This window comes from Triticum aestivum, chromosome 7B (assembly GCF_018294505.1).
Source record: "Triticum aestivum cultivar Chinese Spring chromosome 7B, IWGSC CS RefSeq v2.1, whole genome shotgun sequence".
NCBI classification, from domain to species: Eukaryota; Viridiplantae; Streptophyta; class Magnoliopsida; order Poales; family Poaceae; genus Triticum; species Triticum aestivum.
The window spans coordinates 410,697,336-410,769,424 of NC_057813.1; positions in this window are offsets into that span (position 1 = coordinate 410,697,336).

Sequence of the window (72,089 nt, forward strand, 5' to 3'; positions counted from 1 at the left end):
TATTGCATTTATTTCGGTCTTACCAAGTTATGCAATCGGTCTCACCGAGTTGGCTTGACATTCTCTCTGTTGCCTTATTGCTTCACTTCGGTCTCACCAAGTCGATGCATCGGTGCCACCGAGATGATGTTTTCCCTAAAGCCCTAGCACATCAGTCCCACCGAGTTATTCTAGTCGTTCCCACCGACATTTCTAACGTTCACATTTTGAACTAATCGGTCCCATCGAGTTTATCTATTCGATCTCAGCGAGTTGGGTCAAATGTGTGCAACGGTTGGATTTTCTGTGGAGGCTATATATACCCCTCCACCCCTTCTCCATATGTGAGAGAGCCATCAGAACGTGCCTACACTTCCACCATACATTTTCTAACAGAATCACCTACTCATGTGTTGAGATCAAGACATTCCAATCCTACCACAAGAATCTTGATTTCTAGCCTTCCCCAAGTTGATTTCCACTCAAATCATCTTTCCACCATATCCAAATCTTGAGAGAGAGTTGAGTGTTGGGGAGACTATCACTTGAAGCACAAGAGCAAGGATTTCATCATCAACACACCATCTATTACCTTTTAGAGAGCGGTGTCTCCTAGACTGGTTAGGTGTCGCTTGGGAGCCATCGTCAAGTTGTGGAGTTGAACCAAGAAGTTTGTAAGGGCAAGGAGATCGCCTACTTCGTGAAGATCTACCCGAGTGAGGCAAGTCCTTCATGGGCGATGGCCATGGTTGGATAGACAAGGTTGCTTCTTCATGGACCCTTCGTGGGTGGATCCCTCAATGGACTCGCGCAACCATTACCCTTCATGGGTTGAAGTATCCATCAACATGGATGTACGATAGCACCACTGAAGGAGTTCTGGACTAAGGGGTTCTCGGGCGGCCGACCTACATGACATGGGCCGGACTGATGGGCCGTGAAGATACGAGATAGAAGGACCTCCCCCATGTCCGGATGGGACTCTCCTTTGCGTGGATGGCAAGCTTGGCGTTCGGATCATGTACCTTCCTTTCTCTGTGCAACCCTAGACAGATCCCTCCAGTGGCTATATAACCGGAGGACTTAGTTCATAGGCAAAACAAGAAACATACAAGCTAGACATCTAGGGTTTAGCTATTACGATCTCGAGGTAGATCAATTCTTGTAACCCCTATACTTATCAAAGCCAATCAAGCAGGAAGTAGGGTATTACCTCCATTAAGAGGGCCTGAACCTGGGTAAACATCGTGTCCCCTGCCTCCTTGTTACCTTCGATCCTTAGACGCATAGTTCGGGACCCCCTACCCGAGATCTGCCGGTTTTGACACCGATATTGGTGCTTACATTGAGAGTTCCACTGTGTCGTCACCAGAAGGCTCGATGGCTCCGTCAATCATCCACAACAATACCGCACTGAGGGAGACCTTTCTCCCCGGCCAAATCTTTGTATTCGGCGGCTTCACACTACATGCCAATCCGATTGGCCATTTGGAGCAGATCAACAGCTACGCCCCTCTCATAAGATCAACTTTGGAAACCTCAACTACGTCATTGATATCTGAGGAGACTTGATCTTCCAAGGGTTCGCGGCCTCAACCACAGCTCCGGCCTTAGATCCGGAACACCTCGGCGAGTCCTAAGACGGGAGTTTAGAGCCCGCCGGACTCTCCGCAGCCATAGAGCTCAACACCGAAGATACAGAGGTGATCGTTTCACTGGCAGGCCCAGAGTCATACCAGGCTCCCCTTATAAACACAAAACTGGACTCATCCTTGAACATCAGATTCGAACTCTCGAGGTTCGCGTTACACGAGCTTGACCGAGGAACTCCTATCCCGCCCTGCTCCACAGGCTCTCGTTTCCCTGTCTAAACCTCACCCTTAAACGAGGCCCTGAACTTAATGTGATCCCTCGCCTTAGTAGAAGGATCGCTGCCAAAGTACGCTCAGCCCACAGTAGGGGCTGAGGGCGGGGAATTTTACGTCCCACCCACCACCCACTTCATAGCCACTATCGAGGATCTAACCGACACGCTCGACTACGATTCCTAAGACGTCGACGATATGGATAATGATACTGGAGACGAGAAGAGCCAGAACCCGCCATTCACCGGATGCTGGACGGCCACTTCCTCGTAACATATACATGGTGGACACACCGAAAGAGGATGACAATGACAATGGGATGAATCTAGAGGATGAACCTGCTGAAGCACCTACGAAGCATCGACGTCAGCGGCGCCGATCCAAATCGCGTCACGAAAAAGACAACAATACCGGCACCGAAGACAATAATACCCCGGATAACACCAAAGACCACGACGCCCCTGTCGAGCCAACATCCGAACATGATGATTGGGAAGAGGGGCAAGTCAACCCCGATGATCATATCGGGAATGAGGGCTCGGAGGATAGCAACTACCTACCGACCTCCGAAGAGGACGAGAGCCTTGGTGACGAAGAGTTCATCGTACCATAGGACCCCCTCGAATAAGAGCGCTTTAAACGCTGGCTAATAGCCACAGCAAGAAGCCTGAAAAAGAAACGACAGCAACTTCAAGCCGGTCAGGACTTACTCAACGACAGATGGACTAATGTCCTGGAAGCCAGGGAATACGGCCTCGAGCGCCCAACTAAGAGTTACCCAAAGCGCAAATTACTCTCCCAATTCCATGAGGAGGTCCCAGAGCCTATACCGACAGCATGTAATGTGGCTGACAAGCCTGATCGACCACCTCATGGCCGGGACAGAGCGACAACCCAAGCCGAACACCAACCTGCGCCGCCTCGCCCTAGAGGCAGAGAAACAATGGCTGCAGGATACACACATGACCTGTGACAGGACCTGTACAATAGAGCCGGTCATACCAGATCAATTTATCGGTCAAGGGGGCGTGCACCAACGCAAGAGGACGGCCATCAGGCCTGGCACGATAAACACAACCTCATCCAGGCCAAAAACCGCATACGGACTCCATCTGAACTGCGCCGTGACATCGCCCGATACATAGGAGCCGCACACCCCCTATGCTTCACCGACGAAGTAATGGAGCACCAGTTCCTAGAAGGGTTTAAACCCGTGAACACTGAATCATACGATGGCACAACAGATCTCGCAGTATGGATTGAAGATTTTCTTCTCCATATCCACATGGCCCATGATGATGACCTACATGCCATCAAGTACCCCCCCCTAAAACTTAAGGGACCAGCACGACATTGGTTGAATAGCCTCCTAGAAAACTCTATTGGAAGCTGGGAAGAATTGGAGGACGCCTTCAGAGGCAACTTCCAAGGTACCTATGTTCAGCCCCTAGATGCCGATGACCTGAGTCACATAATCCAGCAATCCGGCGAATCAGCTCGGAAGCTCTGGACCAGGTTCTTAATTAAAAAGAACCAGATTGTGGATTGTCTAGACGCCGAAGCCCTCGCGGCCTTCAAACACAGCGTCCGAGATGAGTGGCTCGCCCGACACCTCGACCAAGAAAAACCGAAGTCCATGGCCGCCCTTACCACACTTATGACCCGCTTTTGCACGGGAGAAGGTAGCTGGCTAGCTCGTAGAAGCAATAGCACCAGCAACCCAGGCACCTCTGAAGCCAGGGACGGCAATGGCAATCCACGACGCGACAAGCACAAGCGTCGAAACAATACCGAAGACACGATGGTCAATGCTGGATTCAATGGATCCAAATCCGGCCAGCGGAAGAAGCCATTCAAAGGAAACAAAGATGGTCATTCCAGTTTGGATAGAATACTTGATCGGCCCTGCTAGATTCATGGCACCCCCGATAAACCTGCTAATACGTCTCCAACGTATCTATAATTTTTGATTGTTCCATGCTATTATATTACCCATTTTGGATGTTTATGGGCTTTACTTTGCACATTAATATCATTTTTAGGACTAACCTACTAACCGGAGGCCCAACCCGTATTGTTGTTTTTTGCCTATTTTAGTGTTTCGAAGAAAAGGAATATCAAACGGAGTCCAAACAGAATGAAACCTTCGGGAGCGATCTTTTTGGAACAAACATGATCCAGAGGACTTGGAGTGGAAGTCAAGAAACAAGGGAGGCGGCCACGAGGGTGCTCGGCACGCCCCCTAGGGCTCGGCGCGCCCCCACCCTCGTGGGCCCCTCGAGCATCCACCGACCTACTTCTTCCTCCTATATATACCCATGTACCCCGAAAACATCAGAGGAGACCACGAAAAACTATTTCCACAGCCGTAACCTTCTGTATCCACGAGATCCCATCTTGGAGCCTTCGCTGGCGCTCCGCCGGAGGGGGAATCGATCATGGAGGGCCTCTACATCATCTCCAAGGCCTCTCCGATGAGTTGTCAGTAGTTTACCACAGACCTTCGGGTCCATAGTTATTAGCTAGATGGCTTCTTCTCTCTCTTCGAATCTCAATACAATGTTCTCCTTGATCTTATTAGAGATCTATTCGATGTAACTCTTTTTGCAGTGTGTTTGTCGAGATCCGATGAATTGTGGGTTTATGATCAAGTTTATCTATGAGAAATATTTGAATCTCCTATGAATTCTTTTATGTGTGATTAAGTTATCTTTGCAAGTCTCTTCGAATTATTAGTTTGGTTTGGCCTACTAGATTGATCTTTCTTGCAATGGGAGAAGTGCTTAGGTTTGGGTTCAATCTTGCGGTGTCCTTTCCCAGTGACAGTAGGGGCAGCAAGGCACGTATTGTATTGTTGCCATCAAGGATAAAAAGATGGGGTTTATATCATATTGCATGAGTTTATCCCTCTACATCATGTCATCTTTCTTAATGCGTTACTCGGTTCTTTATGAACTTAATAATGTAGATGCATGCTGGATAGCGGTCGATGTGTGGAGTAATAGTAGTAGATGCAGGCAGGAGTCGGTCTACTTGTCACGGACGTGATGCCTATATACATGATCATGTCTAGATAATCTCATAATTATTCGCTTTTCTATCAATTGCTCGACAGTAATTTGTTCACCCATCATAATACTTATGCTATCTTGAGAGAAGCCACTAGTGAAACCTATGGCCGCCGGGTCCATCTCTTATCATATAAGCTTTCAATCTACTTTTATTTGCATCTTTACTTTTCCAATCTATATCATAAAATACCAAAAATATATTTATCTTATCATATTATCTCTATCAGATCTCACTTTCGCAAGTGGCCTTGAAGGGATTGACAACCCCTTGATTGCATTGGTTGCGAGTTCTTGTTTGTTTGTGTAGGTGCGTGGGATTTTTGAGCAGCCTCCTACTGGATTGATACCTTGGTTCTCAAAAAGTGAGGGAAATACTTACGCTACTATTGCTGCATCACCCTTTTCTCTTCAAGGAAAACCAACGCAAGCTCAAGACGTAGCAAGAAGGATTTCTGGCGCTGTTGTGGGGGAGGTCTTCGCTCAAGTCAAGACATACCAAGTACCCATCACAAACTCATGTCCCTCACACTTACATTATTTGCCATTTGCCTCTCGCTTTCCTCTCCCCCACTTCACCCTTGCCGTTTTTTTCGCCCTCTTCTTCCTCCTCGCTTTTGTTTGCCATTATGTCTGAAACTGGGGAGATTATCATCGATATGGACAATAATGATAACATGGAAAATTTAGATGCTCCTGCTGAAGAACCCTCTATCTTGCATACTAAAAAGTTTCGAATCGGTAGTGGTAATATTATTGGAAAAGGGGTTATTCAAGACTTCTTTACTTGTGCCGGTGCTTTAACTTCTATGGGTGGTTCTATTCTTCAAAGAACTAGTAGTCTTGCGGACGCTATCGCTATGCTTATAGCTGAGCTTGAAAGACAATTTATGCATATGCATCCTTGCATACAAAGAATTTTTCTGGAATTTTCTAATATTGAGCATTCTTCTGTTAAGCGCGCCACTACTATCTTTTTGGCACATGAGTTTAGATTTATAATAAAAGAGGCTAAAGAAATATTTGCACACTATAGGGTGGACGCCGGCCGTCCTCCCATAGAGGCGATCCTCTTTGATCAAGAGGAAATTAGGCGTTTTCAATCTTTGGACTATGTTGCTTTTAATGAAAACCTTAGGAAAAAGGTTCCTACCAATGTCCTAGTTGATAGAATATCCGAAGTTAATGATGATTTTGCTCTCTGAAGCAATGAGCTAGGATACTCTCCTGAGTATAGGCTCACGAAATTGTGCCAAAAGAATGCTTATAATGATGAATTAGTTGTGCAATATGAAGGGCCAAAGGAGGAACCCATACCTCCTGAGATTGATCTTGGGGACTTTTGTGCCATTAAATTTACCCCTTTTGATTACTTTTGCTTGCCTCAAAGAAAACTTGCTGCTGAACGTATAGAATATGAGATGAGTTTTCGTGATCTATCTTATTATTATGGCACTACTTAGATCTATCCTCGCTTTTATGCCTAGCTAGGGGCGTTAAACGATAACGCTAGTTGGGAGGCAGCCCAATTTTATTTTAGTTTTTTGTTTTTGCTTCTGTTTAGTAATAAAATTTTCATCTATCTTCTGTTTAGATGTGTTTTTATGTTTTAATTAGTGTTTGTGCCAAGTAGAACCAATAGGATAACCTATGGTGATAGTTAATTTGATTCTGCTGAAAAACAGAAACTTTGCACGCACGAAAATAATTTTAGTAATTCACAGAAACGTACTTTTGCGTTTATTTTTTTTTGCTGTAGATCAATAGATAAATTTCCCAGGACTTCGTATTTTTGTAGGATTTTTAGTGTTCCAGAAGTATTCGAGAGTTACAGATTACTACAGAGTGTTCTATTTTTGACAGATTCTGCTTTTCGTGTGTTGTTTGCTTATTTTGATGCATCTATGGCTAGTATGTAAGGGTATGAACCATAGAGAACTTGGAATACAGTAGGTTTAACACCAATATAAATAAAGAATGAGTTCATTACAGTAACTTATGTGGTGGTTTTTGTTTCTTTCACTAACGGAGCTTATGAGATTTCCTGTTGAAATTTGTGTTGTGAAGTTTCAAGTTTTGGGTAAAGATTTGATGGACTATGGAATAAGGAGTGGCAAAGGCCTAAGCTCGGGGATGCCCAAGGCACCCCAAGATATTCAATAATATCCAAAAGCTAAGCTTGGGGATGCCCCCGGAAGGCATCCCCCCTTTCGTCTTCGTTTATCGGTAACTTTACTTGGAGCTATATTTTTATTTGCCACATGATATGTGTTTTGCTTGGAGCGTCTTGTATGATATTAGTCTTTGCTTTTTAGTTTACCACAATAATCCATGTTGTACACACCTTTTGGGAGAAACCCACTTGATTGGAATATATTAGAATACTCTATGTGCTTCACTTATATCTTTTTGAGCTAGATAGTTTTTGCAATAGTGCTTCACTTCTATCTTTTAGAGCACATCGGTGGCTTGATTTTGAAGAAATTGTTAATCTCTCATGCTTCACTTATATCATTTTGAGAGTCTCTTAGAACAGCATGGTATTTGCTATGGTTATAAAATTGGTCCTAGAATGATGGGCATCCAAGTTGGGTATAATAAAAACTATCATAGGAAGTGAATTGGATGCTATGATCAATTTGATACTTGATAATTGTTTTGAGATATGGAGGTAGTGATATTAGAGTCATGCTAGTTGGGTGATTATGAATTTAAAGAATGCTTGTGTTGAAGTTAGCAAGTCCCGTAGCATGCACGTATGGTGAAAGTTGTGTAACAAATTTGAAACATGAGGTGTTCTTAGATTGTGCATCCTTATGAGTGGCGGTCGGGGACGAGCGATGGTCTTTTCCTACCAATCTATCCCCCTAGGAGCATGCGCATAGTGCTTGGTTTTTGATGACTTGTAGATTTTTGCAATAAGTATATGTCCATGGATTATACGCACTGTCACCCTTCCATCATTGCTAGCCTCTTCGGTACCGTGCATTGCCCTTTCTAACCTTGAGAGTTGGTGCAAACTTCGCCGGTGCATCCAAACCCCGTGATACGATACGCTCTATCACACATAAACCTCCTTATATCTTCCTCAAAACAACCACCATACCTACCTATTATAGCATTTCCATAGCCATTCCGAGATATATTGCCATGCAACCTTTCTACCGTTCCGTTCATCATCATGACACACATCATCATTGTCATACTGCCTTGCATGATCATGTAGTTGACATCGTATTTGTGACAAAACCACCATGCATAATTTTTCATACATGTCACTCTTGATTCATTGCCCATCCCGGTACACCGTCGGAGGCATTCATATAGACTCATAACTTGTTCTAGTTTTGGGTTGTAATTCATGACTTGTAAATAAATAGAAGTGTGATGATCATCATTATTAGAGCATTGTCCCCAAAAAGAAAAAAAAGAAAAAGAAAGTCCAAAGAAAAAAAAGAAAGGCCAAAGAAAAAAGTCCAAAGAAAAAAAGGCCAAAAGAAAAAAAGAAAAAAAAGAAAAAAAAGAAAAAAATAAAAAATAAATAAAAAGGGGGCAATGTTACTATCCTTTTCCACACTTGTGCTTCAAAGTAGCACCATGTTCTTCATATAGAAAATCTTTTATGTTGTCACTTTCATATACTAGTGGGAATTTTTCATTATAGAACTTGGCTTGTATATTCCTATGATGGGCTTCCTCAAAATGCCCTAGGTCTTCGTGAGCAAGGAAGTTGGATGCACACCCCACTAGTTTCTTTTGTTGAGCTTTCATACATTTATAGCTCTAGTGCATCCGTTGCATGGCAATCCCTACTCCTCATGTTGACATCAATTGATGGGCATCTCCATAGCCCGTTGATTATCATCGTCAATGTGAGACTTTCTCCCTTTTTTATCTTCTCCACACAATCCCCATCATCATATTCTATTCCACCCATAGTGTTATATCCATGGCTCATGCTCATGTATTGTGTGAAAGTTCAAAAAGTTTGAGATTATTTAAGTACGAAACAATTGCTTGGCTTGTCATCGGGGGGTGTACAAGATGGGAGCATTTTTGTGTGACGAAAATGAAGCATAGCCTAACTATATGAATTTGTAGGGATGAACTTTCTTTAGCCATGTTATTTTGAGAAGACATGATTGCTTTGATTAGTATGCTTGAAGTATTACTATTTCTTATGTCAATAAGAACTTTTATTTTGAATCATTCGGATCTGAACATTCATGCCACAATAAAGAAAATTACATTGAGAATTATGCTAGGTAGCATTCCACATCAAAAATTCTGTTTTTATCATTTACCTACTTGAGGACGAGCAGGAATTAAACTTGGGGATGCTTGATACGTCTCCAACGTATCTATAATTTTTTATTGTTCCATGTTATTATATTACCCGTTTTGGATGTTTATGGGCTTTACTTTACACATTAATATCATTTTTGGGACTAACCTACCAATGCTGAGATCCGGTGTAGAGTTGTAACCTTTGGTTTGGCGAAGAGGCATGGCGCTCCCACCTCCCACCTTGGCGCTAAGCTCTCCTCCGGCGATCTCCCTTCCTCTCCACTGATCTTCTGATCGTTTTCGATCATCTTCTCTGGCGTCTTCTCTGGATCAGGGCAATATCCGTCTCCTATGGGTTCTTCGGGTGGATCTACCCTTGGCTTGGATTTCTCCAAGGGTAGGGTTTTTTCGGATGAAGTTTTTAGATCTACTGGTCGCACAATTCATCCGCTGGGAAGAGGGAGGTCTTTCATCCTGATCGTGTCCTTCAGTAGGCATGCCTTCCGCTTATTTGAAGATTCAGTGGCGGTGGCGCTGGAAGCTGCGCTTGGTGGTTCAGCAATTGATCTTCGGGTTAGTCATGTCAAGGACAAAGTTTTTTCTTTCCAAGTTTCATGCATGCAAGTTGGCTTTATTATTATGCTTCTTCGCTCTTTTGCTTGTGATCTGTTCAAGTGCTATTTTCATCTGTGGGGGGATGGAGGACCAAATTGGGTCAGAGAACTTAAGATTTGGCGTAAGGAATGTGATGCTGAATGGATTTTGATTAGCCCCACCAAGCGTAGGTCTTCGCTTGGTTTATTGGCTATGCATAAGCCCCCAGTTAAATCTACTTTGAAATCTAGAATTTCTGCAAATAAGAAGCTGTCTTTTGCCACTTTTGAAAAGTATTCGGCTTGCAAGGGCTATAGATATCCAGCTTCTCAGGCTTGCATTGATACTATAGTTGATGGGGGATACGATCTTTCTGCTCATGAGCGCGTTGTCATTCGACAACCACCTGCTCCTGGCTTGCATTGGACGGTGGCGCGGCCACCCATAATATTTGGTACGGTTAACAGCTCACCGGAGTTACTCCGGCGGCCGGCTGCGCCTCCGGCCGAACCGGTTTCGGTGGATCCGCAAATCGTGATTTCCGGTAATCTCTCGGCGCAATTTGAGGAAGCGGGAACCTTGCTGATTCAAATAGGTGCTTTGGCCTCCGAGCCCTCTCAGTTAGTGAACCCGCCGTGTGTGGGCTCGATGGCCCAAGATTGTTCTCCCACGATTGGGCCTTCCCTGGATCCCCCTCCTACTGGGCCTCCCGATATTGGGTTGGATCCACAAGGGCACCTTAGCCCGTTGAGTGATACTATGGAAATTCCTTCCATACAAGAGGCAGCCCGTCAGTTTGAAGCTATGGTCGATGACATGGTGGACCGGGTTCTAACCTGTACCGATTGCGGTTAGAAGGGCCACATGGCAGTCTCTTGTGGAATGCGAGCGGTCTGTTCGGCTTGCTCCAGGGTGGGTCACTTTAGGCATGCCTGTAATGATTTTGCTCGCTCTCATGGATTGGCTTGGAGGCAGAGCTCTCTGCAACAAAACACGAGTTTTTCAGAAACATCAGCTGTTCAGGGGAAGGGAGCCGGAGTTATTGGGATATCTAGTCCTGTCATATCGTCACCGCCCGCATTGCTCCAATCTCCTCCTCCCTCTGCCAAGGAAACACCCTGCTCTTCCAAACAAACCATCAGTTCATCGCCGCTGCTGACCATGGCAAACTTCGAGCTTGACCCGCAACGCCTGGTGCCTCCGGGGCATCATATCATTGATGGTGGTGATCGGCGCCTAACTCGTACTTTCTTCACGCCGGCGGCTCGCCCCCCTCGTCGCCATGAAGATTACATGGTTGCTGAAGTTATGCCTGCTCCGGATGGACCTCTCGGGTCGGTCAGAGAGGAAGTGGTGCAGTTTCTCCAGAACAGAGGTATTCTTGTCCATTCTGCTCAGCCTTGGTTTCATGGAGTTGGTTTGTTCCAAGTTCGAGACCCGACTGTTAGATACACTCTGATTCAGCATCCGCCATTTGCTTTGGGGAATGATTGATTTGTTAGATTCATGAAGCATGATGAGGGTGAAAACTTCAAAGGGAATCATGGTTTTCGTAAGGGCTGGTTAATGTTTGTTGGGATTCCCCTGGATTATCGCACGACTGAATATATTTCTCAGGCAGTAGGTACTTTTGGAAAATTTCATTCTTGGGATAGTGAGGATCCATATCTGGTACATACTGTTGTTGAAGCCAGCTTTCCTGATACGCCGTTAGTCTCACGGGATGTGGTATTTGGGTATTATGCTGAGTGGGGTGGTGCTCAAGTCTCCTGGACTGCTGCGTGCTATGTACTTGGGGCAGATTTTGCTGATCAGATGCCTAATGATGAAGATCCGATGCCTCTGGATGGTAATCCTCATCCAATGCCTGGTCACCTCATTCCTGACAACATTCCGTTTGTTCTGCCGCCTTACCCGATGATTGGGTGGAATGATGCACCACTTGCGCCTGCTCCTCCCCCTGATAATCCAGTGGAGGCTGATTGGGGTAATGCTCAGTGGGGCGATGATGACAATATTAATCAACTAAATCATCCAGCACTGCCAGAACAAGATCAAGTCTCTATTGTCATTGATCAACCTGAGCAATCTGAGTCTGTTGAACAGCTTCTGCATGATGTTGTGCCTCAACACCCACAGATGGTTGACTTGGCTGCTGAAGTTTAGGAACAACCTGCTTTTGTGGAAGAAAATCCTTTGGCTATTGTCCCCTATCAACCACCGGTGATTCGGCACCATCAGATCTTCATTGGGATGGCTAGGGTCGTGGCTGGACCCCCTCTTCCACCTGAAATGCTCTGGAGGCGGTCATTTGAAAATTTGATGTTTGAATTTTCTGTGAAAGAGGTGCCAAGGTCCCTCTACTTCAAGCCGTTGGGGACAGTAACATTTTCCAAGCGCAAGTGGTCGATTGCTTTTGATGATACCAAGTGAGTGTCTTTGTTGGTCCCTAGTTTGTCAAGTTCTGCTTCTGTCACTCGGCGCCCTGTTGCTCTCTCATTGTTTGCTACTCTATCTGCCTCTAGCTTTTCAGTTTCAAGCGATGAACCTTCTGCTGCTGCTGAGCCTGTGGGATGTAGTTCTCATGATCAGATGTCTATGGAGCCCGTGGGACTTGCTGGTCAGGAAAAGGTTTCTTCGCCTGTGGTTTTTGCGTCCGAAGCTACGCCACGACAGAAAAGCCTGCGCGGTAGACGCAAGATTTCTGCTCCCTTGGTTGACACTTCAGTTAGAAGGTGTACAAGGAGCGCAACAAAGCTGGATGGTTTCAAATCGGTGGTTTTTGAGCAGCTTCCTCTACAGCCTGCTAAAAGACGCCCAAGGTCTAAGCCCATGGAGGAGAAGGCCCAGCCCATTCAGGTACCTGATGCTGGAATGGATAACTCTGACGATGTGCGCCATGACAAGCCAGAGGACGTCCCTGCGCAGACGCCGCTCGTTGTGCCGCAGGCAATTGGAGCTGAGCTGGAGATGGACCCCAAGCTGCTATCTTGGGAGAAGCTTATGGCTAATCCTAAGGATGGCACCTCCTCCAGCAATATTTAAATGTTAAAGTTTAATGAGTTTCCTAGGTGCAGCGAGCCTGTCAAATTTGCTGTCTGTTATGTTATCTCTGAAACTTGGCACTCTGGTTATGATTTGGCACTTTTGCTGTTATGTGTTATGGGTAGTGTGGCACTAGGTGTCACACTGTTTTTAATGTGTTATCTTCTTCTATACCATGAATCGAATGTCCATACGTAGCTGGAAGGTTCTCTGTTGGAATGTCCGTCGACTTAATTCTGAAGCAAGGCAACGTGTGGTTCGACAGAAAGTTATTGAAAGCCAATGTGCAGTTGTTTGTCTGCAGGAGACTAAGTTATCGGAGTGCCCCCGAACTTTAATTAAGAGCATTTGTCCTGCGGGTTTTGATCAGTTTATAGAATCTCCTTCTCGGGGAGCTTCCGGTGGCATATTAGTTGTGTGGCGCTCTGATGTTTTCTCAGGGGCTTTAATGGAAGTGAAACCTTATGGGATTGTCATTAATTTTAAGTCTATGCATAATGGTGACATTTGGTACCTGGTTAATGTTTATGGACACTGTCAAGGTACCTTGAGAGATGAATTTGTCAGTTGGCTTTATAATTTAAATGTGGAACTGAGCAAAAATGGCTTTTGCTGGGAGATTTTAATTTCATACGTTCTCTTGATAATAGAAATCTTCCTGGGGGTGATATCAATGATACTTTTATTTTTAATGAGATCATTGGTCATTTGGGACTGCTTGAGCTACCTTTAAAAGGTAGAAGATTCACCTGGTCTAATATGCAGGATTTCCCTCTTCTTGAGCAGTTGGACTGGTTTTTTACCTCTGCCAGCTGGATTGATCAGTATCCATATACTCAGGTCACTCCTCTTGCCAAAACTGCATCGGATCATGTTCCTTGTGTGGTCTCTATAAGCACCAGCATCCCCAAAGCTCACATTTTCAGATTTGAGAATTATTGGGTCCATCAACCTGGTTTTATGGAGTGTGTTCAACAGGTTTGGCAAAAGCATTCTCACAAGTCTCACATATCAGCAATTATTATGGATAAACTCAAATCTTTGAGGTTTGCTCTCAAGAAATGGCAGAAGGGTTTATCTCATATTAAATGTCTGATTGACAAATGTAACTGGGTGATATTTTGGTTAGATGATTTGGAAGACTCTAGGCCTTTATTCTTAATTGAATCCAATTTCAGAAAATTGGTGAAATCACACCATGATCATCTTCTCCATCTGCAGTTTTTATACTGGAAGAAGAGATGCACTATTAGATATATCAAGGTGGGGGAGGAAAACTCAAAATTCTTCCAGGCAATGGCAACTGAAAGATATAGAAAAAATTCAGTTGCCACTCTGCAGTTGTCAGATGGGTCAGTTTCTTCTGATCATAACAGAATTGCAAAGGAATTTCTGGAGATTTTCAAAGGCAGAATGGGAACTGTGAAACCAATTTTCATGGGTAATGACATACTTTCACTAATCCCTAGGGTACAGGGACTGGATGTTCTCACCAAGACTTTTGAGGTCAAGGAGATTGAGCAGGTTATCAAGGAGTTGCCAATTGACAAAGCCCCTGGACCTGATGGTTTTAATGGTCTTTTTATGAAAAAATGTTGGCCAATCATTTCTGGTGACTTTATTACTTTAGTTAATGAGTTTCATGCTGGAACTGTTAAACTAGAGAATCTCAGTGAGGCATACATAACTCTGATCCCCAAGAAGCTATCACCTGAAACTGCTGGTGATTTTAGGCCAATCTCCTTGACAAGTGTGGGTTTGAAGTTCCTCACTAAACTTGCTACAAATAGGTTTCAGGATGAAATAACTAAATGTGTTCTTAAGAATCAGTATGGTTTTATCAAATCTAGATCCATTCAAGATTGCATTGCATGGACTTTTGAGTACATTCATCAGTGCAATCAGTCCAAAAGGCCAATCATGTTACTCAAGTTGGATTTTGAAAAAGTGTTTGATTCAATACAACATGAGGCAATTATAAAAATAATGGTGGCAAAGGGATTTGATAATAAGTGGATTTCTTGGATACAACAATTGTTGTCCTCGGCAACCTCATCAATCCTGCTTGATGGGGTTCCAGGTAGCCATAAGTGTGGGGTAAAGCAAGGTGATCCTATCTCACCTTTGCTATTTGTGATTGCTGCTGATCTTTTGCAGACTATGATTAATGATCACCTTAGTAAAGGACTTCTTTCCTTACCCCTAGTAACTCATGATCCTGACTTTCTAGTGGTTCAGTATGCTGATGATACCTTATTGTTTGTGTCTGATGAGTCTGTTCAGTTAGAGGTGCTCAAAACTGTTCTAGACTCTTCCTCTCTTGCAACTGGTTTGCAGATTAATTACCACAAATCTTCAATGTACCCAATTAATGTGGATGCCAATTCTGCCAATGCTCTTGCAGCTCAATTTGGGTGCCAACTGGGGGTGATGCCATTTACATATCTGGGGTTGCCAGTGGGCACCACTAGGCCCAAAATTGTGGATCTACTACCTCTTGTTGACTGCATGGAAAGAAGGTTGACTGCTAGTTCTTGGTTTCTGCCTCAAGGTAGCAGATTGCAGTTGGTCAATTATGTTATCTCCTCACTGCCAATCTTCTTCCTCTGTAGTTTATCTATTCCACAAGGGATTTTGAAACAACTGGAAAGAATACAAAGACAATGCCTTTGGAGAAAGTATGGCCAGGAAAAGGGGAATTCTCTGGCTGCCTGGCCCTTTTTCTGTAGACCCAAACTAAAGGGTGGGCTTGGCATTCTGAACCTGGGTCTGCAGAATGAAGCTTTGTTAATGAAGTTCCTCAATAAGTTCTATAACAAAGTTGATGTACCATGGGTTCATTTGATCTGGGACAGTTATTATTATCAGAGAGTTCCACATGACACTGCTATGTGTGGATCCTTTAGGTGGAGGGACATATGTAAGCTAATGGACAAATTCAGGGTTGTGTCTTCAGTATGTGTTGGAAAAGGTGACTCCTTGCTTTTCTGGTCAGATTCCTGGGAAATAGATAACTCTTGCATTCCACTTTAGGATAGATTCCCCAGGCTGTTCTCTTTCTGCTTACAAAAGAATTCATCTGTTTTGGAAGTGTTGGCCACTGATGAGTTTCATAGGATGTTCTCTCTGCCATTATCTGAAATGGCCTACAGGGAGCTCAATCAACTCTCTGAAATCTTGTCTGAGATCTCCTTGGATGCTACTTCTAAGGATTGCTGGTATTGGAAACATGGGAAGAAAGCTGGATACACAGCCAAGAAATATTATGACTTGGTCCATGAGCCAATTCCAACTAACCCTTTGCTATGTTGGGTATGGAAGTCATGCTGTACTATGACAATCAAAATGTTTGCCTGGCTTGTCATTATGGATAGAGTAAACACCAAAGATATGATTCAGCGCAGGAAGTGGAAGATTAATGATGGGACTGAATGTGTTCTTTGTCCAACAGGAGCTCTTGAGGACAGGAACCATCTGTTCTTTCAGTGTAACTTCAGCATGAGAGTGTGGAACTATCTACAAATCACATGGCTCAACAATCAGGATATGGTTCAGATTGCATGCCATGCTAGGAAGGAGTTCAATAAGCCTTTCTTTTCTGAAGTGGTTTTCCTAACTTGGTGGAATATCTGGAAAGTCAGGAATGATAAAGCTTTCAGGTATATCAGACCTACCTTCAGGCAGTGGAGAAATGGTTTTGTCCAGGACATTTCCCTTCTGGCTCACAGAATCAAGACCAAACACAGGGAGGCTTTGCTTAAATGGATTGATTTCCTGCCTCCTTGAGAGGCCAACACTTATTTTAGGATTAGTTAGATCTTTCTCTCTCTTTTTTAGAATAGATTGTACAGAGCTTTTTCTTGTTTTTTTAGGTTCTGTTCCTTTTCTTAAGGAACCTTTCTCTGTACTTGCTATTTAGAGTTTTAATAAAATGCTGTGGTGTGTAAGCCCTGCAGTCTTCAGTCAAAAAAAAACCCCGAAGGCCCAGCCCGTATTGCTGTTTTTTTGCCTATTTTAGTGTTTCGAAGAAAAGGAATATCAAACGGAGTCCAAACGGAATGAAACCTTCGGGAGCGATCTTTTTGGAACAAACGTGATCTAGAGGACTTGGAGTGGAAGTCAAGAAACGTGGGAGGCGGCCACGAGGGTGCCCGGCGCGCCCCCTAGGGCTGGGCGCGCCCCCATCCTCGTGGGCCCCTTGAGCGTCCACCGACCTACTTCTTCCTCCTATATTTACCCATGTACCCCGAAAACATCAGAGGCGACCACGAAAAACTATTTCCACCGCCGTAACCTTCTGTATCCGCGAGATACCATCTTGGAGCCTTCGCCGGTGCTCCGCCGGAGGGGAAATCGATCACGGAGGGCCTCTACATCATCTCCAAGGCCTCTCCGATGAGTTGTGAGTAGTTTACCACAGACCTTCGGGTCCATAGTTATTAGCTAGATGGCTTCTTCTCTCTCTTCGAATCTCAATACAATGTTCTCCTTGATCTTCTTGGAGATCTATTCGATGTAACTCTTTTTGCGGTGTGTTTGTCGAGATCCGATGAATTGTGGGTTTATGATCAAGTTTATCTATGAGAAATATTTGAATCTCCTATGAATTCTTTTATGTGTGATTAAGTTATCTTTGCAAGTCTCTTCGAATTATCAGTTTGGTTTGGCCTACTAGATTGATCTTTCTTGCAATGGGAGAAGTGCTTAGCTTTGGGTTCAATCTTGCGGTGTCCTTTCCCAGTGACAGTAGGGGAAGCAAGGCACGTATTGTATTGTTGCCATCAAGGATAAAAAGATGGGGTTTATATCATATTGCATGAGTTTATCCCTCTACATCATGTTATCTTTCTTAATGCATTACTCGGTTCTTTATGAACTTAATAATGTAGATGCATGATGGATAGCGGTCGATGTGTGGAGTAATAGTAGTAGATGCAGGCAGGAGTCGGTCTACTTGTCACGGACGTGATGCCTATATACATGATAATGCCTAGGTAATCTCATAATTATTCGCTTTTCTATCAATTGCTTGATAGTAATTTGTTCACCCATCATAATACTTATGCTATCTTGAGAGAAGTCACTAGTGAAACCTATGGCCCCTGGGTCTATCTCTTATCATATAAGCTTTCAATCTACTTTTATTTGCATCTTTACTTTTCCAATCTATATCATAAAATACCAAACATATATTTATCTTATCATATTATCTCTATCAGATCTCACTTTCGCAAGTGGCCTTGAAGGGATTGACAACCCCTTTATTGCGTTGTTGCGAGTTTTTGTTTGTTTGTGTAGGTGCGTGAGATTTTTGAGGAGCCTCCTACTGGATTGATACCTTGGTTCTCAAAAACTGAGGGAAATACATAGGCTACTATTGCTGCATCACCCTTTCCTCTTCAAGGAAAACCAACGCAAGCTCAAGACGTAGCACCTGCCAATCACACCAACAGAAACTGCTGGGTCTTTAAATAGGCCGGCAAGCTCAACGCCGAACAAAATGGCAAAAGGCCGCTCAGCGACAATGAAGAAATTTCCCCTCGAGGTCAAAATGGTGAATATGATCTATGCCACCCATGTCCCCAAATGGGAGCGCAAGCGCGCACTAAGGGACGTCTACGCCGTAGAGCCGGTCGCCCCAAAATTCAACCCATGGTCGGCCTGCCCAATCACCTTCGATCGAAAGGACTACCCTCGACCCAATCGTCGACGGATTCCACCTCACGCGAGTCCTTATGGACGGTGGCAGTAGCCTTAACCTACTCTAACAGGACACCGTCCGTAAAATGGGTATCAATCCGTCAAGTATCAAGGCCACTAAAACTACCTTTAAAAGGGGTAATGTCTGGCGTAGAGGCTCGTTGCTCAGGCTCAATAACATTGGAAGTTGTCTGTGGCTCGCCCGACAACTTCCGAAGTGAGGACTTGATCTTCGATATCGTACCCTTCCAAAGTGTCTATCACGCACTGCTCGGCCGGACCGCCTTTGCTCGAATCATCGTGGTGCCACACTATGGTTATTTAAAGCTCAAGATGCCTAGCCCACGTGGCGTCATAAAGGTCAACGGAAACACGGAATGTTCCCTCCGCACCGAGGAGCACAGCGGCTCTCGCAGTCGAAGTAAAGAGCAGCCCCCTCAAGTCGCACACCTCATCGGCCATCAAGCCGCCGGACTTTGCTAAATAAGTCCGATTAGTCCCATAGGTTGACAGCTCGGCACCTCCGGAGCTAGACTAGCAGTTTCTCCTCCGTCGATTGTCACGGACAACTGCGGAATTCATACCGCGCATGCATCATTATGCACTCAAAATACCTTGGCATCAATGGAGGCACAACACGGGCAGGTCTACAGTACGGCTCGACCCTGTATGACCTTCCACTCTTCTTCGCTTACTTTTCTACCACAGGCGCATTCGAGCCCATATACCCTACAGACTTACAAGGACTCACTTTGAGCCCGGTTTCATGTGGGAAACAGAAGACCGTTCCTATTAAGGAACCCCTCTCTACAAGGTGAAAGCAGCGCAGACGTGCGGCAGGACATCCAAAGGACTCTTCATACCAAACCTTATTTAAATGACCTGCATTGCGCTTTTCTCCTTATTATTAGACCCCCTGGCATGTAAAATGATTTTGGTACTTATGATACCCTCTGTAAGATCACGTTTTGACGTATCAATCATATCCTAGTAGGGACAATTTTTCGGTATCAACTCTATTGATAAAACAGTACTCCATCTTGTCTCACATATCTCGACACCCATTGCCAGGGGCTCTATACGACCACATATGTGCCGTTGAACAAAAGCCCGAACATCTTTATAGCGCACTTTGGCATCCTGAACTTAGGCATTATATGCATCGGCTCCGAATCATGTCTTTGGTCAATAGTTGGGTTGCCCGGCTCCAGTGTTTGCTACGTTATGTTCTGTTGGTTTGGCTAGGGTAGTAAAGGGAGAAATACTGCGATTGTTTTTCTGGTTTGTCTGGTCAATCACCTCAGTAGAGAAAGCCGAAAACTGACTGTCATGATGAGGCGAGAGCTGGTCAGCAGCTCGGCGACTTACTAAATCTTTAGCGATTTTTCCGTATTAAACAAAGGACTGTTTTTCCAGTCATATACGTAGCACATCCAGATTCGGATAGTCACATACGTACTAGGGGCTATTCTATAGCCCCATTGTCAAACTCCTATGGCTAAGTGAGAGCGGTAAAGCCGTATAGTCCGATTGCCTGGTTCACCGCACTTACACCTCCATCATGTACCGAGACGTTGGTCAAGAGTGCTCTTGTGCTATTTCAAACACCCCCGTAGCATCTATGTGGGGGTCGAAGCCGATAACTGGAAAACTCTCAGGTATACAAAAACAGCGGCACAGGAGGCAAGCAACTTCAGATAATGGCACAAATATATTACAAAGCCTTAATATCTATCATTGACAACCCCCAAGTGCAGGGAATCATCGCAGCAATTCCCAAAGGTGGAAGTGATAAGTATGGAGTGTCAAACCCACAAGGAGCTAAAGGTAAGATCAATATTCTCTGAAGTCTTATCTGCCACTGATAAGACTCTACGTACACCGAACATTTGCTTCCAACTAGAAACTAGAAATAAAACTATGTTGTGGGTATGAAGAGGATAACTTTGTATGATATTGAAGAGCTAGAATATAAAAGTAGGTGTTGTTATCATAAATTTATAATATGTTAGTAAATATTATAAATAGCGAGTGTGGAATAATGATGGATCGGTGTGCGGAATTATGCTAGGCAATCGTTAACAAGACCGGTAATCACTATTGCAATTTCATACGAGGGAGAGGCATAAGCTAACATACTTTCTCTTCTTGGATCATATGCACTTATGATTGGAAGTCTAGAAGCATCCGCAACTACTACAGATCATTAAGGTAAAAACCAACCATAGCATTAACATATCAAGTCCCCTTTATTCCCATACGCCGTGACCCACTTATCCACGTTTATGCTTCTGTCACTCAAGCAACGTAGGTAAACCATGGGCATATTGCAACACCCTATAGCGGGAATCCCTCAAGCTTGCGCGACACAGAGGGCACAATAGGACAACACCAAAATAAAACATACAACTCTTACTAATCTATATCATCAATCAACCCAAAGACAAAGGATATCTACTCAAAACATCATAGGATGGCAACACATCATTGGATCATAATATGTGGCATAAAGCACCATGTTCAAGTAGGGATTACAACGTGGTGCGGGAGAATGGACCGCGTAAAAGAGATGAGGATGGTGATGATGGTGGTGATGTTGACGAAGACGATCACCGCAGCGATGATTCCCCTCCCGATGGCACTCCGGCGCCACCGAGAGAGAGGAGGAGAAGTTCTCCCCCTTGTGCTTCCTCCTGCATGGCCTCCCCCTGGATGGGGAGAGGTTCCCCCTCTGGTCCTTGGCTTTCATGGCGATGATGGCCCCTCCGAGATCCTTCCCTATGGCCTCCGATGATGATGGCCCCCTCCGGCATGGTGCCAGAGAGGGCCTAGATTGATTTCTCATGGCTACAAAGGCTTGTGGCGGTGGAACTTCCGATCTAGGTTATTTCCCGAAGGTTTCTGTATTTATAGGAGAGGTTGGCGTTGATTTCACGTCAGGGGGGTCTCCGGGCTGTCCACGAGGCAGGGGCGTCCCCAGGGGGGTGGGCGCGCCCCCACCCTCGTGGGCAGCCCAAGACTCTTCTGGCCCAACTCTTGCACTCTAGGGGCTTCTTTTGATCCCTAAAAATTAATCAAAAATTGGCACGTCAATTGGACTCCGTTTGGTATTCTTTTTCCGTAAAACTCAAAAACAAGGAGAAAACGGAAACTGGCACTAGGCTCTAGGTTAATAGGTTAGTCCCAAAAATCATATAAAATAGCATATAAATGCATATAAAACATCCTCGATGGATAATATAATAGCATGAATACTTCATAAATTATAGATACATTGGAGACGTATCAGCATCCCCAAGCTTAATTCCTTCTCGTCCTCGAGTAGGTAAATGATAAAAGAAATAATTTATGAAGTGTGAATGGTAGCAGGTGCACAAGTTTGATCAATGATAATTTCAATCACCTTTTCTAGCATCATTATATGTCATAGCAGTAGCTCATCTCATAAGATTTTTCATGATCAAGTAACAAGCTATTCACATGTTAAAGTATAGATCATAAACTTTCTTGAAACTAACAAACTATATTCTCAGTCATCAAACAATTGCAATTCATCTTATTATCAGGAAGGGTCTATGTCAGAGCTTTGATTCAGCAAACTCCACATACTCAACTATCATTTAATCTTTCACAATTGCTAACACTCACGTCATATTTATGGGTTCAAAGTTTTAATTGGACACAGAGAAAGATAGGGGCTTATAGATTCGCCTCCCAACCTTTTACCTCAAGGGTAATGTCAACAATAATAGTTCATGACAAATTACATCCAATTGGATATATATATATATCAGTTTCTTTCTAACACAATGTGCTTGCCAAAGGATAAAATGTAAAAAGGGAAAGGTGAAGATCACCATGACTCTTGTATAAAGTATAAGACAAGAATTAAAATATAGGCCCTTCACAGAGGGAAGCAGAGGTTGTCATGTGCTTTTAAGGTTGGATGCGCAAAATCTTAATGAAAAAGAACATCAATTTATATTGCCTCTTGTGATAGAGACCTTTATTATGCAGTCCATCGCTTTTATTTCTTCCCTATCACAAGTTCGTATAAAGCTTATTTTCTTCGCACTAATAGATCATACATATTTAGAGAGAAATTTTTAATGCATGCAGGGATGGCAACTTACTTGAAGGATCTTACTCAATCCATAGGTAGGTATGGTGGACTCTCATGGCAAAACTAGTTTAAGGGATATTCGGAAGCACAAGTAGTATCTCTACTTGGTGCAAAGAATTTGGCTAGCATGAGGGGGAAAGGCAAGCTCAACATGTTGGATGATCCATGACAATATACTTTATGTCGGATGTAAGAAAACATAACCCACTACGTTGTCTTCCTTGCCCAACATCAACCTTTTAGCATGTCATATTTTAATGAGTGCTCACAATTACAAAAGATGTCCAAGATAGTATATTTATATGTGCAATCTCTCTTCCTTCAATATTCTATCATGAATTGTTCAAGTGACCAATTCTGCGTTTGCTAACTTTCAATAAGTTTACTACCTATACTTATTACGTGTGAAGTCATTACTCCCCATGGTATAAGCATATGAAACATATATAAATTCAGATTTATGATATTCAATTCATCCAACCATTTACTCATAGGATATACGTGAAGCACGTGAGCAAATGACAAACTACTCCAAAAGATATAAGTGAAGAACACTGAGTAGTCAAATAATTAACTAGCCATGGGAGAATTCTTATTTATTCAATATTTCAGATCCATTGATTTTATTCAAACATCAAGTAGAATTGAAAATACGCTCCAAGCAAGACACATATCATGTGAGGAATAAAAATATAGCTCCAAGTAAGGTATACCGATAGTTTTGAAGACGAAAGAGGGGATGCCTTCTGGGGCATCCCCAAGCTTAGGCGCTTGAGTCTTCCTTGAATATTACCTTGGGGTGCCTTGGGCATCCCCAAGCTTAGGGTCTTTCCACTCCTTATTCTCCTCATATCGATATCTCACCCAAAGCTTGAAAACTTCAATCACACAAAACTTAACGGAACTTCGTGAGATAGGCTAGTATGATAGAGAGTAAACCATTCACTTTGGTACTGTCAAACACAAGGTTCATAATTGTTCTCACACAATGCCTACTGTACCATATCATTTCTATAAATTTATATTGAGAAATATAAGCCATAGAAACTAGAAAACCAGCAAACTATGCAATGAAAACAGAATCTGTCAGAAACAGAACAGTCTGTAATGATCTGAACAACAACCATACTTTTGCTACTCCAAAAATTATGAAATAAATTGATGGACGTGAGGAATTTCTCTATTAATCTTCTGCAAAAATAATCAACCTAAAAGCACTCTCCAGTAAAAAATGGCATCTATTCCCGTGAGCGCAAAGTTTCTGTTTTTTACAGTAAGATTGCAAAGACTTCACCCATGTCTTCCCAAAGGTCTTACTTGGCACTTTATTGAAACAAAAAGCTATAAAACATGATTACTACAGTATATTAATCATGTAAACACACATAAAAAGTAAGGGTAAATATTGGGTTGTCTCGCTACAAGCGCTTTTCTTTAATGCCTTTTAGCTAGGCATGATGATTTCAATGATGCTCACATAAAAGAAAAGAATTGAAACATAAAGAGAGCATCATGAAGAATATAACTACCAAATTTTAAACCTGACCCACTTCCTAAGCCTAGGGATTTTGTGAGCACACAATTTAAGGGAACAAGAATCAACTAGCATAGGAAGGCAAAACAAGTATAACTTCGAAACTTTAAGCACATAAAGAGGAAACTTGATATTATTGCAACTCCTACAAGCATATATTCCTCCCTCATAATAATTTTCAGTAGCATCATGAATGAATTCAAAAATATAACCATCACATAAAGCATTCATTTCATGATCTACAAGCATAGAAATTTTTCTACTCTCCACACAAGCAAAATTCTTCTCATTCGGAATAGTGGGATCACTAATTCCTAAAGTTGACACTCTTCCAAACCCACTTTAGATGATAGTATTTTTCATACTCCAAAATATATAAGTGAATTTCATGGAGCATTCTAAAATTAATATAGACTAACCAATATCCAAGCTCAAAATATGTAAGTGAAGCACACGAAGCATTCTATAAAACCATACTCAAAAGATTTAAGTGAAGCACAAAGAGCAATTCTATAAGATCATACTTAAAAGATATAAGTGAAGCACATGAAGTATTATATAAATCAATGAAGTGATAACTCATACTAGCATGGTTCTTAAAGAAAAAAAAACACAAAGGACACAAATCATGTGAACAAAACAAAAACCAAGGTATACCGATATTTGTTAAAGAAGAAAGATGGGATGCCAACCGGGGCATCCCCAAGCTTAGATGCTTGAGTATCCTTTGAAATATTTACTTGGCACCCCAAGATTTAACTCTTGCCTCTCTTTATTCTTCTCATATTGATAGCTCCTCGATCTTCAAACACTTCATCGACACAAAACTTTAACAAAAACTTTGTGAGATCTGTTAGTGTAATAAAGCAAACTACCACTTTAAGGTACTGTAATGAACTCATTATTTATTTATATTAGTGTTAAACCTACTGTATTCCAACTTCTCTATGGTTCATACGCCCCAATACTAGCCATAGATTCATCAAAATAAGCAAACAACACGCGAAAAACAGAATCTGTCAAAAACAGGACAGTCTGTAGTAATCTGGAAGTTTAGTAAACTTCTGTAACTCCACAAATTATGAAATAAATATGAAAATTTGAAAAATTTGTACAGAAGTAATGTGCAAAAAGTTTCAGACCCGTTTGACCTTCCAGTAAAAAATGTAAAATCACGCACTACAGCCAAAGTTTCTGTTTTTGTTCTGCACATAGTAAACAAGCAATCTGATCATCCTAAAACGAAAGCTTGGCACATTATTTTTATAATACAACGGATATATACAAGGGGATAATTATTTACAAAGAAACTTCCACGAAAAATTCTACACTGTTTCCGTGAGCATGAATACGAGTGCTCAAGGTCGACCCTCACTTCTTCAATGCATAACTTTCCAATCACTTCTCTTTTTGAAAAACTTTTTTAGGCATGAGAGGCAAGTAATTTTTTTTGTATTTTTATTATTTAATTTTTTTATATATTTCACCCACAACTAGACAGAAACAAAAAGGAAAAACAAAATCTACTTAGTGAAGAAAGCAAACAAGCAAACACAAGAATATCAACCCCACGCTATTGCTCCCCGGCAACGGCGCCAGAAAAGAGCTTGATAATCCCCAAGTGCAGGGAATCATCATAGCAATTCCCAAAGGTGGAAGTGATAAGTATGGAGTGTCGAACCCACAAGGAGATAAAGGTAAGATCAATATTCTCTCAAGTCCTATCTGCCACTGATACGACTCTATGTACACCGAACGTTTGCTTCCAACTAGAAACGAGAAATAAAACTACGTTGTGGGTATGAAGAGGATAACTTTATATGATATCGAAGAGCTAGAATATAAAAGTAGGTGCTGTTATCATAAATTTAGAATATATTACTAAATATTATAAATAGCGAGTGTGGAATAATGATGGATCGGTGTGCGGAATTATCCTAGGCAATCGTTAACAAGACCGGTAATCACTATTGCAATTTCATATGAGGGAGAGGAATAAGCTAACATATTTCTCTTCTTGGATCATATGCACTTATGATTGGAACTCTAGCAAGCATCCGCAACTACTAAACATCATTAAGGTAAAAACCAACCATAGCATTAACATATTAAGTCCCCTTTATTCCCATACGCCATGACCCACTTATCCGTGTTTATGCTTCTGTCACTCAAGCAACGCAGACAATAAGTAAACCATGGACATATTGCAACACCCTACAACGGGAATCCCTCACACTTGCGCGACACGGAGGGCACAATAGGAAAGCACCAAAATAAAACATACAACTCATACCAATCTATATTATCAATCAACCCAAAAACAAAGGATATCTACTCAAAACATCATAGGATGGCAACACATCATTGGATCATAATATGTGGCATAATGCACCATGTTCAAGTAGAGATTACAGCGGGGTGCGGGAGAGTGGACCGCGTAAAAGAGATGAGGATGGTGATGATGGTGGTGATGTTGATGAAGACGATCACCGCGGTGATGATTCCCCTCCCGATGGCACTCCAGCGCCACCGAGAGAGAGGAGGAGAAGTTCTCCCCCTTGTGCTTCCTTCGCCATGGCCTTCCCGGGAGAGGTTCCCCCTCTGGTCCTTGGCCTTCATGGCGATGATGGACCCTCCGAGATCCTTCCCCATGGCCTCCGGTGATGATGGCCCCCTCCGGCATGGTGCCAGAGAGGGCCTAGATTGATTTCTAGTGGCTACAGAGGCTTGCGACAGTGGAACTTCCGACCTAGGTTATTTCCCAAAGGTTTCTGTATTTATAGGAGAGGTAGGCATTGATTTCACATCAGGGGGTCTCCGGGCTGTCCATGAGGCAGGGGGGTGCGCCCCAGGGGGTTGGGCGTGCCCCCCACCCTCATGGGCAGCTCGGGACTCTTCTGGCCCAACTCTTGCACTCCAGGGGCTTCTTTTGGTCCATAAAAATTCATCAAAAATTGGCACGTCAATTGGACTCCGTTTGGTATTCCTTTTCTGTAAAACTCAAAAACAAGGAGAAAACATAAACTAGCACTGGGCTCTAGGTTAATAGGTTAGTCCCAAAAATCATATAAAATAGCATATAAATGCATATAAAACATCCTAGATGGATAATATAATAGCATGGATACTTCATAAACTATAGATACGTTGGAGACGTATCAATCATAGACAAGACCGGGTCGTTCAGATACATTCATTCAAATATAATGTCCTTTGAGCATTGACCCTCTATCAAGCGAGCACCCTTGAGGACGTCGTTTAAATAACGCTCCGGCATGCGGTGGTCCTTGCCTTTGGTGGGACCCTCCACCGCGTCAACGGCCGCTTTCATCTTGGCCTAGTGCACCTTGACACGGGAGAAGGCCCTCTGTGCACCTTCTATGCACACTGACCATTTGACGGCATCAATTCGGGGCACGACATCGATGAGTCGCCGCACTAGGCCACTACTAGGAAAACCCTTATCGGTAGCGCTGTTTTTTTGCTATTAGTAGCGCGGGCAGGCGTGCTACTGCTACGGTGCTACAGCTATTTTGTAGCAGTAGCGCTTGTTTAGGCCATCGCTACTGGTATGTTCAGATACTAGTAGCGCGCCCCTGGAAAGCGCTACTGGTAAATGAGCGCTGCTGGTAATATTTTGGCCCGCGCCACTGCTAAAATTTATGTTTTTTTTCATATTTTGGCATTGTACATGTTTAAACAGATATATCTTTTATACAATAACAACTCATCATGAACTAGTCTGTTTAAATAGCATATTCATTACCACTAGGCATCACCACCAAACAATGTTCGTCAATAAGACGTCATATATATAACAAGTTGGTCACTAGTCATAATCACAACTCCTCATCCTCTCATAAACTCTAACACATTGTAGCACATAATAACACATTCCACCTAGGACCTACTCCTCTCATAGGACCTACTCTACCCTCTCTTAGGTAAAATATCATAAAACAAGATAGGCATTGACTCTTCATTAAGGAAAATGGACTCTCCATAATGAAGAACGAAGATCATCCTATCTCCAAGTCTTGGGCTACGCACAATGTTGCTTCCAAGTAGCTCTCTACGATGGTCGAAACATTTTTTGCAATCATTTTATCATGGCTTACTCGCTTTTAGAAATCCGGTATGGATAGGAGTGATGTGGATACTCCGGCTGACCTAACCGTGGTGGCCGTAAGCTCATAACATCAACGCGACCTCTTGGCAACATCAGATGAGGCACACAATCCATCAGGATTTTCTGTTCAAAAACATAGTAATAACCTTGTAGTTAGCAATGTAGTTTGGTTTTAGAAGAATTTATGCAAAAGATGCACAGATGTCGTAATAGTAGAAAATCTTACCATGCTATCTCCATTGATGTTACCGTAGCACACCGCGTGCACTAGTTGCACATATTGACCATAATTTTGAGGAATTCAATAATAGCTATTGTAATTCTCAAGATCAGTAAAAAATGCATAAGACCATCGTTTTCCTTATAAGTTAATTGTGCTTCATCATTGTAGTAGTAGGTTCTGTCTACCATCTTCCGTACATTTTTTGAAGAATGAAAATAAGCTGTTAACGGAAATAAGCTGTCCAATATTTTGAAATAAACAATATAAATTACTTAATAAATATGTTTGAGAAACTCACACAGCGGTAGAACTGGAAGCGTCTCAACAAGTACCCAAATGGTCATATTCTTTTCGTCGATGTCAGGATCACCAAGATTGAAGGTGAGAAGCATACCCTCATGAAAACCAAAACTGGATGAGTTCACATAATTGTATAGATTTACAGCAAAATCATAACCATGATGGGTCCTTAGTTGAATTATCTTTGTCTCCATGCTTTCATGATCTTCAAAACCCATCTTCTCCAAGACATAGCGTCTTGCATGGCATGGGATAAGCTAGTCAAATTGTAAAAGACGGAAATTACACGTTGAAGAAGCAGAGAAGTCGTGCAAAAATAACAAAAAACACTTGTCATCGTTGCGTACTGTTTCAACATCGAAGGTCTCTTGGAGCTTGATGCTGAAGCGCCAACCTTCTACCAGGTGAGGCCTGTCGCACAGACCGCGCTCATCTTCGCAGTAATCGCACATAGCGAATTCCCTTTTGTCGTCAGACATTTCCTAATAGGTAATTAATAATCCATCATCGAATACATATATAGTAGTTTGTAGCAAAGATCATCATATGACAACTAGAACACCTAAAATTTGTAGTTTGTAGTAGTTTGTAGCAAAGACCATCATCGAATACATATATAGTAGTTTGTAGCACAAACCACACTCATCTTTTGCATTCAATAAGCAAATAACTAATAGGTAATTAATAATCCATCATCGAATACATATATAGTAGTTTGTAGCAAAGATCATCATATAATATCACTAATATATCTTGAATAATAGCTCCTCTAGGTTCAGTGGGCCGCGGTGGACACCCAAAGAGAAGGAACCATCACAGGATCATAGCTCCGGTGAGATCCACAAAGAATCTGCCAGATATTGGAGAACTTGCCATTCGCCAACGAAACCAAGTAGCGATGGACGTGCACGTTCTCCTCCGTGACACGGTGCTGTACCACCTGCGAGGGGGACTCAAGCCTCTGCACTGATGCAGGCCCACATGACCGCCACCAAAGAAGCTTCGGGTCGATGACGGGCTGGCTAAAAGCAGGACATATCGAGCGCCTGAAATTTGCCAGAATGTAAACGAATCGACATTTCTAGCAAAACATAGGCCACTCGGTCAAACAACTAAGATTGTGACATCTTCAAAATATGACATATATCCACTTCAAATTTGCATATAACAGGAATAATTGTTTTTACTAAAAAAATAATAACAAATGTGATAGTTCAAAATATGATCCTAAGATTAACTAGCTAGGGTTCATACTACATTATCCTAAGATTCATACTACATTATCCTAAGATTAACTAGATAGGGTTCATACTACATTATCCTAAGATTAAACAACTAAGATTAAACACCTAAGATTAAACAACTAAGATTAAAAACCTACATTATCCTAAGATTCATACTACATTATCCCAAGATTAACTAGCAGCTAGGTTTCATACTACATTTTCCTATGATTAAACAACTAAGACTAAAAACCTAAATTTTTCAACTTGCTAGGGTTCAAAAGAAACTAGGGAGGAGGAGCAAGGAGGGAGGAGGATGTACCTCTCGGTGGAGGAGGGCCAGCGTGGGAGGAGAGCCGGCGCGGGGGCCGGGGCGGCCGGCGGGGGAGGAGGCCGACGCGGGGGAGGGCGGCCGACGGGGAGGAGGGCTGGCGTGGACGAGGGCGGCCTATGGAGGGAGGAGGGCCGGTGTGGGGGACGACAGCGTGCGGGGGTCGACGGTGGCGCACGGGGGGGATTGAGGGAGGAGTGTGGAGTGTGTGAGTGAGCTGATGAGGCCGGGGGCGCGAGCAGGCCGGCCGACGCGCGGGGGAGGGAGTGGGCTTTACAGCAGTGCAGGTAATGGGCCAGCGCTACTGCTAAGCCACTAGCTGTAGCGCCGGCGCACATCACACGCTATAGCTAAGTGGCCTGCCCTTTTGGCCCCGGCGGCCCGCTAAGCAGCAGCGCGGCCCATTTTGGCCGGCGCTACTGCTAAAATTCTATGTATAAGCATTTTCCTAGTAGTGGGCCAAAATAGCCGCTCAGAGCGGGTTCAGCCGGCCACAGCCGGAGTATGACCTCCTTCATGGCCACCCCGGACATCTTGTGCAGCTTGGCCCACTGCGCCATTTGGTCGTTCTGCAGCGTCGACCGCTCCTACGTCGCAAATTGCAACCAGAACAGCTTCTCCATGCATGCCCCTCCTGGGCCCGGTAGAATTGCGCTGCATCAATGGTGCTCTTCGGAAGATCCGCAAAGGCGTCTGGAGAACTCCATAGTCGATTAAGTAAGGCATACCTCTGATCGCCAAACTTAGACTGTAAAAGAAAGGGCATACCGGCCGCTACCTGTCTAGCCTATCGGAGCTCCTCCTGAGCCGCTCGGGATTCGGACCTCGCATCTTGGGCGTCCTGAAGGGCCTTGACAAGTTCGGCCGCCTTCGCTTTATTCTCCTCCTCAAGGAGCTCGCACTTGCGAGTGGCGTTCTTGAGCTCTTGCTCAATCTGGGATACGCGCTCCTCGAACTGACGCCGGGTGGCTAGTTCATGCTTCAAATTGGCAGCCGCTTTCTCAGCGGCTGCATCGCTCACCCTTGCCTGCTCCTTTGCGCGGGCAAGGTCACTCCTGAGGGTTTCGACCTCAGTAGCGCCATTGCTATGTATTGAGCTTGCGTTGGTTTTCCTTGAAGAGGAAAGGGTGATGCAGCAATAGTAGTGTAAGTATTTCCCTCAGTTTTTGACAACCAAGGTATCAATCCAGTAGGAGGCTCCTCAAAAGTCCCACGCACCTACACAAACAAACAAAGAACTCGCAAACAATGCAATAAAGCGGTTGTCAATCCCTTCACGGCCACTTGCGAAAGTGAGATCTGATAGAGATATTATGATAAGATAAATATATTTTTGGTATTTTATAAGATAGATTGGAAAAGTAAAGATGCAAATAAAAGTAGATTGAAAGCTTATATGGTAAAAGATAGACCCGGGGGCCATAGGTTTCACTAGTGGCTTCTCTCAAGATAGCATAAGTATTATGGTGGGTGAACAAATTACTGTCGAGCAATTGATAGAAAAGCCAATAATTATGAGATTATCTAGGCATGATCATGCATAAAGGCATCACGTCCGCGACAAGTAGACCGACTCCTGCCTCCATCTACTACTATTACTCCACACATCGACCGCTATCCAGCATGCATCTATAGTATTAAGTTCATAAGAACAGAGTAACACATTAAGAAAGATGACATGATGTAGAGGTATAAACTCATGCAATATGATATAAACCCCATCTTTTTATCCTCGATGGCAACAATACAAAACGTGCCTTGCTACCCCTATTTTCACTGGGTAAGGACACCACAAGATTGAACAAAAAGCTAAGAACTTCTCCCATTGCAAGAAAGACCAATCTCGTAAGCCAAACCAAACTGATAATTCGAAGAGACTTGCAAAGATAACTCAATCATACATAAAAGAATTCAGAGGAGATTCATATATTTCTCATAGATAAACTTGATCATAAACCCATAATTCATCGGAGCTCGACAAACACACCGCAAAAAGAGTTACATCGAATAGATCTCCAAGAAGATGGTATTGAGATCCAAAAAGAGAGAAGAAGCCATCTAGCTAATAACTATGGACCCGAAGGTCTGTGGTAAACTACTCAAAACTCATCGGAGGGGCTATGGTGTTGATGTAGAATCCCTCCATGGTCGATTCCCCCTCCGGCGGAGCACCGGCGAAGGCTCCAAGATGGGTTCTCGCGGATACAGAAGGTTACGGCGGTGGAAATAGTTTTTCGTTGGCTCCCTGGATGTTCTCGGGGTACGTGGGTATATGTAGGAGGAAGAAGTAGTTCGGTGGCTGCCCAAGGGGCCCACGAGATAGGGGAGCGCACCCTATAGGGGTGGGCGTGCCTTCCACCCTCGTGGCCGCCTCGACTGCTTCTTGACTTGCACTCCAAGTCCTCTGGATCACGTTCGTTCCAAAAATCACGCTCCCGAAGGTTTCATTCCGTTTGGACTCCGTTTGATATTCCTTTTCTTCGAAATACTGAAACAGGCAAAAAAAACAGCAATACGGGCTGGGCCTCCGGTTAGTAGGTTAGTCCCAAAAATGATATAAATGTGTAAAATAAAGCCCATAAACATCCAAAACAGGTAATATAATAACATGGAACAATCAAAATTATAGATACGTTGGAGACGTATCACCATGTGCAATTATGCATATAATAGCGTGTGAGCTTCACTTAAGCATTTGCAAACTAATTCAATATAATATGGAGCACTTGAAACATAACTTGCGCTTCATAGAGCCGCTTGTTAATTCGGATATTGTCCTCATCGACCAGCTGCAGTTTCCACTTCAGTTCGGAAACTTCTGCGGCCTGAGCGGTCACCACTAACAGTGAAGCCTTATTTTTATCAAACAGGCTAAGTATGTTATTTACTATGGATACCTATAGACCCTCTGCCCGCGCTCCTTTATTGGCCAAACAGAGTCTCAGGGGCTACTATGTATATATAGGTGGATTTTTTATGGAAAGCGGCTAAAAGACATTACATCGCATACCTTGAAGCCTATTAGTAGGCTCATGAAGGCTTCATCCAGTCCGCTCTTAGCAGACTGAACTCTTTCAACCATCATACCCATTAAGGTATGGTGCTCCTCCAAGACCAATGCACCTTGCAGTGCATCCATCAGCTTGTTCGGCGCCTCTGCATTTGTAGGGGTCGCCGTCTCCCGCTCCTGCAGAGGGGGCTGCCAATCTGATTTCTAAACCGCTTGGGTCTCCGGAAGAGTATCCGGCTGAGGGTCGGATGACCCAGGACCCCCATGGCCGATCTCCATGGGGGTTGCGCCCCATGTTCTTGGTAGGCTCCGGTGCCGCATTGGTCCTGTCCTGCACTTCTCTAGAGCCCGGAGAAACCCTTAGGGATGACACCTCGGGATCGTCCGCCCTAGGAGGCGGGGAAGCTTGTGGAGGCGTCTCGCTCTCCATCTTCTTCGGCGCCTAGATGACGACGATTATTGAGGAATGTCACAAGCCGGACTGGAATATGAAATTGGATATTGTTCTTATAATCTATAAAGAAGATTAGATGTATATAAGGCATCTGAAGGTACTCACGATTCGGCAAGGGGCTTGGTGTGGGGCCCGTGCTTGGGAACGGCCTCGGTGCCCGAATCCGAGTCATCGGAGAGGGATATCCTTCCCCTCTTGGACGCCCCCTCCTCCGGATCTATGGAGGGCACTCTCTTTTTCCCTTTTGGAGGAGGGTTCTCTACTTCCTCCTCCTCCTCCTTATCCTCGTCTTCGTCTTCCTCGCGAGAGGAAGGAGCTTCGGTTCCTCCGGACACGGCACCCGAAGTCTCTTCGTCTTCCTCGCGAGAGGAAGGAGCTTCGGTTTTCTTCTTCTTCTTCTTGTCCTTCTTTGCCGGCGCCTGATAGGGCGCCAGGACCAGCATCTCCATTAACAGAGGATCGGCTAGGTTTTTAGGGAGAGGGGCAGGACACTTAGTCCGCTCGACCTTCTTTATCCAGTCCTATTCAGGAGACAGATTTTTCAGGACCCCTCCCTAAAGATCGACAAGCTAAGTAGTGTTCGGAAATATGTTACTTATTGGGGATGCCGGATTGTTGCAGTCGAGACCGGTGTCATCGGACGTCCGTGGCCACGACTTCTGCTTCTTAAAGAGCAGCTTCCAGATCCCTTTGTGCATCATGCCGAAGAAGTGTTGCAGGGTCCGTGGCCCCTCCAGATTGAACTCTCACATTTTGAGAAGCCGTCGTTGGCAAGGGAGAGCTTGGTGGATGAGCATCACCTGAATCACATCAGCTAGGGTGATGTCCTTTTTTATCATGCTCTTGATACGCTTCTGCAGCGTCGACACTTCGTCAAGGGACCCCCAATCTAGGCCTTTGTTGGTCCAGGATGCGAGCCGCATCGGAGGTCCAGATCTGAAGGCGGGAGCAGCAGCCCACTTGGTGCCGCGGGGTTCGGTGATATAGAACCACTCCTGCTGCCACACCTTGACAGTATCCACAAATCTTCTTTTTGGCCAAGTAACATGGTTGAGCTTGCTCACCATGGCGCCACTGCACTCGGCGTGTTGGCCTTCAACCACCTTCAGCTTCACATTGAGGACTTTGATCCATAAGCCGGAGTGTGGAGGGATGCGAGAAATGCCTCACACACGACAATAAACGCCGAGATGTGGAGGCAGGAATTCGGGGCCAGATCGTGGAAATCCTGCCCGTAGTAGTACATGAGACCTCGAACGAAGGGGTGAAGGGCGAACCCGAGTCCTCGGAGGAAGTGAGGGATAAGAACCACCCTTTTGTCGGGCTTCGGGGTGGGGATGAGCTGCCCTGGGGTTGGAAGCATGTGTTTGATCTCCGCCGTCAGGTACCTCACCTCCCGCAGATCCTAGATGTTCTTGTCCGTTATGGAGGAGGCCATCCACTTGCCCTGAAAGCCAGATCTGGTCATTGCTGGAGAAGTTGGGGTGGAAGGAAAGTTGGGAACTTGGGCGCTAGAGCTCGAGGGATCGAAAGGCAGAGGAAGAAGAAGGCGTGAGGTGAACAGATGGGTCTTTGTCCTCTTATAGAGGACGCGAATATCAAACGCCCCCTCATAAGCCTTAAATCTCGCATATTCCCAAGGAGACATGTGAAAAGTACGGTTGGATTACCCAGAACCCCTATTAATGAGAATCCCATGATAAGGGGACACGATCTTTGCTTTGACAAGACGTGTCGTTCGCCGTACCTCGAAATGCGAAACAAGGCTGTAAAACGGTTTGAATAATAATAAGGCCAGAACATAACGTCTCGCCGAAAATGTGGCCCATGGACGTGGCTTATTTTAAGTATTGTTGCTTTTTATAGCCTAGGGTTGTAGGTATTAAGAAGGGTCGGATACAGCTCTTGTGTGCGGAAAGCTGCTTTGGAGTATTTGAAAAGGGAACCTGCCTTGCAATGTCGAAGACAATCTGCGCGCCGGATACATCATCATTGAAGCCTGGTTCAGGGGCTACCAAGGGAGTTCTGGACTAAGGGGTCCTCGGGCGGCCGACCTATGTGACATGGGCCGGACTGATGGGCCGTGAAGATACGAGATAGAAGGACCTCCCCCGTGTCCAGATGGGACTCTCCTTTGCGTGGATGGCAAGCTTGGCGTTCGGATCATGTACCTTCCTTTCTCTGTACAACCCTAGGTCCCTCCCGTGTCTATATAAACCGGAGGGCTTAGTCCATAGGCAGAACAAAAAACATACAAGCTAGACATTTAGGGTTTAGCTATTACGATCTCGAGGTAAATCAACTCTTGTAACCCCTATACTTATCAAAGTCAATCAAGCAGGAAGTAGGGTATTACCTCCATTATGAGGGCCCGAATCTTGGTAAACATCGTGTCCCCTGCCTCCTTGTTACCTTCGATCCTTAGACGCACAGTTCGGGACCCCCTAGCCGAGATCTGCCGGTTTTGACACCGACAACCACCTATCGAAACCACGCCAAAAATCTCCGTGTCTTCATTGCGTTTGCACACTCCAGTATCATCCCTTTACTTTCTTGCAATTAGCATGCTTTACCCTTTCCGCTACATATACTCTTGTCATGCTTGCTTGAAATGTACTATGAATGCTTAAACTTGTGCTAAAACTCCACCTTAACTCAAAGAACTTAAAAATTGCTACTTTTACTTGTTGAGGGTCTAATCACGCCCCTCTATACCCCTCTTGTCGATCCTTTCAATTGGTATCAGAGCATTGGTCTCCATTGCTTTGGTTTAGTCACCATTGGAGGAAGATGGCTGAGTCTACGATCGGGAGTATTAGACGTAGAGTGCCTATGCTTGATGGAGAGTTCTATAACTCTTAGAAGAATGAGATGCTTGAGATATTCAATGAATATGATTTGAACAAGTATATTACTAGCCCTTATGTGCCCCCTATTGATCCTTTGCATCCTACCCCCGATGAGTATCTTGACATGACTCGCAATCTTAGAACTATTGATCTTATCATTAGAGTATTGCCTAGAAATTTGCTTCTATCCTTTCCTTCCTTTGAATGTGCTTATACTATATGGAAATATCTTGAGGGGCGCTTTAAAAATTATTCCTTGAAAAATCTAGATGATATTCTTCAAAAGTCTTTTAGTTTTCAAAATATGAACCCTAGAGATACTAAGTTTGATAAATGTCTATTTGAGCTCCGTGACCTTATGCGTGCCAAAGGAGATGTTGGAGTCATTAGTAGCATCATTTCACAAACTATTAGAATTCATAAACATGCACATTGTCATGGTCATAAATCTAATGAATCACTTGCTCTAGGTGATGATCATTTACATGATGGTGTTGAGCATGGATATTATGATGAAGATGAAGAGAGTGACTTCGACCTTGAGGAGTGGATGAGACACATTGGTCTTATGGCTAACCTTCGTGGTTACATGACCGGAGGGAATGAATGGATTCTCGATAGTGGATGTACTAATCATATGACTGGAGATAAGGACATGTTCTATGAGCTTGCTAAGAACGATGGTCCATGCAAGTATGTCACTTTTTGAGATAAATCCAAGGGTAAGGTACTTGGCCTTGGTAAGGTGGCCATTTCCAGTGATAGCTCTATCCAAAATGTTATGCTCGTTGAATTCCTTGGATACAATCTCCTTTCTGTATCTAGACTAGCTGACTTCGGTTTCAATGTTCTATTTACTAAAGTAGATTGCCAAGTGTTTCATAGAGATAATCATAATATGGTATTTACCAGTATTCGTAGAGGTGATCTATACATTGTTGATTCAACTAAGAGAGCTCAACCTCGTACTTACTTAATTCCTAAATCTTCTAAAGGTTGGTTATGGCATAGAAGGTTAGGTCATGTGGGCATGCGAAATCTTGATAAGCTTATTAAAGATGATCATATCCTTGGTGTTAAAGATGTGATATTTGACAAGGATAGACTTTGTAGTGCTTGTCAAGAAGGAAACAGGTTGGAGGAAGTCATCCCGTGAAGAACATCATGACCACGAGAAGACCGCTCGAGCTAATGCATATGGATCTTTTTGGTCCCAAGGCCTACAAGAGTCTCGATGGTAACTCATTCAGTTTGGTCATTGTTGACGACTTTTCAAGATTTATGTGGGTGTTCTTTCTTGATGACAAATCGCAGGTCCAAAAGATCTTCAAGAACTTCGCTAAGAAGCCCAAAACCAATTTGAAGTAAATATCAAGTAGGTTCGAAGCGACAGTGGAACAGAGTTCAAGAACGCCAATGTGGATACCTTTCTTGATGAAGAAGGGATTTCACATGAGTTCTCAGCTACGTACACGCCTCAACAAAATGGAGTTGTTGAGAGGAAGAACCGGACACTTCTCGAGATGGTAAGAACGATGCTTGATTAATACAAGACGCCAAGACACTTTTGGGCGGAAGCGGTTGAGACAACTTGGCATGCTACGAATCGACTATATCTTCACAAGCTTCTTGGCAAGACGGCATATGAGCTTCTCGCCGGTAACAAACCCTAATTTGGATACTTTCGAGTATTTGGTTCAAATTGTTACATTCTTGATAAGCAGCATCGCTCAAAATTTTCTCCTAAATCTCATGAAGGTTTCCTACTCGGTTTTGGCTCAAACTCTCACACTTACCGTGTCTACAACAATTTCACCTGAAAGGTTGAAGAGATGGTAGATGTTAATTTTGATGAATCTAACGCCTTTCAAGTAGAGCAATTGCCAATTGATGTAGGAGACAAAGATCCTTCGAAAGCAATCCAAGATTTTTTTTCCATTGGCAAGATTTGCCCGACGGAAGTGAAGGGGAGTACTTCATCCATTCAAGTGGAAGCCTCAACTTCCCACCAAGGTGAACCACAAGTTAACTTGGAGGCATCCACAAGTGCACACGTCAAGACAGAGGAGATGAGGAAGTTTAACAAGATGAACCACCTCAACCTCCCTCTCCACCTCCACAAGAGAATGACAACGCCAACAACAATGAAGGAGGAGGAGAAGAGGAAGAGAATGAAGAGGATATTCCACCTCAACCCAAAAAAAGCTCTCATGAGTTAGAGCAAGAGTCACAAGAGACCACCTCATCGAACAAATCTTTGATGACATTCAAACTAGGAGAATTACTTGCTCTATAACTCATTTGGCTAACTTTTATGAACACTACTTGTTCATTTCTAGTGTTGAACCTATGAAGATAGAAGAAGCTCTTGAGGATCCGGATTGGGTGAACGCTATGCAAGAAGAGCTACACAACTTCGGGAGGAATCAAGTGTGGACATTGGTTGAAAAGCCCGACGACAAGCACAATGTCATTGGAGCCAAATGGGTGTTTCGGAATAAGCAAGATGAAGATGACAAGTTGTACGCAACAAGGCCCGTCCCATTTCTCAAGGCTACACTCAAGTTAAAGGTGTGGGCTATGGTGAGATATATGCCCCCGTTGCTAGACTTGACTCCATATGCATCTTACTTGCTTATGTCAATCACCATAATATCACTTTATACCAAATGGACATTAAAATTTCTTTTCTTAATGGAGAAACCGAGGAGGAAGTTTATGTTAAAGAACCTCCTGGCTTTCTCAATGCCAAGAAACCTAATCATGTCGACAAACTTCATAAAGCCCTTTATGGTCTTAAACAAGCTCCTAGAGCATGGTATAAATGCTTGACCAAGTTTCTTATTGAAAAAGGCTTTGAAATTGGAAAGATTGATTCTACACTTTTTACTAAAAGGGTTAATGGTGAATTATTTGTGTGCCAAATTTATGTGGATGATATCATATTTGGTTCTACTAATCCCGATTTTAGCGAAAAGTTTGGAAGGTTAATGTCGGAGAAGTTTGAGATGTCTATGATGAGTGAACTCAAAATTTTCCGTTTGCAAATAAAGCAAACTAAGGAAGGTACCTTTGTCTCGCAAACAAAGTATACCAAGGATCTATTCAAGAAGTTCAACATGCAAGAAAGCAAAGGTATGAAAACACCTAGGCCTACTAGTGGACTTCTTGACTTGACTAAGGATGGCAAGCCGGTTGACCAAAAGATTTACCGCTGTATGATTGGTTCATTGTTATATCTATGTGCCTCCTGTCCCGACAATATGCTAAGTGTGTGCATGTGTGCACGATATCAAGCGGCCCATAAAGAGTGTCATCTTAAGGCCGTGAAAAGGATAGTGAGATACTTAATTCATACACCAAACTTTGGCATTTGGTATCCTAGGAGGTCATCTTTTGATCTTGTCGGCTACTCCAATTAAGACTATGCCAGTGACAAGGTTGATAGGAAGTCCACTTCCTGTACCTGCCAATTTCTTGGTAGATCCCTTGTGTCTTGGTCCTCCAAGAAACAGAACTCGGTATCCTTATCCACTGCCAAAGCGGAATACATTGCCGCCGGATCATGTTGTGCTCAATTACTTTGGATGACCCAAACTCTTAAGGATTATGGGATACATGTGAAACATGTTCCATTGCTTTGTGACAATGAAAGTGCTATTAAGATTGCTCATAAACCCATGCAACATTCTTGAACTAAGCATATTGAAGTTCATCATCATTTCATTTGGGATCATGTTCCTAAAGGAGACATCAATCTTAAGCATGTTCGAACCGATAAGCAATTGGCAGATATATTCACCAAACCACTTGATGAGAAAGTATTTTGCCGTATGAGAGGTGAATTGAATATCATTGATGCCTCAAACTTGGAGTAGAAGCTCCATTTGGATACATGCAAGGCGTGGGCCTTTATGACTAATCCTTGATACTTCTCTTATGATGATGATCATATGTCTCGGATATATACATGTACCCTTGAATGTTATCTAACCCTTGTAGATACTTGGATGAAGCCAAATCTATGAGATTGCAAGTCACTCACATTTTGAGCAATATCTACATCACCAAGTTCCTATGATTTGGTTGTTGAACACAAGGAAGCATGGACTCACTATACATATCCTTCGACTACTTCCGTATGTAAAATTTCATGTTTGTCAATTTGGATACAAGTGCTCTTCCTTACAAGACTAACCCATGTTGGAAGATGAAATCAAACTACTAGTGGTGCTCCCAACTCTTGATGGACAACATCAACCTTGAGCATCCAACACAAGTTCTACTGCATGATCAAGATCAACACACAAACCCAAGGTATGTCATTCCATCTTAGAGAAGCTTTGCTCCAACTCTCGAGCTAAAGCAACTCAATAAGATGTGAATGCATCAAAATTCTTAAAAAAATGGTAACTCCATTTTGAGCTTAAACGATGAGTATGACCTACGATCAAGTGCTATCAATTGACTCCTCAGTCAATATACTCTAACATAGGTGACTTTGTCGCCGACCCTTTCTAGATGAAGTTCTCTAGTGTTCTTTTATCTAGTTGATATGACCATTATTTTATTTTGCAATTGTGTCTCTCCCAAAAACAAAAACAAAAAAACTTCATCTAGATCTCTTTTCAATTTTCTGTCTTTCATCTATAATTTTAGGTTTTAATTGCAAATCTTTCTGCTAATTCCTTGCAAATCCTTGTGAGATTTCATTTGCTAAGTGATCCGAGTTGACAAAATCCTTAGTATACATTTAACTCGGTTCCTTTGATCCAAACCTATCGGCTCGACCAAAATACAATGTTCCCTTGTATATAGTTCATCAGTACAACCGACACGAACTAGCTCGATATCACCGATAAGCACCCTCCGTGATTCTACCATATCGGAGTCACCGACGAAACCGTATCAGCGTTACCGATGTCAACTCTGAGAAATGCTTTTGCCATGTCTTATTGCCTATTCTCTTTAGCTCCACTCAATGATTCTTTCCTCTATCAGCATCATAAGCTACCTATTGCTTTGTAATGACTCTCAAGGACCACACCTACTTGGCTCATGCTCCAGAAGTACCCTTCTTGGAAATTGATGTCAAAGGGGAGAGAGAGCACATCAAAGCTTATCAAATGAGCACATCTAAGCTCTTCTACAAATGCTTGTTAACAAAGAGGAAGACATGCTGATATGTTTAATCCTAGCTATTGATGAAACTTTTATTTGCTCTGATTTTATCTCACCCTACCTTCTCCCATTATCCAATATCAGATTCAGGAGGAGAAAGAGTCTATGCCTAAGGGGAGAAAAATCTTTGGAACTTATTGCACATTTTTAAATATTTTGGGACATGTCTATATCTAAATGAAGTACTTGTAATACTCACTCTTTACATGTCATCCCAGTCTTGGTACTCTTGTGGTTCCCTACAACTACTTTACTTGGAGTGATCTTGTGTTATCTAACCCTGTTTTCTCAAGTCCACTCTTTCTAAAGCTATCTCAAGACCACAAGGTAAGTATATGCATCACACTCATGTGCATGATGATCTCTTGCTACTATACATATTGTTTGTGAGAGGGATTCACAAACATGGAGGTACGTCTCTAAATCATATATTTTGCTCGGATGCATATAGCCAAGATACACGTAACTCTCTGCTTACTCTGTCATGTTATGCATTCAAATGTTAGTACACTCGATCTTCACATGATTGAATACATGTAGGGGGAGCTTATGCATGTTACATGTTCCTCCAAATCTTTACTTACTACTCTTCATATCATTTACCTAAAGCTTTGATATATGCTTTCATCAATTACCAAAAAGAGGGAGATTGAAAGCACAAGTGCTCCCTGAGTGATTTTCGTAATTAATGTCAACCTATCTCTTGATGGACTAATGGTTCTATCTAGTGTATTTCAAACAAGTTTACAAATGGCATCGAAAGGACAAGAGGATGTGGAACCCCTTCAAGGTGCTAAGGACACATATTGACAAAGGCTCAAGACTCTTCATTTTATTTGAAGTGATCCAAGATCACATTGAATCCATAGGAAAGCCAGTACTATTAAAAGGGGATGAGGTGTTGCTTAATGGCGTGGTTTCTCAAATGCTTAGTGATATTGCTCCAAAGCCCTCAACCACTTTCTCCATCCAAATATGTCAAAACCCTAAACTCCAACTCGGCCCCACTGATTCTTTTTATCCACCGCCATCGAGTTCATATGACATAGCCACTGCCAGAAACACTAATAATTTGGTCTCACAGATACGAGTCTCGGTCTCACCGAGATGGCCTTGCCAACACTCTATGACTTATTGCATTTATTTCGGTCACACCGAGTTATGCAATCGGTCTCACCGAGTTGGCTTGACATTCTCTCTGTTACTTATTGCTTCACTTTGGTCTCACCAAGTTGATGCAATCGATGCCACCGACATGATGTTTGCCCTAAGGCCCTAGCACATCGGTCCCACTGAGTTGTTCCAGTCAGTCGCACCGAGATTCCTCACATTCACATTTTGAACTAACCGGTCCCACCGAGTTTATCTATTTGGTCTCACCGAGTTGGGTCAAATGTGTGTAACGGTTTGATTTTTTATGGAGGCTATATATACCTCTCCACCCCCTTCTCCATATGTGAGAGAGCCATCAGAACGTGCCTACACTTCCACCATACATTTTCCGAGAGAGAACCATGTACTCATGTGTTGAGATCAAGACATTCCAATCCTACCACAAGAATCTTGATTTCTAGCCTTCCCCAAGTTGGTTTCCACTCAAATCATCTTTCCACCATATCCAAATCTATGAGAGAGAGTTGAGTGTTTGGGAGACTATCATTTGAAGCACAAGAGTAAGGACTTCATCATCAACACACCATCTATTACCTTTTGTAGAGTGGTGTCTTCTAGACTGGTTAGGTGTCGCTTGGGAGCCTCCGTCAAGTTGTGGAGTTGAACCAAGAAGTTTGTAAGGGCAAGGAGATCGCCTACTTCGTGAAGATCTACCCGAGTGAGGCAAGTCCTTCGTTGGCGATGGCCATGGTGGGATAGACAAGGTTGCTTCTTCATGGACCCTTCATGGGTGGAGCCCTCCGTGGACTCTCGCAACCGTTACCATTCATGGGTTTAAGTCTCCATCAACGTGGATGTACGATAGCACACTGGTACGCGTCGGTGCTATACAAACGGTTTTTAATGCCTTTCCGCGATGACATTTGGAGCTGTCGCCTGATTAGTGACTGCGATAGGGGGGTCCTTCCCACATGACCTATAAACCATTGGGGATATGCCCTCCTGGCACACATGATCGGCAAAATGAGATCGTGTGCGATCGGCAAGCGATCAAATACGGTTATATGTACAGTAGTGCTAAAAACTTCAATTATACAGGCGAAATCATTTCCAGTCGTAAGTCATCCGACATAGTCAGTCCCCGGTAATCATTTCCGTTCATATATACATCCCACACAGTCGCTCCAAGGAAAATGTTTCTGTTCGCAGGTACATCACACAGAATTTTCCCTGTTAAAACGTTTGTGATAGCGTTTCCATTGCACACGGTATTAACAATTTTATCATTTGTGTTACTGAATGCATCACACACGGTGCATATAAGAAACTGTGTGGCAAAGGCTATGCATCACACACAGTTTTTATGTGGCAAACGTTTGCGCTAGGTGGCCTAACGCAAACAGTTTTCAAGAGGATGTCATGTGTGATTATTCATTAATCCAACACGGTTTATTCCTAGAAACTGTGTGCGTTGCTGGAGGTCATCGCCCATGGTGTTTTCTCAATAACCGTTTGCAATAGAAAAACCCAAATAGCAGGCTAATTATCCTATTAATAATCCATTTATTGATCTAATTGACATTTCATATTAAGCACACAATATATTTCATTTTCATAATTGAAATAAATTAGAGTACATCATCATATAGCTTCAGCACTCAGCTACCCCATAACACAACTGCACCAGCACCAAGTTTCACATGCAACATCTATAACCTTTCGAAATTAGCATCATAGATGGTTCATAGACAGATGTATCTCATCTGGAAAACTGCTGAAGCAGAAGGCGAATATTGAGCCTTCATTGATGTTGAAGGTCTTTGCAACTTTAGGCCAGTGCCTGTGGATGATTGACCATCCATCCTTCGTCCTCTTTAGGAACACTTCAATATTGAACCGTGGGTGTTGTATGAATACCTTCCTCGCCTCCTGTCCATACATGTGTTTGAGAGGTAATCATCAGTGAACTACTTTGGCAAGGCCTGAAAACAAGGATGTGCATAAATATCTTCTCTATATTGGAAATGGGGCAAACGAATAAAAAAAGACAAGGTATGATAGTTAGTACCATCCTGTAGTGAACTGATGTCTTCTTCATTGTGCAGACAATGATCTTGTTGTTTTCTATCGCTAATTTCTTTATCCTAACAATCTTTCTGAGTTTCTTGACTTTACTGATATTTATGGACAACTCATTTCTCCATATGCAAAACGGATCGAACAGTGGGTCAAAACCTCTGACAGCAGGACCTACATGTGCAAGACAAAATTATTTAAAACCTAAGTATTAGAATGGTTCCTGCAATTGCACAATAATGTGCTATTAGACAAAGGATCATGCATGTGCAAACCTTAATTGTAAACCTCAGTGGTTCCCATTGTTTCCCTGCAACACATATAAGGTAGTTAGTGATCAGGTTAAGTGAGGGTTCACATGCTATTAGTAAAATAAGTTGATGAAAAATAAGCACATTGCAGATTCATCAGATTAATTCAAGCCACATGGAAAACCCATTTATCCAAACCAAGAATGATTAAGAACTAGGAAATATAGCAATTGTATATGATTACCATGTATTAAGTGCAGCCAAATCCAATTATTCCTCACATGCACAACAACACAAAATTCTACCCACGACAATCGGACATTGCATTGCAGAATTGAACCAAGCAGTTAACTAAACACCATAACAAATGAACCAAACATTAACTGAGCACCACATTGCACAATATAACATACTCCTAATAGAAGACCAGATAGTTAACCAAACCAAGCATGCTTAACAACTTGGAAATATAGCATTTGTATTTGTTTCTCATGTATTTAGTACAACAAAATTCAATTTATTTCTCACATGGTATACAATAACAGAGTGCACCCACAACAATTGAACATCGCATTGCAGAATGGAACCAAACAGTTAACTAAACACCACAACAAATGAAGCAAACGTTAACTAAGCACCACATTGCACAATGTATAACATACTAGAAGATCAACCAGTTAACCAAACCAAGCCTGCTTGACAACTTGGAAATATAGCAATTGTATTTGTTTCTCATGTATTTTATAAAGAAAAAATCGATTTATTTCTCACATGGAAGACAATACAAAATTGCACCCTGAAGAATTGAACATCATATTTGCAGAATTGAACCAAGCAGTTAAATGAACACGGCAACTAATTAACCAAACAGTTAATAAGTGAGCACCACATTGCACGACATATGGAACATATACACTAGAGCAACAGATTGCATGGTAAAAGTAGATAGAGCAACAGAGAAAACACGAGGGTGGCCTTGTAGTCTTCTGGCTCTCCAGTTGTCGGGGGTTGGGTACGACATATGCCAAAGGATGGCTTATCATGGTGGGAGCGAGTAGAACGTCACCGGTGCCAGGAAGCGGGATGAGGCGTAGACTCGTACGCTGGCACACTTTACCCAGGTTCGGGGCTCTCCTAGGAGATAACACCCCTAGTCCTGCTCTGTGGGGTCTCCGCATGATCACTAAGGCACTAGTGAATACAGTGGTGCTCCTCGAGCTGTATGCTAGAGGTAGAAGGAGGCAGGGCTAGCTCTCTTCTTCCTCTAGGGTGGAAGCTAGTTCTAACTGGGTGGGAACCCTTTGCATGGGTGCCCTAGGGGGGTTATATAGGGCTACCCCCAGGGGTACAATGGTAATCTGTCTGGGTGCTGGACCCGGCTGTCAGTGTCTCTGGTCGCCAGCTTCTCCGCTGGCGGCTGGGGTCCTCCGCCTGGTGGGCCCCACCGACTGGTCTGGTACGGAGTCGATAGGCCGTTCCCACCGCTGGTGGGTCTGGTTGGTGGCTGATCACTGTAGCTGTGATGCTAATGACACAGGCTTGGTCAGTGGAGCGTGGCTACTGTCCCGCCGCCTGGTGGGAGATCACTATAGCCACTCCACGTCTTATCTAGTTAATGATGCATGGGCCTCGAGGGAGGAACTGGCCGCCTGCTGGAGGCCGGCCTCCCTCGGGTCCGGCTGGTCTGGCCTCCGCCGTCTTCCGGGCTCTCACTGCCTAGTAGGGCCCGCCGCCTATAGGCCGTACCGACAGGCCATCGTGGGAACAGGGCTCCACCTATCTGGAGTGATGTCAAGGGGGGAGTGGCAACAGTGCCGCGCCGTGCGGAGATCTTTGCCTGTACGGGGTACTGTGGCCATGCCAAGTCCCGGATTCGGGGGCGAGGGACTACAATGTAGCCTCACCTACTCTTGTCCTCTTGATGGGGGCGCAGACTCTGAGGGCGCTGGGTGGCCACCTGCTAGAAGCCGGCCTCTCCGGAGGCCGTCTGCTAGGAGCCGGCCTGTCTTGGTGCTGTCTGCTGGTGCTTTGCCGTCTTCGGTCAGCCGGCCATTGAGCCAGCCGGCTGCCGGCAGTGCTTCATTCTGGGGTCTCATGGGGCGAAGCTCGCCCAAAGTCTTGGAAGGCTCAGGGACTCGGGTGAGGCTACCCGTGGCCCATTACTCCGACAGTAGTCCTTGAAGCTAGTGAGGCGTCGTGGCCGACAGGCCATGAAGCCTCAGTAGTTTCCTTCCTCGCTGGGCTCTGATCGAACGCTTGGTCCGCCTTGTGACGCGCCGACTGCCGGAGTCGATTTGACAAGGCGGGCTCGTCCGCCAATTTCGAACACCAAGGCAGAAAACAGATGGCGTGCCTGCTAAGCTTCCCCAGGCCTGCCGCCCGCCATGAGCATGCCTCACGGAGCACGTCAGTCTGGCCAGCCTGCCACCCCACGCTCCTGATGGGACGTGTCAGTGGGCCAGGCCCGCCACTACCAGGCCTCAGCACGCGGGTGGATCCGCTGCGGCCGAGGCGGGCGGTTGCGATTCCCGCAAGAGTTACCGCGCAGTAACTCTGCGTAATAATCGGGGGGTCATGGGGTTGTGGGCACAGTTAATCCCAAGATCCCACGTACCACCCCCTCGGCTTCGCAGCCCGAGCAGGGGAGCGGCGGAGCATGCGCGCCCTCCTCCCCACACTTTCTTCCTCCTTTCTCTCTGCTGCTGCTGCTTAGTGCCCGCCGCAGCGCCGCCGCAGTTCACCGTCGTCGAGCTCCTCCTTCCTATGCAGCTTCGCTCGGACGCCATGGCGCACGAGAAGGGCGGTGACTGGGACGGCTCGACGATGATCGAGGATCACCTCACCTTCCTCCGGGAGACGCGCCGGATGCCCAACACGGCCTTCGTCAAGGTGTGGGTGCCGCTCCGGGAGGAGATCTCACCGGCGCCGCAGGGGGACGAGTGGGTCATCTTCTGCTCGCATTTCCTCCGCGGCTTCGGCCTCCCGGTGAGCGGGTTTCTCCACTCTTTCATGGACTTCCACCACGTCCAGCCGCACCACATGACGCCCAACACCGTGACGCTGCTGTCCGCCTTCGTCATGGCGTGCGAGGGCTACCTCGGCATCCTCCCCACCCTCGAGTTGTGGGGAGCTTTCTTCTACGGAAAACTGGGCACCTCCGCCAAGGAGACGGCGGCCGAGTGCGGCGCCTTCGTCGCTGAGCACCGGCCGTCGAAGAAGAATGCCTTCCCGGTCATCAAGCTGTCACAGTCGGTGAAACTGTGGCAGCAATCTTACTTCTACGTGGAGAACGTCAACCCGTCCGTCGACTTCATCAACCTGCCAGCCTACGAGACCGGCCCCCCTGTTGGTCTTCGGCCCAACTGGGGCTACAAGCCGAAGCCCGTGTCGGCTGACACGGCTGCCGCCATCGGCCGGCTCCGGGTGCTGACAGAGTCGGAGGGCCTCGTGGCGTCCGACCTGCTGATCGCCTTCGTCAAGCGCCGGGTTCTCCCGCTCCAAGGCCATCCTCATCTGATCTGTTGGATGAGCGGGCACCACGACCCGAGCAGGATGTGCATGAAGGAGATGCCGACTGCCAAGGTGGCGAGGATGGTGAACGAGATTTCCGACCTCAAGGTGTCTGAGGGATCCTGGCAGTTCGGGAAGCGGTCGTACTCCCGCGTCGACCCGCCGTCTGCCGTAAGTCTCTTGGCTTCTACTTTTTTAGTTCTTTCTTTAGTATTGATCTTGATATGAAGTGGTTCCTTCTCTAGAGCGCATATTTATATGTCTGCGGCGACGACCGCCATCGTGGGGCCGGGTGGTGACTACGAGCTGGACCAGGAGGTGAGCGACGAGGATGACCTCGACTTGGGGGTGGCCGCCTTGGAGGACGACACCGTAGGTGGCGATGACGGTGCAGGCGACTACGAAGAAGGGGGCGGCATTGAGACCTAGCCCAATGACGATGAAGATGAGCCGCGCCCTGCTCGGAGCACCACTAACACTGGCGCATGCCCCTCCACCGGGCCGTCTGCTCGAGGCGGCAAGCGCAAGCGGAAACAGGGTGTCGCCCTGTTCGGCAGCGCACCAAAGAAGCCCAAGAACCCGGCCGTGGTGACCAGGCGGAAAGAGGCCGGGGCGAAGGTGGCCAAGTTCCATAGGCAACCGAAGGTGCCGCCCATGGTGTCAGCATAAGTATTACTCTTATGCTTCCACTTTCTTGCCGATTTGGCCTAAAAACTTATTTATCTTGCTTTCTTATCTCAAGGCCCCGCTCACCCTCGAAAAGTCGGCCGCCGCCTTGGTCATCATGTCAGCGGAGACCTCCACCACCACCCGGTGAATCGATCCAGCCGCCGACCTCCAGGAGGCGTAGGAGCGAAACGCGCGGGAGGTGCGCAAGGAGGAGGAACCGCCCGCCTGGAGAAGGCAGAGGCTGACAAGGCGGCGACATCCGCGTTGAGGAAGCTGGCGCAGGCGGAGGCTGATGCCGCGGCGAAGGAGCATCTTGCGGAGGCCGCGCACCAAAAGGAGCCGCTGCTCGTGGCTCCCCTGAATTCCGCGTCCCCTCTGCCAGAGTTTGTGGCGACGACCGGGGGAGCCGGCGACGAGCAGCCGGTCATGGAGAGGGAAGGCGGCGACGTTGCTATGCCGGACGTCATCGTGCCTCCGCCACCGCTGACCGGCGGGGCGCAAGACAGGCAGCCGGCCGCCCCGCCGGTGCCACCAGCCGGGAATGAGGTGGTGACGGGCCAAACTCCTGAGGCCCACACACCCGCGCGCCGCCGTCTTGCGAAGGCGTTCTTGGCGCCGCGACCACTAGAGGCCAGCGCCGCGAGCTCATCGGTCCCGGACACCGAGGCGACCAGCGCCGCGCCCACTGGCTGGGTGCGCAGAGGCGGGACGGGAGCCTTGAACCAGGCGGCCCTCGACATCCAGGCCAAGATCCGGGCCGAAGCCGACGCCCTCAAGTGGTGCAACAAGGCATTTTTGAACTCGCGAGTAGCCATCCAAGTAAGCTTCTCTCTTCTTTTATTTCTGATCTTCTTGTTTCTTGGTGGGGGAACGCCAGCGCACCCACTGGGTGTAGTCCCCAAGTTTCGGGCCGACTGCTGAGCAGGCGGTCCAAAACTTTATCTTGCGAGCATCAAACGCTAACTCCTTCTGACATCCCTATTGCAGGATTAGCACAACCTTCGCGCGGCCACCTTCAACTCCGGAGTCCAGGAGCTGGAGAAGCAGACCGCCAACTTGTCCGAGAGCCGGAGTAAGTTTTGGCTTCCTTTATCCGCGGGGGCGCACTGGCACACCCGCGGGCTATAGCCCGAGATTCGGGCCGACCGCTGAGTAGTCGGGCCGGATCTCCCCAGTAACTATATTTCTCTTGTTGACCGTTGATAACTTCTTTCTCTGCGGGGGCACGATAGTGCACCCACGGGCTGTAGTCCCCGAGATTCGGGCCGACTGCTGAGCAGTCGGGCCGGATCTCCCCGGCAACTGCATCCCTTCCTGGCTGAGCATTGACGTTCTTCCTTCTTCTCTCTTTGCAGAGGCCAACGCCGCGTTGCAGCAGCAGCTGGGCGAGGCCAACACCGCATTGCGTGTCAAGGAGGCGGAGTGCAGCAAGCTGGTCGAGGAGCATGACCGACTGGTCACGCAGCTGGCGGAGCAGATGGAGCGTCTCAAGACGGCTCAGAAGGAGGCGAAGACGAAGGAGACCGACCTGCTTGCTAAGTTCGAGATCGAGCGCTCCGCCTGGGCCAACAAGGAGGCGCAGCTGACTGCCTGCTTCAGCAGCATCGAGGACTTGGTGGATGGTAAGCCTCTTCTTCTTTTATTTCTTTGAGTCGTCGTCCCCTATTCATGCCGACCGCTGGCTTCTAATCTCCGGCTTCCTCACCCTTCATCCAAACAGACTTCTTCCTAGCCCACTCCGTCGCCGTGAACCAGGCCATTGAGGCCCATCGCCAGGAGCGGAGGGCGGAAGGCGTGCAGATTGCCACCGATGCTCCCCGAACCCTGAACGAGTAGCTTCTCAGCATCCAGGCCCGCCTTCGGCCGGCCCATCAGATGTTGCACCGTGTTCAGCACGTCAGGGCCTAGGCGATCTCCGCCCTCTGGCCAGGCATGCAGGCTCCGCGCACTCCCTGTCGGACTGCCGAATGGTTGGAGGTGGCAACCGGCCGCCAAGAAGCCTGGAAGGGCTCCTCAGCCTGGGCTGGGGCACGCCGGGTCCTGGAGTTCGTCAAGGCGTGGTACCCTGGGCTAGATCTAGCCCAGCTGACCACATTTTGACTGGAGGCGCAGGAGGAGCTGGTGGCGGTGGAAGGCGACCTTGTCAGTAGGGCGTCGGCGATCACCGACTATACCGACACCAGCGTCTTCATCCCGGAGGTGGTTGAATAGGGCGCCGAGGTGCCACTAGAGTGGCTTGGGCTGAACCCGGAGGACAACAAGGACTCAGGCGAGGTGATCGATTCCAGCGACGAAGGGGAGGAGGCGGAGGACGAGGAAAGCGAGGAGAACGCTATCACATCCCTAGTTGTGGTATGCACTAGGCTAGCCCTTCATGTGTGCATCATGTTTAAATTTCTCAGAAAATTGAAATGGGGATTGCCTAAACCCTAGCATTAAAGGAATTCACTAGGTTCAACTAAATATTCTCAGTGATTCCAAATGGCTTTTAAAAATGTTCATCATTTCTGGAAAATGCTGGAAACAATAACCAGATGTGTTGCACATTTTTCCATGACATATTTGGGCTCTGAATTAAATCATATAGTATTTGCATTTGGGCATTTAAATGATATTAAATATTTTAAATGCTCAAATAATCATAAACTAAAATGTTTACTGTTGGATATATTCCAAATAGTAGCCATGATTAGTTTCATGATTTTTGGAAATGCCCTGGCATTTATAATAAAGCCCAGAACAAAATAAACAAATAGAAAATAGAACAGAAATTTGAAAGGAGGAAAATCCACCTGGCAGCCCACTTGCCTGGCTTACCTGCAGCCCACCTAGCCTGGCACTGCTAGCCCAGCCCACTAGCACCCTGCCGTCGTGTCCCTCCCCTCGCCCCGAAGCAGCTGCGTGCCAGCAGCAGCGCACATAGGAGCTCCACCTCCTGCTTGCCACAGAGGCGCCCCCGAGCCCCTCCGACGCGCCTGGAGAAGCCCCGCGGACCTCCTCCCTCACTCCCCCATCTCTCTGGTCTCTCCCTCACCCCAAGCTCCTCCCCGAGCTCCATCCGCGAGCAACCACGATGGCCGCCGTCTTGCGTACGCGTAGCCACTGTCCTCCTGTCGCCGCATCGCCAGGTCTAGAAGCTCCACTGTCGAGCACCTCATCTCCACACCGAAGGAAACGAGCCGGAGGGCTCCGCTTCGTCGCCAATATGTCGCCATCTTCGCCGTCGGTGCCCGAAGGAAGTCACCATCGATTCGCAGCAACCTGGCCGTCCCCGACCTCGTTGACGACGCCATCGGATGCGCTATGAGCACCCACGCCGTTTACCAATTCTCCCCTGGTCGCGGTCATTCTCTAGACCGTAGCCCCGCCATGGCCGAAACTCCACCGCCGCATATGCTCGCCGCCGCCACCGCTACACGCTGTCCTCAGCATCCCCACGGCCACCGTTGGATGCACGCGAGTGAGGGCCTCCTCCCGGTGCCCTTCGCTCGCCCAGCCGCCCCCTGTAGCGCTGTCCCGAGTGGACTCCGCCGCGCCGGAAGGTCGCCGGCGGCCTAACCCCGGCCATGCCGACGTGGCGTCATCATTAGCGGCTAATGAGGCTGCTAACTAACCCACCGCTAGTCACTTACAAATGGGCCCCACACCCCTAATTAATCACAGCTTAACTCCTATTTAGTTTAAATTAATCACAGTGGCCCCACACGTCGGCGTTGACCTCACTGACATGGCCATTGACCGGACCCACCTGTCCGTGACACCAATGACGCTGGGTCACTGACCAGTGGACCCCACTGGTCAGGTTTGACACTGGTCAGCCTCGGTTGACTCGCTGACATCATGCTTACACAATGCTGACGCAGTAAATCCTTTTTCTGGATTTAATCTTATTCAGGAAATTCCAGAAAATGCCCTAAACTTCTAAAAATCATATAAATTCAACGTAGCTCAGAATGAAATAATTTATATATGAAAAATGATCAGAAAAATCCAATCTATCCATCTGTACCATTTTCATGCATGTTAGAACAACTTATAGCTGCTGTTTAGCATAAATCATATGAATGGCATTTGAGTAATCACATATGGAGTTGAATTTGAATCTTTGGTTCAACCAACTTCATTTAATCTGGTTTTAGTTGCATTAGCCCAACATACTCATTTTGCCATGTTATGATCATGCATCATATTGTGCATTGCATTGATAGTGCTTCCTTCTCCATTGCCGGTAGTTGTCCCCTCTCGGTAGACGTGGTTTCGACGAGGAGCTCGATGACACCGATGAAGAGCTACATCATCTTCAGAAGTGCCAGGCAAGGAAAACCCCCTTGTTCATTCTGATACAATCCCACTCTCTCGCTCCTGCTCTCTTTTACTGCATTAGGACAACAACGATTCAACTGTTACATGCTGCGGTAGTTGAAACCCTTTCCTCTGCATGACCTATCATTGCCACAGTAAATAGATCAAACCCACTAGCATGAGTAGGAGTTGTTTGAGCCCTGATGTGCCTACTCATTCATGCTTGTTTGTCATGCCTGCTACTGCTTAGAGTTGAGTCAGGTCTGATTCATCGGGAATGAATTGGAAAGTGGTGAACATGTCCTACTGTGTGTGAGCTAAGTGTGTGAACACGATTTGGTAAAGGTAGCGGTGAGAGGCCATGTAGGAGTACATGGTGGGTTGTCTCATTGAAACCGTCCTCAGGAACTGAGTTCTGTGTTTGTGATCCATGAACAGTTGCTACCACACATTGGGCTCCGGGCGCTCCAAGCTCTCTCGACTTATTAATCAACATGATCTCTGTCCAGGAGTTGCAACTAGTTTCTGGTGTTTGTAGGTAGTGTTAGTAGTCTACCAAGTGGCACCCGGTACAGGTGGGCTTGGGACAGACTAGGCACAGTGGCCCGGTGTACCAAGTGGCACCCGTATGGTGGACCTGGGAACCATCCACACATCGTTTCGGGCCATGAGCGACACCCCGGCCGCATCTCCTTGCGGATGGAACCCGAATAGGCGATAAACCTGGACGAGAGACTTGTGTGGTTAGTCAGGTCGTGGCCGACTCCCTCGCTTGGCTTCCGCTTGAAGGTTGCCGAGATACATGACGTGTAGATGGCAGTAACTGGCGAGAGCGTGTGTGAAGAAGTACACCCCTGCAGGGTTAATATGATCTATTCGAATAGCCATGTCCGTGTTAAAGGACTTTTGGTTTGCCTGTACAGTTCATAGAAAAGTGAAAGTGGATACTCTAAAATACGCAAGATAAGCATGAGTGCTATGGATGGCGTTCTCGTAGGGAGACGGGAGCGGATCCATAGTGGTGTATTGATATGGTGAATATGTGGACTCGTGTGCGCCACCTCCAAAGAGTTACTTGCAGTCGTAGTTCAGGATAGCCACCGAGTCAAAGCTGGCTTGCTGCAGTTAAACCCCACCATTCCCTTTGTTGATAATGATGCATATGTAGTTAGTTCTGATGTAACTCTTGCTGGGTACATTTGTACTCACGTTTGCCTATTTTATGTTTTTGCAGAGAGACTTCAGTCTCGCTAGTAGTTCTGCGTGGACTTCGACGTTTAGCTTGTTAACTCAGCTACGATCTTGTGCCCTCGGCAGGATCTGGTAGATAGTCAGGCTTTTCAGCCTTTTTCATTTATAGTTGTCTGTACTCAGACAAGTTAAGCTTCCGCTTGTGCTTTGACTTGTATGCTCTGAATGTTGGGTTATGAGACCCATGTTTGTAATATCTCGCTCCTTGGAGCCTATTGAAGAAATATTTGAGTTGTAGAGTCATGTTGTGATGCCATGTTGTATTTGCACATATCGAGCATATTGTGTGTATGCTATTGAAATGCTTGGTATGTGTGGGATCTGACTATCTAGTTGTTTATCCTTAGTAGCCTCTCTTACCGGGAGACATGGTTGTCACATCCCTAGCTTCTGGATTTGCACTAGGCTAACTTCATGTGTGCATCATGTTTAAACTTTGAAAGAAACTTGAAATGGGGATGTCCAAACCCTAGTACCAAATGGAATTCAAATAGGTTCAACCTAAAAATATTTTCAGTGAATCCAAATGGCTTTCAAAAGTGTTCATCATTTCTGGAAAATGCTTGAAACCATAACCAGAGGTGTTGCACATCTTTCCATGACATATTGGGTCACTGAATTAAATCATACTCCATTTGCATTTGGGCATTTAAATGCTATATAATATTTTAAAACATCCAAATAATCCCAAACTGAAATGTTCCATGTTGGATATGTTCTAAACAATGGGCATGTGTAGTTTGGTGATTTTTGAAAATGCCTAAGTATTTTTAGAAAAGCCACAAAGTTATAGAAAAATATAAAACAGGAAATAAGAGAGAGAGAGAAACTTACCTGGCTTACCTGGAAGGCCCAGTAGGCAGCCCACGTAGCCGGCCCAGCCCAGCGCCGCTGCCAGTCATCTCCCACCTCTGCCAGAAGGCAGAGGTGAGGCGTGGCGCGCGCCCGATTGCCCCCGGCCACCTCCTGCTTCCACCTGGGAGCCCCGGGCCTTCTACCAGCGCCAAGGAGACGCCCGAGCCCCTGTCCCCTCTCCCTCACTCGCTGCTCTCTTTCCCCTCCCCTGCCTCTCTCCCCTGAGCTTACCCGAACCGCGCCGCCGCCGCCGACGAGCTACACCACGACCACAGCCACCCCCTCGCTCCCTCTCCGCATCCCTGAGCTCCGCCCAACCCCGTGGAGCTACAAACCCGATGCACGCGACCAGAGGAGGCCGCAATCGACCGGAGCATCGTCGTCTTCATCTCCGGTGCCCGGAGATCGCGCCGTCAATTCGCCGTCGCAGAAGCCTCCCCGAGCCCGCTGACCCTCTCTCCATCCACCCTGTGAGCTGCTGCATCCTCCCCCTCTAATTTCTCTGCCGTTCATGCGCCCTAGCTAGCTCCACCACCCTGCCCGAAAGCTTGCTCGTCGCCAGCCATGTCACTACCGTGGCTAGATCCCGCAAATGTCGAATCTGAGCATGTTTTCGTCCTTAGCGCGTTCCCAGGAACCCAGAACACCTACCCACTCGTCCTCCCGTGCACCGTAGCATGCTGTCCATCTTCACCGAACTCCGGCCGCCGCCACGAGCTCTACCCTGGCGAGCTCACTCCACCCAGCTCCTCCCACTTGCACTACCAGATGCGCGCGACCCCCAGCTACGTGTAGCACCAATCCACCGTCCAAATGGTCGCCTATGGGCGAAACCCATCGCGCTCCGCCGCCACTGACCTCGCCGGTGATGAGCCGTCAGCCTAATCCCGGTTTAGTTAGCACTAATGACCCAGCTAAACCACCCATAGTGCCACTGCCATGTGGGCCCTGTTTAGTTTAGTTTAATTTAATTTTCTGTTTAGATTAGTTCATAACCCACTGGGACCCACACGTCAGCATTGACCTTGCTGACGCGGCCATTGACTGGTCCCACTTGTCATCCACCCAAACCAGCCCTGTTACACTGACCCGTGGGTCCCAGCCGTCAGGTTTGACTCTGGGCGACCCTGTTGACCAGCTGACGTCATAGTGACGCAGTGCTGATGTAGTAACTCCTTTTTCTGGATTTATTCTTATTCAGGAAATTCCAGAAAATAGTGCTAACTTCTAAAAATCATATAAAATCAACCGTAGCTCCAAATGAAATAAATTATATATGAAAAATGATCAGAAAAATCCAATCTATCCATACGTACTGTTCTCATGCATGTTAGAACAACTTATAGTTGCTGAATTGGGCAAAACAAATAATGACATTTGAATATCCACATATGGAGTTTGAATTTGAACCTAGGGTTCAAACCAACTTCATTTAACCTGCTGCTAGTTGCATTAGCTCAAACCACAACATATTGCCATGTCATGATCATGCATCATACTGTGCATTGCATTGATTGTGCTTCTTCTTTGTTTGTCGGTGTTTGTCCCCTCTCAGTAAGACGTGTACCGACGATGTGATCGATGACATCGATGAAGAACTATACTATCTTCAGAAGTGCCAGGCAAGCAAAACCCCCTTGTTCATTCCGATACAATCCCACTCTCTCGCTCCTTCTCTCTTTTACTGCATTAGGACAACAATGATACATCTGCTACTTGCTGTGGTAGTTGAACCCCTTTATCCCTTGCATGACCTGTCATTGCCACAGTAAATAGATGAAACCCACTAGCATGAGTAGGAGTTGTTTGAGCCCTGATGTGCCTAATGACTCATGCTTGTTTGTCATGCCTGCTACTGCTTAGAGTTGAGTCAGGTCTGATTCATCGGGGATGAATTGGAGGTGTGTGAACATGTCCTACTGTATGTGAGCTAAGTGTGTGAACACAATTTGGTAAATGTAGCGGTGAGAGGCCATGTAGGAGTACATGGTGGGTTATCTCATTGAAGCCGTCCTCAGGAACTGAGTTCTGTCTTTGTGATCCATGAACAACTACTACCACGCATTGGAATGCTTAAGTGCCCCTCTCAACTTATTAATCAACCTGATCTCTGTCCAGGAGTTGCAACTAGTTTCTGGTGTTTGTAGGTAGTGTTAGTAGTTTCTGGTGTTTGTAGGTAGTGTTAGTAGTCTACCAACCTGACTCAACTCTAAGCAGTAGCAGGCATGACAAACAAACATGAATGAGTAGGCACAATAGGGCTCAAACAACTCCTAATCATGCTAGTGGGTTTCATCTATTTACTGTGGCAATGACAGGTCATGCAAAGGATAAAGGGGTTCAGCTACCGCAGCAAGTAACAGATGAATCGTTGTTATCCTAATGCAGTAAAAGAGAGCAGGAGCGAGAGAGTAGGATTGTATCGGTATGAACAAGGGCGTTTTACTTGCCTGGCACTTCTGAAGATAGCATTGAGTCTTCATCAGTGTCAACGATCACAGCGTCGGTACAACGTCTACCGAGGGGGAACAACACCGGCAAACAGAGAAGAAACATGATCAATGCAATGCACAATATGATGCATGCTATGACATGGCAATATGAATGTGTTTTGGGCTAATGCAAGCTAGAACAGATTGAGATGAGTCCATTTGAACCAAAGATTCAAATGCAAACCCATTTTAAGAGGTCATAATAGTGCATTAACTTCTTTCACCTAAACATTAAGGTTAATGTGTTCTAACATGCATGAAACCTATGCAGATGGATAAATTGGATTTTTCTGATCATTTTTCATAAATAATTTATTTGATTTGGAGCTACGGTTGATTTGCTATGATTTTTAGAAGTTTTAGTTATTTTCTAGAATTTCCTGTATAAGAATAAATCCAGAAAAGGATTTACTGCATCAGCCTGGCGTCAGTGTGACGTCAGCAGTCAACTGAGACGGTCCAGGTCAAACTGACCAGTGGGTCCCGCGTGTCAGTAGCTAAACTAGGTTTAGTTAACCCTAATCTCGGTTAGTTAGCGGGGCGACCCCACCTGTCATTGAGCCAGGAGAGGTCAAACCGCTGGTCAACTGGGGCTAACGCGCCGGCGGCTCGATGCCGGCTACGACAGGTCCGGCGGATGGGCTCGGGTTCGCTCCTCCGGCGCCCAAATCGATGAATGAGAGCATCTACGAGCTGCTGGTGATCTCGCGCATCCAACGGTGCAAACGGGGTGAGCTGGGGTGGCCGGAAAAGTGGCCGGCGATGAGGTTTAGCGGCGGCAGCAGCTCGGGCATTCTCGGGGTGGCGCTACAGAGCTCGGGAGGAGGCTCTGTGGGTGGCTACGGGCTCATGAGAACATGCTGAGCACGGTGGTGTGCTCGAACACAAAGTGCGGTGGCTGTAGCCACGGGGGCGACTTGGCCGGCGGAACCGAGCTCACGGCTCCGGTGGAATCGGTGGCTACATGGTGCAAATAATGTGTGGAAGAGAGGGGTTAGTGGCAGGAGCTCACAGAGGTTTGAACGGGGCAGACTACGAACTCGGGGAGGCGTCAGGGAGGGCACACGGTCGCCGGCAATCTCGGCAGCCGAAGCTTGAAGAAGAGGTCGGGGAAGCCGCTGCAGGGCGCGTCCGCTCGTGTGGCTTGGCGAGGACGGTGTAGAGGTCAGCGACGGAGCTTCTGGACCTGGCGGCAGGGTGAGGGAGGGCTGGTGGCTGCGGCTATGGTGAACGGCGGCGACGGCGCGTTCGGGTGGCTATGCGCGAGAGAAACAGAGGAGGGGGAAGCACGTGAGAGAGTGAGAGAGCAGTCGAGGCTACGTGGCGTCGCGAGGGAGGCCCAGGGCGACGAGGGGAAAGCGGCAGGAAGCAGGAGGTGGCACGGGCACGTGCCGGCGTGCGGCGAACACATGCCTCGAGTCCTTCTAGCGCGAGGTGGGGGGACGACTGGCAGATGGGCCTGGTGGGCTGCTACAGTGCCAGGCCGGCCAGGTAAGCGCCAGTTATTCTCTCTCTCTCTTTTGTTAATGTTTTTCTATTTTTCTATAACATCAGGGCTTTATTAAAAATGCCAGGGCATTTCCAAAAATCATGAAACTAATCGTGGCTACTGTTTAGAATATATCCAACAATAAACATTTTAATTTATGATTATTTGAGCATTTAAATATTTTATAGCACTTAAATGCCCAAATGCAAATACTATATGATTTAATTCAGAAATCCAGAATGGCCTAGAAATATGTGCATGACTTTTGGCAAAGGTTTTCACCTTTGACAGAAATTATGAACTTTTCTAAAGGGCATTTGGGATGACTGAAATTATATATTTTTTTGAACCTAGTTGAATTCATTTGGTGCTAGGGTTTCAACAATCCCCATTTCAAGTTTCATGAAATTTAAACATGATGCATGGATGCAAAGCCACTAGTTACAAGCAAACTCTAGGGCTGTGACAACTCATCCCCAATGAATCAGACCTGACTCAACTCTAAGCAGTAGCAGGCATGACAAACAAGCATGTATGAGTAGGCACATCAGGGCTCAAACAACTCCTACTCATGCTAGTGGGTTTCATCTATTTACTGTGGCAATGACAGGTCATGCAGAGGAAAGGGGTTCAGCTACCGCAGCAAGTAACAAATAAGTCGTTGTTGTCCTAATGCAGTAAAAGAGAGCAGGAGCGAGAGAGTGGGATTGTATTGGAATGAACAAGGGGGTTTTGCTTCCTGGCACTTCTGAAGATAGTATAGCTCTTCATCGGTGTCAACGATCACAGCGTCGGAACCACGTCTATTGAGAGGGGACAAGCACCGGCAAACAAGGAAGAACACAATCAATGCAATGCACAATATGATGCATGATCATGACATGACAAAATGCTGTGGTTTGAGCTAATGCAACTAGCAGCCAGTTAAATGGAGTTGATTTGAACCCTAGGTTCAAATTCAAACTCCATATGTTATTATTCAAATGCCTTTATTTGTTTTGCCCAATTCAGCAACTATAAGTTGTCCTAACATGCATGAAACTAGTACAGATGGATAGATTGGATTTTTCTGATCATTTTTCATTTATAATTTATCTCATTTGGAGTTACGGTTGAATTTATATGATTTTTAGAAGTTTTGGACATTTTCTGGAATTTCCTGAATAAGAATAAATCCAGTAAATGATTTACTGCGTTAGCCAGACATCACCCTGACGTCAGCAGGTCAACAGGGCGGGTCCAGGTCAAACCTGACCAGTGGGGTCCACTGGTCAGTGACTGGGGCTGGTTAGTGACGCTGACAGGTAGGCCCGGTCAACAGACACGTTAGCACAGTCAACTCTGACTGGTTGGGCCCGTTGGGTTATGAACTAATTTAAGCAGGAAATTAAACTAACCTAAGCAGGCTCTAGGGCCCACATGGTAGTGGCCCTGGGGGTGTTTAGCGGGGTTATTACCGCTAATTAACCGGTGCCACCTCAGCAGGTGACGCCGGCGACCACAACAGCGGCGGGAACTCGCCGGAGTTGGTCGGGGCGGCGCTACAGGCTGCGGCTGGGCATGCTGAGGGCACCAGGAGGGAGCCTGTTCTCCCGCGCATCTAGGGGCGCACGCAGCTGGGCACAGGGAGGCCAGGGTCGACGGCGGCGACCAGAACGGCGGCGGCCGGAGCTACGGGTTCGAGCGGCGTAGCACTATGGTGCACGAGAGGACGAGCTGGTGGGGGCGTTAGCTTGCTGCGGAGCTGCTGAGCACGTATCCATGCTCGGGCATGAGCTTTTCTAGCTCTGGCTATGACAGCGTCAAGAACGGCGGCGACCATCTCTTGGCTCCGGTAGAACCACGATCTACAGAGAGCAAAAGAGCGCGTGGAGAGAGAGGTTCGGCGCAGAGGCTCACGATGAGGTCGAAGAGCGGGTCGGCGTGCTTGGGGAGGCGACGGAGACGGCGAATCGGGCAGCGGCATTCGGCGGCCGTGGACGGGGAAGAAAGGTCGCGGCGTCGTCTTGGGGTCCTCCGGTCTTGCGTGGGTCGGCGGAGAGGTGCTTGGGTTCTAGGCGGAGCTTGTGGGCTGGTCAGAGAAGCGAGGGGGAGGCGGTGGCCGCGGCAGCAGCAAGCGGCGGCGACGGCAGTGTTCGGTGGCGCCGCGGAGAGATGCAGAGTAGGGGGATGAGCGAAGAAGAGTGAGGGAGAGAGGCAGGGAGGTGCGTGGCACCACCAGAGAAAGCCAGGGCGTCGAGGGGGAGCGGCAAGCAGGAGGTGGCCGGGGCGCGTGTGCGCGCACGGCGGCCACACGCCCAGCTTCTGGTATTGAACTAGGCTAGCTTCATGTGTGCATCATGTTTAAATTTTGCTTAAACTTGAAATGGGGATGTTCAAACCCTAGCATTAAATCAACTCAACTAGGGTGGATTAAAATCTTTTTCAATAAACCCAAAAATTTCCTAAGAATATATTCATCATTTTTGGCAGAGGTTTCCACCTTAACCAGAAATCATGAACTTTTCTTAGGAACTTTTTGGGTTTAAAGATTTTAATCCACCCTAGTTGAGTTGATTTAATGCTAGGGTTTGAACATCCCCATTTCAAGTTTAAGCAAATTTATACATGATGCACACATGAAGCTAGCCTAGTGCAATACCAGAAGCTAGGGATGTGACACGTGCCAAAGCTGTCAAGACCCCGATTCTATGCCACACCGATCTAGCATGTAACACCTCATATCACTTTGCGGCCTCACGCACGGTATTCCAACGGGTGTCGCCTTACCATGCCCGGGACCGTTTGTGCCTTTTGGCACACGTATATGATGGTGTCGCTAGCATCCATATGACAAGAACCCGGGCTGACATGGCTAGTCGTGAACCCGAAGTGGCACTAACTTACAGGGACATGCCTACATGACCCAGCAACGAACGTGTCGGTCATCAGCAAGTGAATCCGGGCTGTAGCAACTGGCTAGCAGGACTCTGGTAAACCGGGCTATAGTAGGCTAACAGGACTGCGGTAGACACCGCGTGACATTTCCCCGAAGGGATAGACATAGGAACGAAGAAGGATACATGCCTGCCAGCCTAAGTGTTCCGGAGCAGTAGCAAGCTACCAGGGCTTAGTGGAAGCACTAGGAGACATTTCTCGGTAAGAGAGGCTACTAAGGATAAACAACTAGATAGTCAGATCCCACACATAGCAATACACATTACACGTACGCATAACATGCAAGTATGTGATGTACAACATGGCATCACAGCATAACTCGACAACTCATATAGATAAACGCTCAGAAGAGCCATCATAGCATTATTACAAACAGGGGTCACATGACCCAACATTCAGAGCGAAAAAGCAACAAGCGGAAGCATTACATGTCTGAGTACAGACATCTACAAATGAAAAAGGCTGAAGAGCCTGACTATCTACAACATCCTATCAAGATCGTAGCTGAGGTACAAGCTACTCGTCGAAGTCCACGAGAACACTAGTAAGACCGAAGTCTCCGCTGCAAAACATAAATAAAGCAACATGAGTACAAAGGTACTCAACAAGACTTACATCAGATCCTATCATACATGCACTTGTATCAAGAGGGTAATGTGGGGTTTAGTTGCAGCAAGCCAGCTTTGACTCTGTGGCTATCCTGTACTACAACTACCAGAACTTCTTTGAGGTGATATGGCGCACACGAGTCCACTAATCACCACACAATACACTACTATGGATTCATCCCTGTCTCCCTACGAGAAAGCCATCCATAACACTAACACTTGTCTTGAGCATTTTAGAGTATCCACTTCAAGTTGTCTGTGTACCACGTAAGCATCCAAGAAGTCCATAACCGCGGACCCGGCTATTCGAATAGATCATGTTAACCCTGCAGGGGTGTACTTCTTCACACACGCTCTCGCCACTTACCACCATGTACACATCATGTATCTCGGCAACCTTCAAGCGGAAGCCTGGCAAGGGTGTCGGCCACGACCTGACTAACCACACAAGACTCTAGCCCAGGTTTATCGCCTATTCGGGTTCCATCCGCAAGGAGATCCGGCCGGGGTGTCGCTCACGGCCCCAAACGATGTGTGCAGGGTTCCCGAGCCCATCATCCGGGTTCCACTCGGTACACCAGGCCACGTGTGCCTAGTCTGTCCCAAGCCCACCCTGCCGGGTGCAACTTGGTAGCAAAATAGCACTACATACAAACACCAGAAACTAGTTGCGACTCCTGGACAGAGATCAAGTTGGTTAATAAGTCGAGAGGGGCACTTAAGCATTCCAATGTGTGGTAGTATCGAGTCATTGGACAACATACATAGAACTCAGTGCTTAAGGATGGTTCCAGTGAGACAACCCACCATGTACTCCTACATGGCCTCTCACCGCTACCTTTACCAAATCGTGTTCACACACTTCACTCTCAGCATCAGAACATATCATAACACTCCAATTCATTCCCAATGAATCAGACCTGACACAACTCTAAGCAATAGCAGGCATAGAATGGTAGGAACACAACATGGCTCAATCAACTCCTACACATGCTAGTGGGTTTCAACTATTTACTGTGGCAATGACAGGTCATGCAGAGGAATGGGTTCAACTACCGCAGCACAAAGTAGGAGATGAATCGTTGTTGTCCTAATACAATATCTGAGAGCAGGAGCAAGAGAGTAGGATTGTATCAGAATGAACAAGGGGGTTTGCTTGCCTGGTAGGTCAACAAGGGGGCACTGCTCCTCAGACAGGTACTCTGGAACGGTCTCCGGAGCAGGACCTATCAAGAAGGAAAGGTGTCGGCAATCAATACACAAACATATGCAACAATATGATGAATGAACATGGCATGTAGATGTGATGCTGTTTGAGCTAATGCAACTAGTATTCAATTTGAATGAAGTCCATTTGAATCAAGGATTCAAATGCAATTCGAAGTAAGCTCTTTATAAATGCCATTTTAGTATTTCACTTATACAGTAGGTATAAGTTGGTATGTCGTGCATGAAACTAGCACAGATGGAAAGATTGCATTTTCTGATATTTTTTCATATATAAATTATTTTAAACTGAGCTACGGTTGAATTTCTATGAATTTTTGAAGTTTTGGGCATTTTCTGGAAATTCCTGAACTAAAATAAATCCAGAAATCATTATTGCGTCAGCATTGAGTAAGCATGACGTCAGCAGGTCAATTGCGGCTGACTGGGGTCAAACCTGACGTGTGGGGTCCACACGTCAGTGACACAGTGTTAAACAAGGGGTTTTTACTAATCTAATTAAAAGATTAGGGCGCAGGGGCCCAATGTCAGTGTCAGAGTTAGCTTAAATGGTGATTAGCGCTAAGCTAATCACCTGGCCGACAGGGCCCGCATGTCAGGCCGGCAAGGTCGTCGGCGGCGACCTCAGGACGCGGCGGCGTCTGCATTACAGGCCACGAGGGCGGCGGCTAAGGGCACCGGGGCGTAGCCCGGGCTCGTTCGCATCCAGGGGAGCAGACGGGAGGCCGCGGGGGCGGCAAAGCTTGCAGGAGCGAAGCTCGCGGTGGCGGCCGGAGCACGGCTTCGAGCGGGAGCGGGCTGCGGGGCACGGGGAAGCCACCCGAGGGGCTCTGCGGCACCATCGTGGCATCGGGAGCACGGTGACGCGCTCGGTTGCGGGCTGCGGTGACCAGGGCGACGTCGGCGACATGGACAGCGGCAATGGCGACTCTTCAGGGCCTCCCGAGGCGCGTGGCTTGACAGAGAGGTAACCGGCGATGTGGCTGAGCTTCTGGGCGGGGCGGCAGGGCGAGGGGTGGCCGGTGGCCGCGGTGGTGCTCGTCGGCGGCGGCGAACTTTCAAATGAACTTGAAATGGGGACTGATCAAACCCTAGCACCAGATCAAATCAAATAGGTTCAACATAAAATCATTTTCAATGAACCTGAAATGCCCTTCTAAAATGTTCATCATCTTTGCCTTGGTCTTAAACCTCTGACAAAAATGGTGCACAATTTTCTAGGTCATCCTAAGGTCACTGAATTAAATCATAAGTATTTGAATTTGGACATTTAAATTCTATAAAATATTTTAAATGTCCAAATACTCCTAAACCGAAATGTTCCATGTTGGATATATTCTATACAGTGGGCATGTGCAGTTTAGTGATTTTTGAAAAGGTCTAGGTATTTTTAGAAAAGCCCTAAAGATTACAGAATAATAGAAAACAGAAATTAAAATAGAGAAACCAGAGAGAGAGAACTTACCTGGCGCTCACCTGGCAGCCCAGCTGGCCCAACACTGTAGCTGAGGCCCAGCCCACCAGGGCGAAGCGGTCGCCTTCAACCTCTGCCAGTAGGCAGAGGCGTGTCGACGCTAGCGCGCCCGAGGCCTCCACCTCCTCCCTCCCAGCCTGCCTGGCTCCTCCTCGATGCACCAGGCGACGCCACGGAGCCTCTGGAACCCCCTCGCTCACTCTCTCGTCCCCATCCTCTCCTCTGCTCTCTTTCCCTCTCTGCCCGAGCGGAGCTCGTCGCCGCCGCTCACCGTAGACGCAACCTCCGTGCTCCCCTCGCCTCCCCGACGTATCCACGAGCATCGCCGCACCCCCCTCATCCTCTCCATCTAGATACGCCTCGCCGGAGGCCCTGCATCGTCGCCCTCTTCGTCATCTCCGTCGCCGGACGCCGGAGAGCCCCCTTGCCGCTCCGCCTGCTCGGGTGCTTCCCCGAGCTCTCTGAGACCATCGTCCGCCTCTCCATGAGCCCCTCTACCGAATTCCCCTGCTGCCATGTTCATTAGCTCACCATAGCCATCGTTTCCGTCGAGGCCGAGACCTCACCGGCGCCTGACTTGTCGCCGTCGTTGTTTTGGTTCGCCTCCGTCCAAACCGAGCACGTCACTGCACTCAGTACACTCCCAGGATCCGAGCACACCCATCCGAACCTCACGCCGTGCTCCGTAGCCTCGTTTCCGTGCATGCCCGAACTCCAGCCATTGCCTAAGAGCTCGCTGCCGTTAGCTCCGGCCACCCCAGCCGCTGCCGCTTGTTGCTTTGGATGCGCCTCACTCCCAGGAACCCGTAGGAGCAAACCGTGCATCGAATGGTGCTCCGTAGCAAGCAAACGGTGCACCTCCGCCATCGACAGTGGTCGTCACCGGCGACACTCCGGCGTGCTGACGTGGCGGCGCCATTAGGGGCTAATGACCCAGCTAATTAACCCTCTCACACACTGACAGCTGGGTCCCACTTCCTAACTAAACAAAGTTTATTATCTGTTAAAGTTTAACTAACCCCAGTGGGCCCACGCGTCAGCTTTGACCAAGCTGACGTGGTCGTTGACTAGGTCCACATGTGAGTGACCCTAACTAGCACCGTGACACTGACCAGTGGGACCCACTGGTCATGTTTGACTTGGTCAACGCCTGTTGACCGCTGACGTCACAGTGACGTAGTGCTAACGCAGTTAATTATTTTCTGGAGTTATTTTTATTCAGGAAATTTCAGGACATAATGCTAGCTTCCAAAATTCATATAAATTCAACCGTAAGTCATAATGAGATAAATTATATATGAAAAATGATCAAAAAAATCCAATCTATCCATCTGTACCATTTTCATGCATGTTAGAACAACTTATGACTACTATTTAGGACAATTCAATTAAATGGCATTTAAATAACCACATGTGGAGTTTGAATTTGAATCCTGGATTCAAACCAACTTCATTTAATCTGGTTTTAGTTGCATTATCACAAACCACAGCATATTGCCATGTCACATTCATGCATCATATTGTTGCATTGCATTGATTGTGCTTCTTCTTTGTTTGTCGGTGCTTGTCCCCTCTCAGTAGACGTGTACCGACGATGTGATCGATGACATCGATGAAGAACTATACTATCTTCAGAAGTGCCGGGCAAGCAAAACCCCCTTGTTCATTTCGATACAATCCCACCCTCTCGCTCCTACTCTATTTTACTGCATTAGGACAACAACGATACATGTGTTACTTGCTGCGGTAGTTAAACCCCTTTCCTTTGCATGACCTGTCATTGCCACAGTAAATAAATGAAACCCACTAGCATGAGTAGGAGTTGTTTGAGCCCTAATGTGCCTACTCATTCATGCTTGTTTGTCATGCCTGCTACTGCCTAGAGTTGAGTCAGGTCTGATTCATCGGGAATGAATTGGAAAGTGGTGAACATGTCCTACTGTGTGTGAGCTAAGTGTGTGAACACTATTTGGTAAAGGTAGCGGTGAGAGGCCATGTAGGAGTACATGGTGGGTTGTCTCATTGAAGTCGTCCTCAGGAACTGAGTTCTGTGTTTGTGATCCATGAACAGTTACTACCACACATTGGGCTCCGGGTGCTCCAAGCTCTCTCGACTTATTAATCAACTTGATCTCTGTCCAGGAGTTGCAACTAGTTTCTGGTGTTTGTAGGTAGTGTTAGTAGTCTACCAAGTGGCACCCGGTACAGGTGGGCTTGGGACAGACTAGGCACAGCGGCCCAGTGTACCAAGTGGCACCCGGATGGTGGGCTTGGGAACCCTGCACACATCATTTGGGGGCCGTGAGCGACACCCCGGCCGGATCTCCTTGCGGATGGAACCCGAATAAGCGATAAACCTGGACGCGAGACTTGTGTGGTTAGTCAGGTCGTGGCCGACACCCTCGCTGGGCTTCCGCTTGAAGGTTGCCGAGTACATGTCATGTAAACGGCGTTAAGTGGTGAGAGCTTGTGTGAAGAAGTACACCCCTGCAGGGTTAACATTATCTATTCGAATAGCCGTGTCCGCGGTAAAGGATTTCTGGCTTGCCTGTACAGTTCATAGACAAGTGAAAGTGGATATTCTAAAATACGCAAGATAAGCGTGAGTGCTATGGATGGCATTCTCATAGGGAGATGGGAGCGGATCCATAGTGGTGTATTGATATGGTGGATATGTGGACTCGTGTGCGCCACCTCAAAAGAGTTACTTGCAGTTGTAGTTCAGGATAGCCACCGAGTCAAAGCTGGCTTGCTGCAGTTAAACTCCACCACCCCCTTTGTTGATAATGATGAATATGTAGTTAGTTCTGATGTAAGTCTTGCTGGGTACATTTGTACTCACGTTTGCCTATTTTATGTTTTTGCAGAGAGACTTCGGTCTCGTTAGTAGTTCCGTGTGGACTTCGATGTTTAGCTTGTTACCTCAGCTACAATCTTGTGCCCTCAGCAGGATGTGGTAGATAGTCAGTCTTCTCAGCCTTTTTCATTTGTAGATGTCTGTACTCAGACATGTTCAGCTTCCGCTTGTGCTTTCACTTGTATGCTCTGAGTGTTGGGTCATGAGACCCATGTTTGTAACATCTCGCTCCCCAGAGCCTATTGAATAAAATACTTGAGTCGTAGAGTCATGTTGTGATGCCATGTTGTATTTGCACATATCGAGCATATTGTGTGTATGTTATTGAAATGCTTGTTATGTGTGGGATCTGACTACTAGTTGTTTATCCTTGGTAGCCTCTCTTACCGGGAAATGTCTCCTAGTGCTTCCACTGAGCCATGGTAGCTTTCTACAGCTCCGGAACACGTAGGCTGGCCGGCGTGTGTCCTTCTTCATTCCTGTGTCTGTCCCTTCAGGGAAATGTCACGCGATGAATACCGGAGTCCTGTTAGCCCGCTACAGCCCGGTTCACCGGAGTCCTGCTAGCCCAGTGCTACAGCCTGGATTCACTCGCTGATGACCGACACGTTTGATGCTGGGTCATGGATGCCTGTCCCTGTAAGTTTGTGCCACTTTGGGTTTATGACTAGCCATGTCAGCCTGGGCTCCTTATCATATGGATGCTAGCGACACTATCATATACGTGTGCGAAAAGGCGCAAACGGTCCCAGGAAAAGGTAAGGCGACGCTCGTGGGGATACCGTGCGTGAGGCCGCAAAGTGATATGAGGTGATACATGCTAGATCGATGTGGCACTGAGTCAGGGTCCTGACAGCTTTGGTATCAGAGCTTGACTGCCTGTAGGATTACCAAGCCAAACTGGTCGAAGTTGAGTCTAGAAATTCTTTAGTTATATAAGGGAATTGATTGTGGGATGGAACATAAGGCTCTTTTTACTCCTTATACCTTATGGCCTTCTGATCTGAGTCATCTTATCTTTCCTACGGGGTTAAGGAACTAGGCTTTCTCTTCTTTCTATCAGGATCACGTGTTACTAATCCGTAGACTTATAGGATTGACGGATTTAAGTCTCAGTTCAATTCCTACTATCTCCGTGTGTTGAGAATTGGTCTCGGAACTTTGATATTGTGATGCTAAGTGGTCATGCCACTATTTTACAGGATGTCTCAAATCTTTTTTGAGCATTTACAGCCGTTATGCTGTCCGAGTCATCTCAGGTTTCTAAATAGTCTGATGCATTTGCAAATCCCTTCCTTCTGTTTCCGATGTCCCTTTGGGCCAGATTATCCAAACTAATCAGTAAGTTGAGGTACTCTATTGCCTCGACGTATATGTTGGAGCTATTATTATGACCTAGTAATCCTTTCATGTGTTGTGTTCCCAGTGTGATGATTCGGCCATCATTCTGGAAAGCATCCCGTGATGTCACTTAGTAGTAGGTATTCTACTCCTGGGTTTTGAACCCGAGATTCACCCTACTTGCTTCATGTTGATAGTGTTTGCTCGTTCCTTTAGGTTATTAGTAACCTTTGCGATAGTCCTCGAAGTCCGTGGTATTCCCTTCTTCCAAATACCATGAACCATTTTGGCAGAAGTTCCTTGAACCAAGAGATCATGACAAGACTGCTCTCGATGGGTTCTCCATTCTATTTTGCGGCTCTGTCAGTTCAATCTTTCTGCATTGGGTTATCCGGAAGAAATCTGTCGAACTTGGTTCGACATTCTAATCCATGCGTCCACAACTCAGAAAATCGTATGTTCTTTTGAGTTGTCCCCCTTAGTTGTCTTCTGACCTTCGTCTATCAATTGATAGTCAAGAGTAAGCGTGCATTCGTTCATCGGTGCCTATCATTCTTGTGGTCCGTCAAGCCATTCTAGTTCAGAATGACTAGGAGAAACAAACTCCAGTACCTCATCCATTTCTAGGATTGGGTCAAAGCAGTTGTATTCCGCAGATCAAATGCAATCAAGATTTTGGTCTGTTCCACCTTGGAGTGTTACCCTCTTTACGTCGGGATTGTCATGAGAATTGCACCATCTCTTGTGAATCCTTGACGTAGTGATACTTCTCACCATCCTTATTCATTCCTCGGTTCCATGTTGTTGCAGCCAGAATGCCGGCAAGTGAATCGTGATGTGTGAACTCAATACTCCTAGCAACTCTGTTGCTTGGTAGTTAAAGGACAATAATTTCATTCTTAGCATGTTGGTTATTGAATCATCATTCTAAGATTGATCGTGCTACCTAGTCCATTCTCCTGGTGCACTCCTCGATCGATGAGTTAGGATTATTTCAAATCTTCGCTCTATTGATCATATCGTCTTGCCCTGAAAAGCAAGATTGTTGTCGAGCTTAGTAACATATCGGTGGTTCGTGATTTTCCGAATATCTTCTCGGAAGTATTACCAGGTTGTCCCCTGACCCTTATGTTGAGCTTGTGATCAAGTTGGTTTATTCCTTTAAACCACCCTTTCTCCAAGAATCCGTGTTGGATACCCCTGAGCTAGTTGGTTAAGCTAAATAACAACTTGGAGAGCTGGAAGATAAAGGCTTCTCCAACTTAGTTCATATTAAGGGATATCTTGTATGTATGTTGAAGAAAGATGATGTCTTCATCGATTGGTCCCTGTGATCAGTTGTTGGACCTATTATCTTGTCAAAACTTTGATTTGAGTGTGAGCTATTCTCAAATCAAATCAGAACCAACGATGTTCATAATGTTGTCTTACTCGCTGTTGATTCCTCGAGCATACACCATTACATCTTTTGGTCTGACCAATGCTATCATCGTGTTCACATGATGGTGGAAGTCCAGTTATATGGAAATTCTGATGAGTTGTTGTTGAGCCCACCATCAGCAGCATTTTATATCCTCCATGATTCGTGTTGAACATCCAGCTAGTGTTGGAAACTTGTGTAAGCAATTTCTTCATGCCCCGTTCATGAAGTATATGTTTGGAGAAAGAAGTGACTTTCTCCAAGTTCACATGCATTAGGTGTAAGTTGCCGCCATGAATTTGAGAAAGGTTTGTTTTGTTTC